The sequence below is a fragment of the Euprymna scolopes genome, chromosome 2 (assembly GCF_053919585.1).
Source record: "Euprymna scolopes isolate OS-2025 chromosome 2, ASM5391958v1, whole genome shotgun sequence".
Lineage (NCBI taxonomy): Eukaryota > Metazoa > Mollusca > Cephalopoda > Sepiida > Sepiolidae > Euprymna > Euprymna scolopes.
The window spans coordinates 139,730,730-139,802,818 of record NC_136483.1 but is presented as its reverse complement, the minus strand read 5'-3'; the positions used below and the strand labels follow the sequence as shown (position 1 = coordinate 139,802,818).

At 31.6% G+C, this 72,089-nt stretch overlaps 1 protein-coding gene across 2 annotated transcripts; it reads left to right on the top strand.

The window, feature by feature from the left end:
- Positions 1 to 12,735: 12,735 nt before the first annotated feature.
- Positions 12,736 to 69,223, top strand: LOC145296703 (N-acetylglucosamine-1-phosphodiester alpha-N-acetylglucosaminidase-like). Of its 2 annotated transcripts, none has more exons than XM_080142683.1 (12): positions 12,736 to 13,127; positions 36,710 to 37,012; positions 45,689 to 45,804; positions 46,305 to 46,398; positions 48,369 to 48,502; positions 52,434 to 52,542; positions 55,381 to 55,509; positions 56,378 to 56,577; positions 61,181 to 61,357; positions 65,596 to 65,721; positions 66,518 to 66,587; positions 68,940 to 69,223. In XM_080142683.1, exons 1-12 carry the CDS (start codon positions 13,063 to 13,065, stop codon positions 69,199 to 69,201), a joined length of 1,785 nt encoding a protein of 594 aa, XP_079998809.1. In that variant the 5' UTR covers positions 12,736 to 13,062; the 3' UTR covers positions 69,202 to 69,223. The 2 variants fall into 2 exon arrangements, with proteins under 2 accessions (XP_079998809.1, XP_079998818.1); XM_080142692.1 differs by lacking the exon at positions 68,940 to 69,223 and adding an exon at positions 67,211 to 67,591.
- Positions 69,224 to 72,089: the final 2,866 nt, after the last annotated feature.

Here is a 72,089-nt window from a genome sequence, read left to right as displayed (position 1 = left end):
AAGTAGAGAGTGCATTATCTCATTGGTTAATATGATTCTATCGTTTCGACTCAATAAAAACATTCTCTGCTCCATGAAACAACCTGCCAGAAGAGGTTGTGATTATGACTTATCCAGGTTTAAAGAGGCCTTGGACAAACATTCAGACAATATGTGGATGTGAATAACTTCTACTTTTCTCTTTACATGACTTGTTGCACTTTGCCTCTTTTTTGCCAAATAAATATTTGATTTGGTTCAGGGGAGATAATTTAGATATGGTTAAAGGGAAATAATACTTGGATATTCTTAGCAAATCTGCTTATTTGTTAAGTATTAGTTTTACTCGAGCAAATAATGAGTTTAGTACAAAACGGTGTTTTCAAAAACTGTACAGAAATTTCTTGAACTGGGCTCGGTATCCGGACAATCAGAGTGGGGAACCAAACAGAAACCTCTGAGGTCATTTTTGATGTTTCATAGTTTCATCATCATACTGATTTATTTAATCAATGACAACAAATAATAGTTAATTAATGAAACGTTCTTTTTTAAAACCAATATGCAAATAGCAGAAAGATTCATCAGTGTCCTGCTGGCATGCCAGGCTGAGAGCAGGCATAAAATGTTTACAGAAGTAGTGGCAATGGAGAGATGGTGGAAAAGCCAAATCAATTCACGATGGTCCTGTGTGATGCGTCATTAATAAACTAGGGCTGTTGAGGAAGTCCCATGTGGCAGGACCTATCACTCCACTCGTCTCCACAGCAATTGATTGGAACACAACTCTGTAGAGAAGATTGGTGTATTTTGATTGATTATGGTCCTCTGCTGACGCTGTTGTATGTCTAGAGTTTGTCGTTAATTCTGTTACTGCTGAAGGCACAAAAGTGTTGATACATATTGTATCCCACATAAGTGACTTGTTACTTCTAAAGGGAAACACTGTTAGTCATAGAGTTGTTTGCCATCCCCTCTATCAAGGCTAACTGATGCAAGGATCTATGGGAAGCCAGCAATATCTAGGGCCTATCAAACGATATAATTAAAGCCACTGTGTCTAGGGAATTATTTTATTTATCCTTCCCTTTAAAATTAATACAGACCAGTGTTTACCTACAATAAAAGCTTTAATTATTGCTCCAATATTGTAGCAAGGGAAAAAATGTAAATTTTGGTAATAATGTTGCTCTCCTAAGTGACCAGGCTCTCCCTAAAACACGTGACAATGTGATCAAATCAACCAATCATTGACTGCTCCATGCATTATGAAAAAGCAACCCCTTCTTCAAACTCAATGATCAGTACTTACATTATCAAAATCTAAGTATGATTTGATTTGGGCAATAATGTTGCCCCCCCCCCTCTCCCAGTGGTCACCCCCCCCCCCCACCAAGAAAATAAGGCAGGCAGCAGAGAGTGTGTTCTGTGCCATGCCTTTTATATTGGTGATCACATGACCACAAAGCAATTAACCAATGGCTGACTGCTCCATGGTCAGGTGATCTGAGATTCCATGCATTATGAAAAAGCGACTTTAAACTCGGTAATCATATGGTTTGATTTTCTATCTAGTCAAACAAAATACAAAAGCAAAAATTTATACTGAATTCCTTTCCCCTTTCCTCCCATATAGCCATTTTTTCCTACCCAAAACTTCATATCTGTTTTTTATTGTCAATAAAATTCTCTTTTTTCACTTTCCCTGTTGGTATGATGGTAAATGATATATTTTTTTTAACTTGAAGACAATCCAATCTGTATGGTGGTATGGTTGCATGTACACTTTCTGAGGTTCAGTATCAGATTCTGTTTGGCCAGGATATTTATTTTTTTAATAAAAACTTTCTAAATATTGGGAACACGTTTTTGTTCTTATTTGAATTTTGGGCTGATATTTTATCATTATTTACATTTTCTTTGGACTATTGTCCTCATTATCAATACCCCTTCCCTCATAAAGTTCAACCCTTTCTTGCCATTATTTGGACAGTGGCAACATAGTAGTGTCAAAGCTAGGCTGTCTGGAATTTCGATTCCTAGTAGAGTCATCTATGGAAAACAGGTTTGGCATGCAGCAGTATGGTTAACAGAGCTCTAGTGAAAATTTTGAAGGAGACAGCAGCAGGATCCGTCGTCGTATCTTCATCTATGACCAGCAAGAATGTTGCAGGCTTGGAATCATAAATCCATGAAGTGAGGATAACAATGTTGCTTGTGCACATGTGGAACCACCATTCCTTGATGTTATAAGTCAAGCTTTCGTTAACTTCATACGCAACTGAAGTTATTTGATGTTCTCTGTGTCAAGGGTTAACTTACAATCTTGCTGATTTAGCCAAAAGCATGGACAACATGGAGGATTTGATTCAGACCAGAAAATCCTGAGGTATGATTTTCATAAGCTGTATGCAGAAGTGTGATTCACTCAATAATAATAACAACAACAACAACAACAATCATAAAAAACTTTTTTTTCGCTTATGGAAATCGTTATAGGCAAGGTATAAAGCCAGTGGATGTAAGGAGTAGAAAAAAATACTATTTCATGGTCGCAAACTATTATTACAGTAGTAGTTGAACAGATTCAGACCCCAAAAACAGCAATTTTCTCTCTTTGTCAGAAACATTGCACATGGAATGTGAAAACTCAGAGCCAAATGGCAAGTGCTCGTCTGAGCTCCAATCTATGGTCTCCCTCCCCCTCGTTAAACATTCACAAGAAACACTCGTTTGGCTGTAAACACTATCAATAATTTCCCCTACCCTTTATCTGTGCCTAAACCTAAACGTAGATTCCATGAACAAAGCTTATTTCTTAGAACTGCACGTCCGCGGAACTCTCTTCCATTTACCTGCTTTCCAACTGACTACAATATGGCCGTCTTCAAGTAAACAAGTTCTTGATGAGCCGTTCTACTTAAGTAATCCAATTTACCAAATTTACACTTCTAACGATTACTATGACATTGTCCTTTTGACCACTGTACATCTTTAACTCTTATCCTCGAGTGGTCTCTAGGCCTTGATAAGTGGTGATTCCTTTGTGAAAAAAAAAAACAAAAAAAATAAGAGAAGTGAGAGTTATGAGGCTGATGAAAGTAAACCCAAGGTCCAATTGCTACTCTCCTTGGTGATATTTTTTTCAAAAGGCAATGATCATATTGAAACAAACAATAAACCAGAAGAAGACCAGAGGACAAATCAGTGAAAACATAGTTCATAATGTAAATAGCAATGATGAGGATAATAGTTCAATGAAAAACGATATTTATTTTTATTTTATTATTGGAATCTTTTGAGATGAATAATTTGTATATTTATTTATTTATTTGCGGATTGTTATCCTCATCTTCATAGTTGTTGTTTCACGACGTTTTGGCCAACTATTCCTCTGGCATCTATATATTTCTTAATTGGAATTCATTATTGAGATGAGTATTATTTATTAATTTATTTATTGCAGATTATTATCCTCATCTTTAAACAACAACTAATAAAGATGAGAATAATAGTCCACAATAAATAAATTAATATTCCTCTGACCTTCATCAGGTGGTTAACCGTGACGGGATAAGAATGCTGAGTCTTAACTGTATCCTCACTGCCTTCCATAGTTGTTGTCGTCTCACCACGTTTTGGTCAACTAAGCCTCTCGCTGACTTTGGATAGGATTGAAACCGCTATCTTCAAACAATACTCATCTGGAACTGTAAAGATTCAATGCCTCTATCTGCTGTGGCACAGGCCCTGAAGTCAGCTGGAAGATTAGTTGGCAAAAACATGGTGAGATGACCACACCTATGGAAGGTAGTAATTACTGAGGATACAGTTATATTTCAACATTCCTATCCCATCGCGGTTAACTACCTGATGAAGGCCAGTGGAATAGTTGGCCGAAACATTGTGAAACAACTATGATGATGAGGATAATAGTTTGCAAATAAATAAATAAATATTCATTTTTTTTTGTTGTTTTTTATGTAGATTTTGTTTATTTATTTATTTATTTTTTGCAAGATGTCACAACGTTTTACCCCTCAAATTAAACAAGTTGAACATCAAATCAAAAAATTCAAATAAATCAAATCAAATCAAAAATTCAACTTAAATTTATAAAAATCAGTTTCAATCAACTTAAAATTAAAAAGGTCAGACCCTAAATTAAAAAGGCTCTATTTCAAATTTTAAAAAGTTTAACTTCAAACTAAAAAAAGGGATCAACTTAAAAAAGATGCTGGACATCAAAGTAAACACATTAATCTTCAAATGAAAAAGGCTCAACTGCAAATAAAAGAGGCTAAACAATATTTAAAGGCTCAACTTGGAATTTAAGAAATGGACATGCAATTAGATAAACTCAACTTCAAATAAAAAAAATAAACATCATATTGAAAAAATTCAACTTCAGATTTAAAAAATGAACATTAAATTATCTGAATATGCCATGCAATTTTAGTAAGATATCCCAAAACAATTTGCCAAATGAAAGAGTGCCGAATAAGTATTGACCATGTTAAACTGTTTTGTCATGGACTTAAGCTTAGATGACTTAACTGCAACTATTGCATCTGCTAAAAAGTTGTTTTTTTTTTTTGTTGTTTTTTTTTAGCGGATATTAATGCAATTCATTTTCAAATCTATTTTTAAAAATTTAGAATGTCTGCAATTTGTCACGCTCAAATTCGGCTTTCAGTTAGTCATTACTGATCATCTTTAGCCGGCCAGACCGGGGAACATCTATTATTGAAAAAAATTCCTTTTTGGAATTGAGCAAACCATTTCTGGCACACTTATAACAGCATTCTCCCCAACCACATGGCATTTCTTTATGCAGGTTTCTGTAGGGTTTTTCCTTTTCTGTAGTTAAAAAAAAAAAAAAAAAAAAGCATCAGATGTTTGTAGTATTCTGTTTGATCTTAAATTTGAAAGCCTGAATGAAATACAAGCAAGAATGCAAGCACTCCTCTGCTTGGAGGCTTATTACACAATGACGTCAATATACTTGCTACACTAAATAAGGATTTAAAGAACAAGAATATAAAATGATAAAATATAGAGCATAATCACAACGTTGATCACTGAAGTTAAGCAATGTTGAACCTGGTCAATACCAGATGAGTGACTCTATGGGAATACTAGGCCCTGTATGTAGGCAGACCTCGACACCTCCATGCAAGGACTGCAAAACCCCTATCATCATCATCTTTCCTGACTGGGATATTCATGCAACTGGGGACCTTTGTGAATATAATATTTCTATGAGAAAGCTGGTTCAACCCACCTAGGATGAATGCCATGTACTTTGGAGAATGACGGTGGCTAAGTGGTTAATGACAAAAACTGAGAACTTGGATGTGCCAAGTTCGAATCTAGTTCATTCCACAGAAACACTGTCATCAAACCAACACTTTGCCTTGTGTCCAACCTCCTGAAAGGGAGGTAAATAATATAAAATGATATTTAGAAAACAGGAAAAATGATATTCAAAAACAAACAAACTTTTTTTTTTACCAAACCAATACAAGAATGTCAATCTCACCAGTCCATCTTCTAGGTTAGTCGATTGTATCAGGAACACTTACTTCCTGCAGCATGTAACTGACCCCCCCCCCCCAGATGATCTTGTATTTACGAGTTTGAGATGATCAATCAGTTAACAACCCTTGATCCTCTGGGAGCAAGCGATCATGTGGGCATCTCATTCAAGTTCTCATTTGGCCATCGGTATACTCCCACTAGCAAAACCTGCTACATCTATGACAAGACAGATTACACTGGAAGCCATGAGAAATCTGCTGGACTTAGTTCAAGGAAGGATGCACCAAAGGGTAAAAGCACTCAAGAAATTGTTGACTTCCTGGAATCATCTATTATGGACCCTCACATATTTTTCATGTGAATTACTAGTGCTACTTGACACTCTTTGACAGAAGAGAGTCCAAATCTCAACATATATTCTTAATACCCTAGTTGGGTAATCAATGACCTAGACTTATGATAAAGTTTATTTGTTGCGGATGGCAGTGATTGTTGAGAATGCAGTTAGGAGATTCGAAGTTCCTATCCGTCACGGTTACCACCTGATGAAGGCCAAAGGAATAGTTGGCCGAAACGTCGTGAAACAACAACTAATAAAAGATGAGAATAATAGTCCGCAATAAATAAATTGATATAAATAATACTCATCTCAATAATGAATTCCAATTAAAAATAATATATATAAGTTTATTTGAGTTGATAAACATGCTAAAAATAATGGTGTCATTCATTTTTACAATGGAGATGATTCCCAGAGCAAATAAGAACCGTTTTTTTTTTGTTATTTTTTTGTTGTTCTTGTTTTTTTTTGTTTTTTGTTGTTTTGTTTGTTTTTTTATCTTTCTTTAAATTCTTGGGTAGAAAAGTTCGAATACATAATTTCAGATTTATAAGGTTTAACTATCAAACTGATATCAGTGAAAGCTAGAACTATCTGCTCAATGCTATAAAAAGCACCAAATTGATACAGCAACATAGTGTGGTATCGTTGAGATACCAAATATTAATCCACAATAAGGATGACTGGACGACATCATTGACAGCCCAAGGGAAAAGTGTGTGTGTGGGGGGGGGGCTATTGAACGTCTGAACCAGGTATGATGAGATTGTTTCAACATGTGGAGGTTGGTATAGTGCATACAGTGTGGGGCAGGAAATGATCTCTATGCATTTGTCATGTCCAGTTTAATGAAGTACATCATATTTATTGCAAGAATTAGACACTACTCTGATAATATAGGTCCCCTTCCCTTTATATTGCATGAGAACACCAACGTGTAGTTGAACTGGTTAAAATCAAATAAAAATCAACTTTAAAAGCAAATCTGTGTTCCGATTTATTTGTCTCTTCACGAGGGCAGACATGAGGTCGGTTTTTAATGTGATGAAAACCCAACTCCCTCCAAAAAAGGGTTCTCTGAATTGGAACAAAAATTAAAATTGCCTCAGTCTAGAAGGATTTCATCTTCACTGATGAAGGAAAAATATACTAAGTGTAGCATCAGAACAGATACTACACTTTGTTCTTAGATAAAAGGCTGAAACGGGTTGCCAACCGTGATTAAGCAAATTCTGCGGCATTTTTTTTTCACAGAATAGTTCAGTTAGCAGAGTAAAAAATCATTTTATACAATTTTTTTAATCTGAAAATCATGACAATATATTTATTTAAATAAATAAATTTATCTATTTATATAAAGGGATGTTTTGTGTGTGTGTGTGTGTGTGTGTGTGTGTGTGTGTGTGTGTGTGTGTGTGTGTCCTACTAAAAGTCCAAAACTATTAGGTTGACGAGAAAGTACATACGGAATTTTTAATTTTGATTTAAAATGATGTATTTTCAAATAAATTTTTGTTATAATACATTTACTTTATATATCATTTTAAAAAGCGTTTTTCACTTTATCTAATCGTTAATTGCAATTGTTTTAAAGCAATTATCTCTTTTTTTCAGAATGTTGAATTCAACATGGAAAAAAAGCAAGTTCACACATTTTTCTTATTTCAATTCAAGCTAGGTAAAAAAAGTTGCTGAAATAGCTTGCAATATCAACAAAGGGTTTGGACCAGGAACCACGTTTGAACTCACAGCACAATGGTGGTTTAAGAAATTTTGTGGCAGCGACAAAAGACTTGAAGATGATGAGCATAGTGGTCAGCCATCGAATTTTGACAACGATCAATTAAGAGCCTTAGTTGAAGTCAATCTACGCATAACTATTTGAGAATTTGCTTCTGAATTAGGCGTAATGTATACGACGATTTCCAAGCACATGAGAAAGATTGAAAAGACAAAAAAAATCCTGATAAATGGGTGCCTTACGAATTGAACGACAATCAAAAGAAACACCATGATGAAGTGTTATTTTTCCTTCTTTTACACAAGAACAACTCGTTTCTCGACTGGGTTGTGATTTGTGATGAAAAGTAGGTTCTTTACGGCAACCGGCGATGCTCAGGTCAGTGTTTTTTTTTGTTTTTTTTTTTTACATAAGCGTCACCACTTATCAAGGCCGAGAGACCACTCAAGGATAAGGGTTACAAGAGGGTAGATGCCAATGAAGCTCCACAACACAACAGAGTTGCACCAAAAGAAGGTCATGCTAACTGTTTGGTGGTCTGCGACCAGTCTCATCCATTACAGGTTTTTTTAATTCAGGCGAAACCATTACTGTCAGCAAATAGGTAAAATGCATCAGAAACTTCGACAGCAACACCCAACATTAGTCAACTGAAAAAGCCCAATTCTCTTCAATGACAATGCCCGACCGCATGTTCTCTGCAGAAGTTGAATGAATTGGCCTACTAAACTTTGCCTCTAGACCTCTCACCTACCGACTATCACTTTTTCGAGCATCTCAACTTTCTGCATGAGAAATGCTTCAAAAACATAAATAATATCAAAAACGCCTTTAGCGACTTTATCGACACCAGAATGCAAGATATTTGTGTTACTGGCATATCTATTATATAAATTTCACCTGTCTGTTTAAATGTATGTATGTATGTATGTATGTCTGCCTAAAAGTTTCGACAAAGGCGATGGATTTTCACAAGATCAGTATCGTTTTGAAGCTCAACTCTTCAGCCGACAAATATCGAAAAATTGGCTAAAAACATTAATTTCTTCACCCTCAATTGGGCACTTTTCTACAGGGAGTGGTCACTTTTTTCGCCGATATTTTCGAAAGTCATCCCCTCTTTTCGATTGTCTAACCTTAATTTAAACCTACATCATTTCCACTTCGGCAATGGACGCAACAGCAAAGACGTCACTTTTTTTTCACTTACTTTTCCTTCTTTGCAGTAGAGGTTTGAGCCTGCCTGCCTACAATCAATTTGTTGGCGTTTTTTTTGCTCAACACACACCTCCAAACACCCGGGCAACGCCGGGCATCCAAGCTAGTATATACATAAATACATAAAGGGTCGGTTTTCCAGAAATTTCATTTACTAAGTAAAGTAACTCTGATTTTTTATCAAGAAATTACTTCCCTTATGCTGACAAATTCCTCAAGTAATCTATATAAAAAAGTGTGTGTGTGTGTGTGTGTGTGTGTGTGTGTGTGTGTGTGTGTGTGTGTGTGTGTGTGTGTGTGTTCAGAAAGAGGTATAGGCTGGGTGGAGGAGTAAGAGGAGGCGTGTAGAGGGAGAGGAAAAAATGGAAGAGGGTGAAAGAGAAAAAGATAGAAAAACGGATAGAGAGAGAGAGAAAGAGATATAAGTTTTAATAGAAATATTCTACACTCTTGCCCCGGACAACGCCAGGTAGCCTTGCTAGTTTATTTTAAAGGCTAAGCTTTCAGGATAAATGTCAAAGTAAGACTTTTTTTAAATTTTAATAGCATTAACATTAGCAAAGATTATCTTCCCATGAATACAATAAAATATATGCATGATGTTGTTGACACATGTTTTAAAAGAAGGTTTGGGTAGTTGCCTGCTGATCATTGTATTACAAAGAATATTAATAACATATTGATGTAAAATAAGGAACATTTACTTGTGTATCCCTTTTTATATCTACCGATTGCCATCGCCTTTAACATCGTGACAAAGAAGGGGGTTGTCTGAAACGCCCTCTGGTGAATGTATGTGTAAATGTGTAGAAAAGGGTAGATAATGCTACAGATTCAGCTTATTTTTTATTTTGTGTGTGTGATTCTTGTAAACATTAGCTATGAAGTGCAGTGGAATTATTGTTAGGTTGAGAGATGACAATCAGTTTATGTGAAAAAAGTGTAAGAAAATGGAGATAGATGAGAACTCAGATGTGGAGAAAGCATATTTGGATAGTGAGGCTGCTAAGGTTATCCAGGAGTTTTGTTACCTTGGCGACAACACTAAAGCACAGGGGGGATCTGGTGCTGACATAATTAAAAGAATTAAGAGTGGATCAATTAGATTTCAGGAAACTTCTGCCATTACTAACCAACAGAGAATTACAACTGTTGACTAATGACAGAGTCTATTGAGCATGTATATGCAGTGTCATAATGTATAGAAAATTACACCTGGTCAGTGAGGGTTGCAGACATGCGTTGCATGGGGGAAATGATATAAGACTGGTACGATGGAGGTGTAAAGTGTTTTTAAAACAGGCTTAGATCTGAGATTTAAGAGGACATTAAAATCTGGAAAGTATATAGATGTATAGCATGCATTTTCGAGACCGTTAATAAAAATTTAAACAGGGTTGTCAGTTTATAGGAAGAGTTACAAATTTACATCCTTAAGTAAAGAGATAAAAATAAATTCAGGAAAAGACGACACTCGATAAACAATACAGAATCGCTGAGTTTATATAAAATAAATAACACTTATTTATGTTGTAGTGACTCGCTATAAATATTAAGTGATTGTACAAGCAGGGCTACATCTCACAACTTCGAGATTTGAATTTCATTTCCGCCTAGCTGTCCAATCACAAGCCAGCTATCTATCACATGACAGAATTTATAAAAGGCAAAACCTGAAACCATTAACCCTTTTTCTAGCTGGTCTGCCTCGCGGCGGACATTACGGGGGTGGCTTTGGCCCCGAGGCCTAATGTGAGTACAAAACAAACTTCTCTTCTAACTACTATTTGCTCCCACATGCGGTACCCTGAGACGAACACGTTTTGTCATGCTAAAGAACATACATTAACACAACTCGTACTCACCCCTGTCAACACACTGGGGACTTTGCCTTTTCTTTTGCACAACCAAGGAACTATCGTCTCCTTCAGCCTGCCGGCAATATGTCAATTCTATCTTGGAACACTTTTCTCTCTATCAATGAACTCTTCACAAAACCTATCAGACTAAATACAAATACATACATAGAGTCCTAGCGACCATACAAGATGTTACAAACATTAACTTTATTGCCAAAATACTCCTTTCCTGAACATTTTAGCTTTATCACTTTCATGACTCTCGTGCTAAACCAGCACACGCACAAATAAAAATATATCAACACAATAACATCATTCACCTTTCTTATATTGTTAAATAAAAATCGTATTGAACTTTTAAAACTTGCGTTTGTCTGAATGCCATTTCTGACAACCTTTTATTTTCATATTTTTGTTGGGAATTGGGATCATGACCGTGATACCAGGCATCGGTGAATGTCGACCAAGCTCTCCACAAAGTGGTAACTCCCCACAACATGAAAGAAGTATTAAAATAAAGTGTTCCAACATAAGTGTGTTTAAACGTTTACATGAATGATTATTGGTGTGCGAATTTTGTGTGTATGGCACAAGACTTGAAAGGAGGGCTTGGAGTCAACATGGTTTATTTCCTGGTGGAAATAGTCTGTAATTCATGGAAGTGAATGCGTGTGTGTGTGTGTGTGTGTGTGTGTGTGTGTGTGTGTGTGTTCGTATTGTAAGGACAATGGTTTGGGATACAAATGTTTAAAAGGAGGCTTGAGTTCTCGCTGGATGTGATGAATTTCCACGATGGGTATTGTAGGTCATCTGTGGCCTGCGTAAAACCATGGCGGGTGCTTTAACATCTCACAAAGATGGAGCTTCCTTGAACATGTGCTACACTTGAGAATTTGGAGAGAAACTACTTTGATTTGGGCGGGTAAATGCCTTTATAGCGCCCGTCTGCTGCTTTGGGACTGATCACCACATTCAAGCGCAAGGGAGTGTAAACATAGTTCATTTGCTTTTATGTATGCGTGTGGTCGCATCACAATGTCATGTTCCTTTGCATTTTTAATAACGCATAGGCATTTTAAAGAAGTGATCGCTGTGAAAATGTTTCTGGCTGTTATTTATTCCAGTTGGATGTAGCGGGTTGCCACAACACTCTCTTCCTTGATGAGAAGTTGATCTAAGGAGAAGGAAACAGCAACAACTCACTGAATATAAGAAACAAACCGGAGTGGACGCTTTATGTGTCTGCCAAATTTGGTGGAAAGTTGTAGCACTAGGTAGCATGGTATTGTTAGGCGTGTTAGGCAGTCGTTAATGAATCTCCTGAGATTTGAGTCCGTCTCACTGTGATACTACTGTCTGTATTGTCGAAAAAACGCTTTCTTCAGTCGATCGAGTTGTGTCTGCCATTCTTATCTATCATAAAATGTTTCGGATATCTTTTAAAAACCTTGTAAGAACGGGAGTAGGGTGGCCACAGGGAAAAATAAAGACGTGGCCAGGGATAGGTTTGTTTGGAAGTCAATTTCTTAAAGTCATACAATGCATGCAAAATAGACGTTAAACTGATGATGATGATGATGATGAAGAAGAAGAAGAAGAAGAAGAAGAAGAAGAAGAAGAAAGAATGTATCTATTTACAATAAATAAAATCGTATTCACTTAATAAAATACACTACTTAAATATTCCTATAAATAAAATAAATATCTTGAATCATTTATTTGCACAAAATATAAAAACTTATATTCAGAACAAATCAGGCAAAAGTGTGGAGAAAATATATGTCGTTGATCATCCTTTATCTAAAGTAATAAAATTGACTAAATCATCTTAGTAATCAGAGTATTAAATTTATTTGAGGTGGTGGGGAATCCTACTTCCAATATTTTCAATTTTATTTAAATTTTATGACTTAATTTAAGAATTAAAAAAAATGATAAAGATAAAGGAAAAACAAGGGAGATAATTCAAGTTTCTTGTCGAATCATTTGAAAGGGGAGTTAACTACGGAGGTTTTTTTTTTGTTTGTTTCTTTCCCCCTGTTTAGCGGCGTCACCACTGTCACGTGAGTTTTGCTTTCAAAACAACATGGTGCCTTCTTAGTTGAATGATAATAATATTATTATATTTTTTTTACAATACTTTTTCGTTAGTTTTGTTTCCTCTCCACCTGTTCGTTATGGCAATAGACGCTGATTTTTAGTTCTTTCGCCTCTGTTGTTTTATGTGCTTCGTTCCGACTTGATTATTTGTATAACGTCAACGAAATTCGGATTTTAATTGATAATCCTCACACTAAAAAAAAAAAAAAAAAATTTTTTTTAAATCTCACCCAATTCACCAAAGAAAAAAACAAAACTGCCTTCCATGTCGTCGTCCGCAAGAAATGTACATATTAGTCTTCTTTGTCATCATTTTCACAAATGTTCCGACCAAATTAGCTGAGGAAAGGTAAGTTTTTTTTTTTTTTTTTTGAGACAAGTTATCAAAACGTTTCGAGCATCTTTCCCTCTGGTCTTCTTCAGGTGTTTTGGGAAACACCACTTTTATAGACTCACTCCCGTCTCCAAATACAAAATACGAATCGTGCTGAAATATAAACGTTATCACGTCAGTGTGCACTCACTACTGGTTGTGGTTGTCCAACCTGCCAAAGGTGTTTATTCCGAAAGCCGTTCTTAACATGCAAAGGTTGGGAGGGGGTATTTATTCCGAAAACCGTTCTTAACATGAGGTTGGGGACTGTTTATTCTGAAAGACATTTTATTTTCAACTTCCCGTGTTAAGAATGGCTTTCGGAATAAACCCCCTTTGCAGGTTGAACAAAGTGCACTCAGTGGAGTGCACATTGACCTGTTATTATTTAGAAACTCATTCTTAACATGGAGAGGGAAGGAACTATTCTGTACTTTCACCTAACAATTTAATAAATCAACAATACCGTAAAAATTTACTTTAACTTAAAAATCTTATCTAAAAAAAATAGCGAAGCACGGTGCCTTCTCTTTTGCGTAAGTACCCTTCTGTTTATTTAAATTGTTAGATGAAGATGCAGAATAGTTTAAACGCCCCTACTCCCTCATCATGTTAAGAATGGCTTTCTAAATAATAACGTGGTACTTATGCAGAGAAGGTACTGTGCTGAAACAATAACGTTATTTAGAAAGCCATTCATAATTCTGTACTTTCACCTAACAATTTAATAAACAAAAGATACCGTAAAAATTGAATTTAACTTGAAATACTATTTTTAAAAATAGCACGGTACCTTCTCTACTAAGTACCATTTGGTTTATTAAATTGTTAGGTAACGTATAGAATAGTTAAAAAAAAAAAAAAAAAAAAAAACGCTCTCCCTCCTCGTGTTAAGAATGGGTTTCTAAATAACGTTACTATTTCAGCACGGTCCGTAAGTACTTATTTATTTATTTATTATTTATTTATTTATTTATTTATTTGAGCTCTGAAAACGAGGAAACCCTAATCCAAATATGTAGGGGAAAAAAAACGAGGTCTGTGTTTATTTACATTTGCATCAGCTGCTTGGCGATGAATGCCCTGGAAAAGTAATTTCTGATTAATATTTACCAGTTTTAAAATAATACTGTTATTCTGAAAAACAAAAAGAAAACAGCCAAGTTCGTTTGCATTTTTAAAAATGGTAAACATTAATGTACAGACTGATGTAAACATTAAACAAACACAGATAGAACTAGATTTTATCATTTTAACCAGGTTTTAACATGAAATTTGATAATTTAGGGTATATTGAAACGGTTAGCTCCCAGAGAGACTGCCATATTTTATTGACTAGTTTTGTTTTTTTGTTGTTCTTTTTGCAGCGGTGATAAGACAAATTTGTTTATTGTGCAACTTTGTTGGAAAATAATCCATAAAAAAGTTTGCCCTGTCACCGGCTGCAGAAAAAAATAAATACATAAACTAGTCGATAAAATATGCCAACCTTTCGGGAGAAGGAAGGGCTAACCAATTTACCTATAATTTGTATTATTCGGTCTATTCTTCTCCTCTTGGTTGTTATATTTGACCGATGCAATCTCCGACCTTCTTTCGCATCTTTTCAAACTCTGGAACTTATACTTAATTTCGAACTGAACTTTTTAATTGAATTTAAGTGTTCTCATTACGTTAGCCATGACTATGTAAAAATGTTGATTATTATGTTATGGTTAGTTTTTATCGCCTTTAACTGTTACGCCATGGGTCCATGTGACCAATTCTTGTGTAAAGTTTTGGAGTCTTAAATCTAATCTTATCTAGATACTCCTGGTGCTGCCAGATGAGGCTGTCTGAAGATACCGGCTTCCTGACCTAAAATATACTAAACATTTTTTTTCTTTGCAAAACTCGGTGCTAATGCAGAGAGTGATCCGCGCTATTTTTTAAATTGTATTTCCACGTTTGATTAAAGGTTTATATGTTTTTTTGGTACTAGTGCACTTATTAATCCGTGCTGAAATAATAACGTTATTATTTAAAAAGCCATTCTTAACATGTGGAGGAGAGGGTGTTTTGTACCTATTCTATACTTTAACCTTACTATTGAATAAAAAAAAAACCCATAAAACTTTAATTAAACTTGGAAATACGATTTTAAAAAAATAGCGCGAATTAGTAAGTGCACTAGCACCATCTTTTTATTCAATTGTACAGAATAGGTGCATAACACCCTCCCCTCCCATGTTAAGAATGGCTTTTTAAATAATAACGTTATTATTTCAGCACGAATTACTCTCTGCATGAGTACCCAAAACTCAATCATGTTCTGCAAACTAAAAAATGAAAACACAAATTTTTTTCTACAAAACAACCAAACCAAGCACCATAAATAAAAAATTTGAAAATACAAAGAACTTAAAGCATAAAAACTTTTACTAAAATAACCGAATTTGACATTAAATAACTTGAAAAGGGGTTGATATGCCATAAAACCACACAACCAAACAAAACCTAGATATGTACTTATTACTAGAATTGTCCACGTGGTTTGGTGGCATAATACTTAAGAACGTTACATATTAATCAGTTCAGTGAAGGTTCAATCTTAACTATAGGCAATAGTAAATGAGAATAACATTTATAATTAATGCTTCTTCTCTGTCATGATTGACGGGCTGAGAACAATCTCCTCATATTGGACGGGTTGCCCAGACCAAATTGACTTTTTCCGTTCACAGGTCTATCTTCCATGGCCTTAGGAAAATCTTCAAGTTGTAAGCCAGTGTCTTCTATCAATAATTGTGTGTACGTCTTGACAGGTCTTCCTACTTTAACGGTTCCATGTTTAGGATCCCATAGTACCATATCCCTGACAACCTCATCTTCTCTTCTGTAGAAATGTCCGGCATATCGTGTTCTTCTTTCTCTTATTACTAGAGTGATCTTGTGCAACCAACCATACAGACGGCTAATGGTTGAGTTTGTTTTCCAGTTTAACTTTAACACAACCCGGAACATTCTAGTGTAAGTCTTTTCTAACTTACTTTCAAGTTTTATTTTGTTTTGTTTTTTTTATTGAGAGTCCATGCTGATGAACCATAAAGCAGCACTGTCTCCACTATGGCTCTAAAAAATGTTTGTCTTGATCTGTTCCAAGAGGGCAGATTTCCATATAACTTTCAGCCGGTTAAGTGCACTCCAAATCTTGGCTATTCTGACATGGACGTCTTTTTCAGTGGATTCAATGTGGCTGCCGAGATATTAAACGTCATCTACTTGCTTGTGTTCTGTTTAGTATTTCAATTGGGTCGGTTTGGTGGAAGGACATATATTCTGTTTTAGTTTGTATGCAGTCCAATTATGACAGCTGACTTTTCCAGAGTAACCACTTTTGTGCATTAGCATTGTCATCAGCTAATAAAGCAAGATCATTAGCATAATCGACATCGGTAATCTTCTTTGCTGGATATCGTCTGCTTCTTGCTGGAGACAATGTTAGTCCATATTTTCCATATTGATCAACAGTGTTTCAGTACATAATCGAGGCAGATCACAAATAAGAATGGAGCCAGAATGTCATACGCCAGCTTTTATTTCAAAGAAGTCGGTGTCGCTATCTGGAGAGTGCACCATAGCTTTAGTATTCTTATTATGGCCGAAATGATTTCTTCAGGAATATCATATGTCAACAAAATATGTTTAATCCTTTCCCTGAATCAAAAGTTTTTGAAGAATCTATAAACAGCAGTGTTTCCGGTAGTTGCTTTTACTCCTTCAATAATTCTTCTAACAGTCAAACTTTTAACTGTTGAGCAGCTTTTTCTGAACCCATTTTGATTTCTTCTCAACATCTCTTCCATTTCAGGTTGTATTCTATTAAGAAACATCTCATTGTATACTTTTGCAGCTATCGGTATATGTGAGAACAATTTATCCCATGGATTAAATACAGGGTTCTGTTTGAAATTCCATGTGTTCCTTGAGTTCAAAAAGATGCACCTGAAGAAGGTCAGAGGTTACATTAGCATGAGTAGATGTAATTTATTAGTCAAGGATATGTCCTCGACAATCAGTCCGACATGTGTCTTTGTTGCAATTCTGAATTCTTTAGATGAGATGTGAATGTTTGTATTTTGATTAATCGGACAATTATTTTCATTTTGGGTGTTATTAGCACAACGTTTCGGTCACTGTACTCTGCGACCTTCTTCGGATGTTGAATACGTTCCTTTTCCTCTACTACTCTTTTCCTTAGTAGAGAAAAGGAAACATGTATTCAACACCCAAAGAAGGTCAGAGTACAGCGACCGAAGCGTTGTGCTAATAACGCCCAAAATGAGAATAAATGTCCGATTAATCAAAATAGCATAAATAGGTCTCTTTGTTGTTTTCAGTGAAGGTATGTTTCTATTCAGTTCCCAAGCTTTACCTTCTCTTTGAGAATGGATTTAGTTCATTGTTAATCACCTAAGGCACTCTACTAGGAAATCCCGACGGGGTTACTCAGGCATTTGTGGGTTAGTGCATTACACACTTTTCAAAACCCTACCTTACGCAAGATTTAATTTAAAACCAATAATGTCTGGAAATTTTCCTGAAGGAGGGAATACTAGTTGACAACGTGGATGAATTCTTTCATTGGGACGTTTGAGAACATGATCAAATCAGCAAAGTCTCCTTTTAAGTGGTGCCAGTGATGTTGCAATATTTGGGTTATAGAGTTGTCATCCTTCTATACAGCAAGCACCTTGGATGAGTTCAGCCTGCTTCCTCCTTTCTAAGGAATACCAACTTCACAAGTGGTCTCCGGTCTAATGTTTATCCTGCTTGGGCAGAATTTTTAGCAATTACTTTTGCAGTTTTTAACATGCAGTTGTACATACAGCGTATGTATGTATTCCCATATGCTTACCCATCTGATACTCATTAGGCTGAACATAACTTTGATGATCTTGTAGCTCAAATAGAACATCAATTAAAGTAGATATATTTCTCTTTTTTCTTTTTTTTTTTTTATGGAAATCCCTCCAGACAAGCCACTTAATGTAAGGAGCTAAAGAAAGAAAAAAAAAACTACTTCAAGATTAAAAACTTGCCAATGATAAGTAGCCCTCTGTAGGAGCAAGCTAAAAACTATGTGCAGAGCATGGCTTTTAAATTCCTAAAGTGAAAAACTCTACATAACACCAACAGTGTATTGCCTTTAAACTCCAAACTAATCTATAATATAAATTTCAGCTGTCTGTTTAAATGTATGTATGTATGATGCCTAAAACTTTCGACAGAGATGACCGATTTTCAAGAGATCAGTATCGTTTTGAAGCTCAACCCTTCAGATGACAAATATCAAAAAATTGGCCCAGAACATTAATTCCATCACCCTCAGCTGGGCACTTTTCTACAGGGAGGGGTCGCTTTTTTCGCTGATATTTTCGAAAGTCATCCCTTCTTTTTGATTGTCTAGCCTTAATTTAAACATTCGTCATTTCCAGTTTTGTGATGGACGCAACGGCAGACATCACGTTTTTTTTTTTTTTTTTTTTCATGTTCTTTTCCTCCTTTGTGGTACGGGTTCGAGTCTTCCTGCCTACTACCACTTTTTTTTTTTTTTTGCTCAACACACACCTTCAAACACTCGGGAAACGCTGGGCCCCCAGGCTAGTTTTAAATAAAATGACTCTCTGTTTGTGACAAATCCATTTAAATCGAATTCAATTTGCACATTTCGGTACTCGTGCAGAGAGTGATCCGGACGTAACTTGGCGCACGCCCGGGTTTCCCCAGAACATGACATCAACAGCCAGAGTAAGCCAAGCATCACCGATGAAAGCATACAAGAAAAGAAAAACCTACCTTAATTTTTAAGTTTTATTAACTGTAAAGAAAAATGTTTTAATATTTTTTTTTTTTGTATATATATTTTTTTAAATAATGTTAACTTTTTTTTTTTTTTTTTTTTTTTCAAGAAAAGGTTCAAATGTAAGTCAAATAAATACTTTCAAGGAATTTTGTATCTATAAAGTTTTTTTTATTTAAATATTTTATTTTCAAGAAACATTGAAACTTTTAAAAAGATTTTTGGTGTTTTTTTTTTTTTTGTTTGAGAAAAGGTTCAAAGGTAAGTCAAGTAAATAGTTTCTAGGAATATTTTGAGAGGGGGTGGGTTTTTTTTGTTTAAAGGAAACCTGAAAAAATAGAAAAGTTGAAACAAAACATTTTTAAGGAAAAATCTGGAAACTATAAAACCTGAAAGAAAACAGTGGGATATTTTTGTTTTGTTTTTTGTTTTTCATATTAAAACAGATGGTGTTGTTTCCTCAGACTGTTGGAGGGCATCACACAACATCAAAGTGGACACAGAGGTGGTAGTGGACGTGCAAGGAAGCTCGTCATCAACTGGGTAGCTTTCGACGATTTGATCTAGTATGGAGACAAACAGAGCATTACCAAATGTTTGCCTCCACATAAACTCTAGGAAATATGTGTCCAAAAGTTCCCGGTTGGTCTCGCATTCTACTTTGTTGTGTTGCTTTGCTTCCTTCCACATTCACTCTACATCATTCGTCGTAGCCTTCATTTCGGGATCTACGAAGTGAAGGCTGTGTGTGGTTCACTATCAAATGGTGATACCCCTTTCCCTCCACTTTGTTGTATGCCTCCCAATAGTCTGATACGACTGTGGTCATTAATGGAAGGAAGGTTTCGGCATTTTGGTTTGGTACACTCACCAAGAAACCCTCCTTTTCGGCAGGGTCATATCCACCAAAGATCCAGACCAGTGTGAGTTATCTGCCGACGTTGCCTTACCATATGGCCTGGGCCTCCTATCTGCTAGGGATTCCTTAGAAAATATTCCCCACAAATACCTCTTAGGAAATTCTTCCAGTCAGCAATGGTGTGCATTGAGCAAATTTCACATTCGTGCTGGAAGTCTTTTTGCATTGCTCTCTCAAACGACCACAAGTAGATTATTTTTAGTATTATGGCAATTGCCAGCCAGGACTTTGCGAAAAAAGTTCCAGTCTGGATCAAGGTAAAAGTTCGGCATTTGCTAACCTGACACCTCCAGACATAGCCATCGCTTATCTTACGTCTTACAATAAGAGTGCATCGATGTCCACATGAGGGACATGTTTTCATCCGTGCTAGTAATTTCCTATTCTGACAAAATTCCAGGACTCCCGCTGGTGTTTTCAACTGCTCAGCTAATGCTGTAAAATTCATGGGTTTTTTCCTTAAGTGAAAGTATGCAAATGGTGTGCTTTTTTTTTTTTTTTTTTTTTTTTTTTTACTAGTTTTCTTTTCTTTTCCTCTTCATGATTGTCGTCTGCTGCTTTGAATTTTCAACTCACACAAACGCGTGTCGCGTTGAAAGCCATCACACTACATTGTCATTGGCTCAGTTTTATGTTACGTCAAACAGCTTAATTTCCTCGGCGATGCTCGGCTTACTCTGACTGTTGATGGCATGTTCCGGGGAAAGCCGGGTGTGTGCTGAGTTACGTCTGGATCACTCTTTGCATGAGTACCCACATTTCTATTCATGTTCTTGTCTTTTGTTTGAACAACAAATTGGAATGTTCCATTGTGTTGGAGTGAGGATTGTTTGGTTGTTAGTCAGTTCATTAACTTCTTTTATGGCACTCCAACTTTTGTTTTAATATTCATTAAAATCTATTGAAAAAAAACAAACATCTGGCAGGTGGGCCGAATGAATTAAAAATGTCAATGCGAGGTCAGTCTGTAAAGTGACACAACTAGATGTGTTATGTGAGCATATTTTTTTTTTTTAATCACTTTAATTAGTTATTAACTATTGATGGAATAGATACTCACCCAGAATACTTAATTTTTGAACGCTAACAAGAACCAATGTGTCAACATGGTTATGCAGTTTTAATTGCAGAATGAGTTGATTATTACTATTTTTTTTTTTTTTTTTTTTTTTTTTTTGTATCTTTTTGTAATGGTTCATGGTTGTGTCATTTTGGAATAATTTAGTAAGAATTTTCATAAGTAATTTATTCTTATTAAATTTATTTATACAAACATTGATGGCTACATATGTGCATACATGTTTCTGTAATCACCCGCGTCATCAATGTTTGTATAAATAAATTTAATATACCTGCTCTTTTTATTCATTGAGCACTTTTTGGTAGACATGTTTTTTCATTGGATGTACTTCTAGGAAACTAACTCTACTGGCTAAATAAGTAATTTATTCTACAGAGAAATCTTTGCAAATCAGTTGATCAATTTGTTCCAGGATTTCAGATTTTAGCATATGGTTGATATAATTGTAGGCTTCAAATTGAAAGAAAAGCTTGATCACAGATCTCCATAAAGTCAACTAAAATAACAATTCACCAACTATTGTAAAAGTTGAAAAAGAAAATGTTAGTTTATAAGGTATATTAATGTAAATAATTCTGACTGTTCATAAATCCAGTGTGGAGAATGATACAAACACTTGAACATGCAGACTGCCGCTTCAGAGAAAGAGAAAAAAAAAAAAAAGCAGTAGACAAACAAATAGATCGCTTGTCTCGGTATACCTAGCCACATTGTACATGACTACCCCACCCTCATTGAGGCTTCTCAAGGAACAGCCACGTTTCACATCTGCTTAAGTAATTAGCTAAAACAGACCCCCCCCCCCCCCGTCCGAAAATCAGATGGTTTCATCAACTTCCACTTTGAGGTCACCTCTGATTTTTGAGGTGTCACTCAAACTGTCTCATCTGAACATAGCCTTGCTATGTGACATGTGGATTTGTAGATCTATTAGCGGCAAAAATTGAGACAAAAGGAGTCATACCATCACCACCAGTAGTGATGATCATACACACATTTTTATGACGAAATTAGCATTAAAAATGATAGTTATCTTTTATCAATTTCTAATTAAATCTGGTTTTGCTTCATGTAAACATTAAAAATGGTAGTCACCTACAAACTCTTTTTTGATGACGATTCTCATTTCCGGTCAGTTTTGTAAATCGGAAACATTTAAACCGCATATCTTTTTCAAATTTCACACAAATGTAATTTATATGTCTGGCAGTGTTCTTAGATATGTTTTGTACAGAAATTCATCCAATAAGTATCGAAAAAATCCGAACCTAAAAATACTCTTTCTTATAGATAATAAAAAAGAATTTTTATAGGGAATAATTTACGTTACACTGGCTAATGGAAATAATAAGATCTCAGCAAATCATTTCTTCTTAAAAAAAAAAAAAAAAAAAAAAAAAAAAAACAGATCTATTGTCATCTGGAGATATAGCTCAGTGGTCGAGCATTTGACTACAAATCGAATGATTCCCTGTTCAAGCCCAGTTGTACCTCACTATTTTATTTTAATTTTTTTCTTATTAATGAGTTCAATTTACGATAAAATCGCCACAAATCATTTCTAAGTTTGCATATTTTAAAACTAAACATTAGCCAGAAGTGACTTTTCCAGGGCATTCATTGTTAAGCCCAAATATCAGGTGACATGATATTGTAAACAAACAGACGGAATTTGATGAACGATGTTATTGTTATTTTATTTATTTATTTATTTTTTTATTATTCCACTAGACAAATTATTCCCTGTAATATATAATATTTAATAGAGGATTGATTCTATAATAATACATATGCAATCAGCATGAATTAAAATATTTTTAAGCATATTGTATGACCGGGCAATGCCAGGCGTCCAGCTAGTATATATATATATATATATGTGTGTGTGTGTGTTTGGAAGTGTGGTTAACCTCCACTTTCAATTGACATTAAGTGTTGGTCTTTGATCACTATTGTAATTGCATTGTTACAATACAATAATGATCAAAGAGCAACATTTAATTACAATTGGATATGAAGGGGACAGTCACTTACACATACTTCTAAAAAAAAATATCTATAATAACAATGAAATAATTAAGCATACTTTTTTTTTTTTTTATCAGCAGTACCATTTTTTAATGTGAACATTTTAATTTATCTCTTGCTAGCAAGGCTATCCGGTATTGCTTGAGGGCTTCATTTCGTAATTATGTATATTATAGAATCAATATATAAAGTACTAAGGCACAGCTAGTTATTAATCATTTTTATCTGTGTGTTTTTTTTTTTTTTTTTCTTTTATCATCATGTTATGCCCATACTTGACATTAAAGTTACAGTCAATCAAATCTTGATCAGTATAAGTTGGTCTATCACTGCAGCCACTGAGGATGTGCTCTATTGTCTGTCTGGGATTAATGCAAACGCGGTCGTTTGTTGTTGCCACTGTCCTTCCAACCTTCACTCTTGCTCACTATAGTCACTCCGTTCTTGTGGGAGGTGTTCTCTGGGTTATTGGGTATCTTTGTTTAAGTAGTCATTCTGATCATTCCATGTGTCAATGTAGTAGTTCTTTGATCGTACATGATCAAGGCTCTCTTTAGTCATGAAATTTTTTGAAATTTCAATCTATGCCTTTGTTGTCCATGACCACATAGGGAGTGTCTTCTATTGTTTTCTATTTGTATCTTCAGATTTTCACTTTTGCATTCCTTCGAATACACTTCTGGTGGTAAAATAGAGGATGACTTCATTTTTTAGATGTAGTTCCATTAACTAAAAAAAAATCCAATGAATTTACACTCAGTTAACTAGTTATTGTTAAAGTAAAAATCGACGTTGGATTTACTTTTGGCAACTCCATATTTCTTGCTTCTCTTAATTTTACCTTTTGGTCCTCATTCTATGAGCGATGTTTTGAATGAAAGACGAAGAATTGCTCTTTCCTGGGTCAAAATCTTTCAGTCTAACATGTATCATTGGCTAGTTTTTGATTTTGAAGTCGTATTTATTCATTTTAACTTAGTTGACTTCATGCCTTGACTGAAGCGATTTCCATAATAAAAAGTAATAGTTATATGAGCCCAAGTAACCCTCTGTAGGTGCAAGCTAAAAAGTATGTGCAGAGCATAGCTTTTAAAGTAAACTTTCCACATAACACCAACAGTGAATTGCCTTTAGACTCCAAACTAATCTATATATATATATATATATATATATATATATAAAAGGTAAAATGTGTGTGTGTGCATTTTTTGTGTATGTCCGGCAAAGGCGGGGGGGGGGGGGCTTGGCGCGGTTACTCTTTCTTAGAACCTTTTCTATGCTACCTAGATTATAATATCTACAATTTACGAAACGATGTCATGTGCATCTTTAATTTGGGCGACTTTTACACTTTTGTTTTAATATTCATTAAAATCTATTAAAGAAAAAAAAAAAAACATCTGGCCGATGGGCGGAAGAAATCGCCAATGTCAGTACGAGGTCAGTCTGTAAATTAATGCAACTAGATGTGCTATGTGAGCATTTTTTTTTTTTTTTTTTTTTATTAAATCCCTTTTAATTAGTTATTGTTAATATCAAAAAACTATTCTATAAATATATATGATATACTGTTATTGATGGCATGATTCCAATATTTTCCCTGATTTCGATTCTTTATAAATTTCTAAATATTTAACTATAAAATTATTTTTTCCTCGATTACCATGAAAACATGTTTGATATGCATTTATTTTCTCAAACATAACACTTGTGGGAGGATGATCTATAGCTTTTAGCTTTAATGGTAGTTAAAAATCCATGAATATTTATTACTTTATCATTACTACCATCAGTGGAAGATTTTGTTTTAAACAAAATAAATTTTAAAAAATAAAGAAATCATTTTGGGTATCATGAAATAGGCACAAAGTTTTTCGATTCTGATACCAATTCCAATACTTCAAAAGTTCCAATTTTTCTAATTCCGATAAATTGTCCCATCATTAATATATATATATATATATATATATATATATAGACTTATATGTAATATACTGAGTTCATGTAATTCAGTAAATTTTCATATACCAATAGGTTTTAAGCCAAAAAAGGTTGACTTAAGGATTAAGCTACAAAATTATCACATTTCATAATTGAGCATTAATATACTGTGTGTGCAAATCAAGACTTCAAGACAAGGTGTTGATGGCAATATTTAAATGGGCTTTTCTGTAACCACAACCAAGGTAAATGTTTCTCGCATTTTTTTTCCGTTAGAGATCCCCCCACACTTTTTTTTCTTTCTATTCAAAAATGCTACATTGCCAAAAGTTTGTTTATTCATAAAGTCTGAAGAAATGCTTGTTTTGGAAAATTTTCAAACGATATAATGCTTGAAATTGTCGAACTGGACATTGAAACAATTGTAACATAAAATGAAATACACTTTTTGTTGCCATCAACACCTGGTCTTGAAGTCTTGATTTTGCACACACAGTGTGTGTATATATATATATATATATATATATATATATATACTAATACTCTTATTTACATGGAAAGGGGACAGCCCTTTTCTTGTAACATATATATATATATATATATATATATATATATATGTTACAGGAAAAGGGCTGTCCCGTTTCCATGTAAATAAGAAGAGTATTAGATAAGTGAAAATGAGATTAGGATAAGCTTAGAATCGAACCTTGTTATTGTTAATTCTGAATATCAAATATGTCAGTAAAAGAATGAACAATGAAAATTAAAAATATATTGTTAATTCTGAATATTAAATATGTCAGTAAAAGAATGAACAATGAAAATTAAAAATATATTGTTAATTCTGAATATCAAATATGTCAGTAAAAGAATGAACAATGAAAATTAAAAATATATTGTTAATTCTGAATATCAAATATGTCAGTAAAAGAATGAACAATGAAAATTAAAAATATATTGTTAATTCTGAATATTAAATATGTCAGTAAAAGAATGAACAATGAAAATTAAAAATATATTGTTAATTCTGAATATCAAATATGTCAGTAAAAGAATGAACAATGAAAATTAAAAATATATTGTTAATTCTGAATATCAAATATGTCAGTAAAAGAATGAACAATGAAAATTAAAAATATATTGTTAATTCTGAATATTAAATATGTCAGTAAAAGAATGAACAATGAAAATTAAAAATATATTGTTAATTCTGAATATTAAATATGTCAGTAAAAGAATGAACAATGAAAATTAAAAATATATTGTTAATTCTGAATATTAAATATGTCAGTAAAAGAATGAACAATGAAAATTAAAAATATATTGTTAATTCTGAATATTAAATATGTCAGTAAAAGAATGAACAATGAAAATTAAAAATATATTGTTAATTCTGAATATTAAATATGTCAGTAAAAGAATGAACAATGAAAATTAAAAATATATTGTTAATTCTGAATATTAAATATGTCAGTAAAAGAATGAAAAATGAAAATTAAAAATATATTGTTAATTCTGAATATCAAATATGTCAGTAAAAGAATGAAAAATGAAAATTAAAAATATATTGTTAATTCTGAATATCAAATATGTCAGTAAAAGAATGAACAATGAAAATTAAAAATATATTGTTAATTCTGAATATTAAATATGTCAGTAAAAGAATGAACAATGAAAATTAAAAATATATTGTTAATTCTGAATATTAAATATGTCAGTAAAAGAATGAACAATGAAAATTAAAAATATATTGTTAATTCTGAATATTAAATATGTCAGTAAAAGAATTAACAATGAAAATTAAAAATATATCGTTAATTCTGAATATTAAATATGTCAGTAAAAGAATTAACAATGAAAATTAAAAATATATTGTTAATTCTGAATATTAAATATGTCAGTAAAAGAATTAACAATGAAAATTAAAAATATATTGTTAATTCTGAATATTAAATATGTCAGTAAAAGAATGAATAATGAAAATTAAAAATATATTGTTAATTCTGAATATTAAATATGTCAGTAAAAGAATGAATAATGAAAATTAAAAATATATTGTTAATTCTGAATATTAAATATGTCAGTAAAAGAATGAACAATGAAAATTAAAAATATATTGTTAATTCTGAATATTAAATATGTCAGTAAAAGAATGAACAATGAAAATTAAAAATATATTGTTAATTCTGAATATTAAATATGTCAGTAAAAGAATGAACAATGAAAATTAAAAATATATTGTTAATTCTGAATATCAAATATGTCAGTAAAAGAATGAATAATGAAAATTAAAAATATATTGTTAATTCTGAATATTAAATATGTCAGTAAAAGAATGAACAATGAAAATTAAAAATATATTGTTAATTCTGAATATTAAATATGTCAGTAAAAGAATTAACAATGAAAATTAAAAATATATTGTTAATTCTGAATATTAAATATGTCAGTAAAAGAATGAATAATGAAAATTAAAAATATATTGTTAATTCTGAATATTAAATATGTCAGTAAAAGAATGAACAATGAAAATTAAAAATATATTGTTGATTCTGAATATGAAATATGTCAGTAAAAGAATGAATAATGAAAATTAAAAATATATTAATTCTGAATATTAAATATGTCAGTAAAAGGATTAACAATGAAAATTAAAAATATATTGTTAATTCTGAATATTAAATATGTCAGTAAAAGAATGAATAATGAAAATTAAAAATATATTGTTAATTCTGAATATTAAATATGTCAGTAAAAGAATGAATAATGAAAATTAAAAATATATTGTTAATTCTGAATATTAAATATGTCAGTAAAAGAATGAATAATGAAAATTAAAAATATATCGTTAATTCTGAATATTAAATATGTCAGTAAAAGAATGAATAATGAAAATTAAAAATATATTGTTAATTCTGAATATTAAATATGTCAGTAAAAGAATGAACAATGAAAATTAAAAATATATTGTTAATTCTGAATATTAAATATGTCAGTAAAAGAATGAACAATGAAAATTAAAAATATATTGTTAATTCTGAATATTAAATATGTCAGTAAAAGAATGAACAATGAAAATTAAAAATATATTGTTAATTCTGAATATTAAATATGTCAGTAAAAGAATGAACAATGAAAATTAAAAATATATTGTTAATTCTGAATATTAAATATGTCAGTAAAAGAATGAACAATGAAAATTAAAAATATATTGTTAATTCTGAATATTAAATATGTCAGTAAAAGAATGAACAATGAAAATTAAAAATATATTGTTAATTCTGAATATCAAATATGTCAATAAAAGAATGACCAATGAAAATTAAAAATATATTGTTAATTCTGAATATTAAATATGTCAGTAAAAGAATGAACAATGAAAATTAAAAATATATTGTTAATTCTGAATATCAAATATGTCAATAAAAGAATGACCAATGAAAATTAAAAATATATTGTTAATTCTGAATATCAAATATGTCAGTAAAAGAATGAACAATGAAAATTAAAAATATATTGTTAATTCTGAATATCAAATATGTCAGTAAAAGAATGAACAATGAAAATTAAAAATATATTGTTAATTCTGAATATTAAATATGTCAGTAAAAGAATGAACAATGAAAATTAAAAATATATTGTTAATTCTGAATATTAAATATGTCAGTAAAAGAATTAACAATGAAAATTAAAAATATATTGTTAATTCTGAATATTAAATATGTCAGTAAAAGAATGAACAATGAAAATTAAAAATATATTGTTAATTCTGAATATTAAATATGTCAGTAAAAGAATGAACAATGAAAATTAAAAATATATTGTTAATTCTGAATATTAAATATGTCAGTAAAAGAATGAACAATGAAAATTAAAAATATATTGTTAATTCTGAATATCAAATATGTCAATAAAAGAATGACCAATGAAAATTAAAAATATATTGTTAATTCTGAATATCAAATATGTCAGTAAAAGAATGAACAATGAAAATTAAAAATATATTGTTAATTCTGAATATTAAATATGTCAGTAAAAGAATTAACAATGAAAATTAAAAATATATTGTTAATTCTGAATATTAAATATGTCAGTAAAAGAATGAATAATGAAAATTAAAAATATATTGTTAATTCTGAATATTAAATATGTCAGTAAAAGAATGAACAATGAAAATTAAAAATATATTGTTAATTCTGAATATCAAATATGTCAATAAAAGAATGACCAATGAAAATTAAAAATATATTGTTAATTCTGAATATCAAATATGTCAGTAAAAGAATGAACAATGAAAATTAAAAATATATTGTTAATTCTGAATATTAAATATGTCAGTAAAAGAATGAACAATGAAAATTAAAAATATATTGTTAATTCTGAATATTAAATATGTCAGTAAAAGAATGAATAATGAAAATTAAAAATATATTGTTAATTCTGAATATTAAATATGTCAGTAAAAGAATGAACAATGAAAATTAAAAATATATTGTTAATTCTGAATATCAAATATGTCAATAAAAGAATGACCAATGAAAATTAAAAATATATTGTTAATTCTGAATATCAAATATGTCAGTAAAAGAATGAACAATGAAAATTAAAAATATATTGTTAATTCTGAATATTAAATATGTCAGTAAAAGAATTAACAATGAAAATTAAAAATATATTGTTAATTCTGAATATTAAATATGTCAGTAAAAGAATGAATAATGAAAATTAAAAATATATTGTTAATTCTGAATATTAAATATGTCAGTAAAAGAATGAACAATGAAAATTAAAAATATATTGTTGATTCTGAATATTAAATATGTCAGTAAAAGAATGAATAATGAAAATTAAAAATATATTGTTAATTCTGAATATCAAATATGTCAATAAAAGAATGACCAATGAAAATTAAAAATATATTGTTAATTCTGAATATTAAATATGTCAGTAAAAGAATGAACAATGAAAATTAAAAATATATTGTTAATTCTGAATATTAAATATGTCAGTAAAAGAATGAATAATGAAAATTAAAAATATATTGTTAATTCTGAATATTAAATATGTCAGTAAAAGAATGAACAATGAAAATTAAAAATATATTGTTAATTCTGAATATCAAATATGTCAGTAAAAGAATGAACAATGAAAATTAAAAATATATTGTTAATTCTGAATATTAAATATGTCAGTAAAAGAATGAATAATGAAAATTAAAAATATATTGTTAATTCTGAATATTAAATATGTCAGTAAAAGAATGAACAATGAAAATTAAAAATATATTGTTGATTCTGAATATTAAATATGTCAGTAAAAGAATGAACAATGAAAATTAAAAATATATTGTTAATTCTGAATATCAAATATGTCAATAAAAGAATGACCAATGAAAATTAAAAATATATTGTTAATTCTGAATATTAAATATGTCAGTAAAAGAATGAATAATGAAAATTAAAAATATATTGTTAATTCTGAATATTAAATATGTCAGTAAAAGAATGAATAATGAAAATTAAAAATATATTGTTAATTCTGAATATCAAATATGTCAGTAAAAGAATTAACAATGAAAATTAAAAATATATTGTTAATTCTGAATATTAAATATGTCAGTAAAAGAATGAATAATGAAAATTAAAAATATATTGTTAATTCTGAATATCAAATATGTCAGTAAAAGAATTAACAATGAAAATTAAAAATATATTGTTAATTCTGAATATCAAATATGTCAGTAAAAGAATTAACAATGAAAATTAAAAATATATTGTTAATTCTGAATATTAAATATGTCAGTAAAAGAATGAATAATGAAAATTAAAAATATATTGTTGATTCTGAATATTAAATATGTCAGTAAAAGAATGAACAATGAAAATTAAAAATATATTGTTAATTCTGAATATCAAATATGTCAATAAAAGAATGACCAATGAAAATTAAAAATATATTGTTAATTCTGAATATTAAATATGTCAGTAAAAGAATGAACAATGAAAATTAAAAATATATTGTTAATTCTGAATATCAAATATGTCAATAAAAGAATGACCAATGAAAATTAAAAATATATTGTTAATTCTGAATATCAAATATGTCAGTAAAAGAATGAACAATGAAAATTAAAAATATATTGTTAATTCTGAATATTAAATATGTCAGTAAAAGAATTAACAATGAAAATTAAAAATATATTGTTAATTCTGAATATTAAATATGTCAGTAAAAGAATGAATAATGAAAATTAAAAATATATTGTTAATTCTGAATATCAAATATGTCAGTAAAAGAATTAACAATGAAAATTAAAAATATATTGTTAATTCTGAATATTAAATATGTCAGTAAAAGAATGAATAATGAAAATTAAAAATATATTGTTAATTCTGAATATCAAATATGTCAGTAAAAGAATTAACAATGAAAATTAAAAATATATTGTTAATTCTGAATATTAAATATGTCAGTAAAAGAATGAACAATGAAAATTAAAAATATATTGTTAATTCTGAATATCAAATATGTCAGTAAAAGAATGAACAATGAAAATTAAAAATATATTGTTGATTCTGAATATTAAATATGTCAGTAAAAGAATTAACAATGAAAATTAAAAATATATTGTTAATTCTGAATATTAAATATGTCAGTAAAAGAATGAACAATGAAAATTAAAAATATATTGTTGATTCTGAATATCAAATATGTCAGTAAAAGAATGAACAATGAAAATTAAAAATATATTGTTAATTCTGAATATCAAATATGTCAGTAAAAGAATGAACAATGAAAATTAAAAATATATTGTTAATTCTGAATATCAAATATGTCAGTAAAAGAATGAACAATGAAAATTAAAAATATGTTAAAAAAAAGGTTAGGTTAAAAAATAGGTTAGGAGAGGATTCTTTGTTTGCAGAAGTGTGTTTTGGGCAAACATGCATAGTCACATGAATTAGTCACGTTTGAAAAATACACTTCTGACGTCATAAACAAAGAACTATTCTCCATATAATTCTATGGGTTCGAACTTCTAAGAGTCAGACGGTCAGTCAGTCAGAGAGAGAAAGTTGAGAGTCAGTCAGTGATCAGCTGAATCTTTGGAAGCAAAAGGAAAACAGTAAACTATGTAGATCCCGAAGTTGAATTCCTAACGTCATCAGCATTCGACCGGTCCAATGAATAAAGAATCCTCTTTGTGTTTTTGTAATCGTTGTCATGTGTCATCTTTTAACACTCAAAAGGTAGTGTTAAACATCTTAATATGAATATCGTGTAACCCTTCGAGGATTATGCATCTCCCTTCCTCTGTGTTAAGAACTTGTATACATTTTCATTCGGTATCTATATGAAGTCCCAGGCATCCCAGAACTGTATAAATCTCTCTCTCTCTCTCTCTCTCATCATCGTCGTCATTCGTGTATTATATGGCCCCAATATAAACTCCCTCGCCATCTCTTTTAATATGAAATCCCACTATACGACATATATATATACTTATTTCTTATCGTTGAGCACTTTCAGTTGAATTAAAGTCGGTCAATTTAGCTCTTATGCATAGATCATCATATAACGATTAGATCACTGTCTGACTGATGTAAATGAACATTTAAAATTAAAATGTTTAAATTCAACGTTATTTCACGCGGTTAATGGTAGCTGAATTGATACGGTCTTCGCTAATCGAGCCAGAGATGTCTCGTGTTGTGGGTTCGAATCGTTCGACTGGTGTTAATCGTGACACTCTGCACTGAAGATTCCCGAAAGTATGAAACACTTTAGGTATTTAATTAGTATAGTAAAAAAATAATTATGTTTATATATATAATTATATATATATAAGAAAATAGGACAATTAAATTGACATTGAATAGTAATAAGCATTAATTTATTATAAGCTATTTAGAAAGAGTAGTTATGTAAAAGAGATAAACAACATATTTGATTTTCTGCTTGATACTACATGATGTGTCTTGCAAAAGGGATATATTTGCTTGAAAGTAGCAGAGTGACTGTGCCTACAGCATTCAAGTAATAATCTAGTAAATTAAACCTTATTGAACTAAGCTCGTATAACATTAACATGAGGCTTCAGCATACCTTTCGATGTTTCTTCAGGTAGTTCTACTAGTCAGTATTCTTGTAAGAAGCAACCTGATGATGATAACCTAATGAGACTATGGCTTTCTGTATCTGATGTACTACAGCATCTGCTGTGGCTATTCAGTCGAAGCAGGCTGGGCGGGTAATAATGAGACCGAAGTTTTCCCAGTTACCAGTGTCCCCCTCTCGGCATAGCAGACAAAGTCCAATGGAAAGACAAGCCAATGCAGTCGGAGCCAGCACATCAAGAAATTGAAAGGTGTTGCAGTGCTTCGCCATCTGCCTTTTGGCACTCTAAACCAGATTTTTATGAGGGTTTACTTGGATTGGATAAATTTTTTTATTTTGTTTTTTATATGGATTTTTTTTTTTTTTTTTTTCAACTAGGAAAATTCATTTTTTCAGACTAAAATGACAAATTAGTTTATTTTCATGGTCCACTCCTAGTTCATGCTTTCTAAATGATGCAAATTGCTCGACAGATCTTGAATATGGAAGTTACGCAAAAAATAAAAGATTTACAAAGAAAAAAATATTTGGTGACACGTTTGATTACTATCTGATTCCTATCATTTCACCAGGTTTCATGATCACCTGATATATCGGCAAATTGTTGGGAAAATGTAAACGGTCAATTCTATCCCATGTTCATTTGACACTCTTTTCAAAGTATGGTGGCAGCTGTCCTGCTAATCGCAGCTTTATTTGTGACTCCAACATATAAACACTAGTTGAAGTACCCATTTATGCTAAGTGAGAAATTATGACTATCATTGTAAGGTTACAGCTAGTGATGGAACGATTCCAATATTACTTCCGATTCCAATTCTAATAGATTTACTGATTCGAATTTTTTTTTTTTTTTTCTAAATATTTAGAGATTTGTTTTTGTTATTTTTAATTAAAAAATTGATAAATTAACAATAAAAAAATTAATGAAATTAATAAGTAATGTGTGCATATATTTTCACAAAAGCAAAAAAATGCATTTATTATTGCATACATTGCATGAGTAAATCTTATTTTTTCTCATGTTTTTCCCCCATAATTGATTAAAAATAGCAGAGAAACTAAAGGTGTATTTCTTGTTTAAAACAAAACCGGTTTGCAGTAGTTTATCATGAGTTTACAAAATGTTATATGAATTTTTTCATAAACAATTGAACGCAGTCAACGAGGACTTTTTTTAAAATTTTGTTTTGTAAAATATTTCTTTAAATAGATTAGTTTGTTTTTAAAAATGAGAATACTGAAAAGATAAAAGTAAGAAGAAAAAAAGGACGGAAAACTGTCCCATCTTTTTATTTCTTTTCTCTTCAAGGATTACTTGTGCAGGTGTTCATATTAAGGGCACATCTAACTCCCACATCCTGTGTCATACCCTGAAATGTTACATGTACTGCGTTCATGAAAGTGTAATTGAAACTGTGGCACTAATCCTAAGGCGGGTTTAACCAGCTTCCTTTGAAGGAGGAAGTTTCATGGGAGTATGAAATTCACAAATGGTCCTCAATCTCATGTACATTAGTGGAGATAATAACGTTTGGTTTTTGCAACTCTTGCTGGGAGGTGTCAATCTCCTCCTACATACAGCGCCTGGTATTCCCAAATTGGTCACTCATCTGGTATTCCCAAATTGGTCACCCATCTGGTACTGACTAGGCTTAGCATTGCTTAACTTCAGTGATCTAGCGAGAACCGGTATCTCAACATGATCATGCTGTATATGTAACTGTAATCGTAATTGCAAGTTCATAACTAATTGAAATTATGTGAACGTCACTTGCTCGCATTACACGTTTTTATGGTAGACAAAATTCAGCAACAACTTTTATAAAAACTATTTTAAAAAACTTAGTTGTTTAATTTTTATAGGGGTCACAAGGTGGGTCCTGTTCATGGTGTTAGTTTAATGAAAATTGACAATTTAAACAACTGTTATCTCCTACCACCTGAGGGTCAATTTACCTCAAACTTATGTAGCGAACAGACCTCTCCTCATTTAAAAATTGAATGTATAAACTTTTTATTAGAGTTTTATGTCCATATTTTTCACCCATTTGGCTTGCTCCATTTTATTTTCTTCCTCTCTCTCTTTTTTTTTTTATTTTCCCATTTTTTTTTTTCTTTCTCTTTCCATCACATTTTGTCTTGCCTTGCGTTGCTTTCCTGAAAATATTTGTTATACTTCAAATGATTCATGAGCATGGAAAGGCAGACTTTAGTTTCATCAATGAATATCTTCCTGCGTCCTTTAAAACATATCATTTAATACTTTCAATATGAAAAAAGTTATTGTAGATGAATATCCCTAGCAGACTTTCTGTAGCCTACTGTTCTTTATTTCTGTAAATACAATTTTATAAATCTACCACCACGTTGTCTTATCAGCCCTTCAAGATCACAACACTAATATAACAATTTTTCCCAGGAATGAGTGAAAAAGCAGCTTAATATAGATTATAACTTGGATGGTAACAAGATGTAAATGAAGGATATGAGTAGAGGTTGCATTTGGAATGCAACTATGATTATTGTGATAATTTCAAGGTTGAGACAAAAATTAAAATATAAACATTTTATTGTTTGTATTTTAATGCAAATTTGAAGAATGTGTTAAAATTCGAGAGAGGATTGCAGAAAATGCTATGTGAGATTTTCTGTCAAAGTAAGCCATTGTTCTGCCTTTTGCTCCCTCTAATGGGTCTGGGGAGTTTACTGCATTTGTAATGGCAGAAGTGTATCAAAGGAATGTTAAATTTAATACATTATGATCTGTAAAAGAAATTTCATTTTTACTGGACCAGTAAACAATGCACATAACATGACACTAAGGGCCAAGAACTATTTGCTGTTTTTACTTTTTATCAAATTATTATTACTTTTTTTTTTTTTTTTTAATAGAACTTTTGTAAAAGTTTAATTTTATTTGGGTATTGTTAAATAAAGCTATCTATCTATCTATCTATCTATCTATCTATCTATATATATATATATATATATATATATATATATATATATATATATATATATATATATAAACTCAATGTATGTGTGTATGTTGTTCCCTATAGAACAAAAAGGTTAGAGAATCTAAAGTTTATGCTTATATGGAATTTATCAGGAAAGGCAGTGTCCCCACCCCGAATCCTTACATACACTCATAACAGGATTGTGGGGGCCGAACTTCCTTTAAAACTTAAATATATCTCATTTTGATGAAATTTATTATCATATGTATAAAATTGAAGTGGTCCCCAAATCGTTATTCTTTACATGCTCCCACTGCTAAGTGACCAACTTAGACAGAACTTCCCGAAAACTTCAAATATGTATATCTGATTTTAATCAAATTTAACCCATATGTATAAGACACTAATTCAGAGAGTTTACCAATATTTCATCATCATCATCTTCATGTTAGGGGGCGAAACTGGAGGAGAGGTTAGTAAAAACAAAGAAATTAATATGCTGTTAATGAGTATAGTGAAAAAGTACACAGTAGTGATCCTCATTCAATCCCGAGCAACGTCGGGTTTTCCTGCTAGTTGAATATAAATGTTTGAAACATGTATTTATTTTTAAGCAGTTATATCGAAAGTTTGTTTGAATGCATGGATCATTTTGTTTTTCTTCAGCTCCAAAAATGGTGCCACCTTGGATCTTCTTTTACCCTATGAGCAATCACATGGCCCGACTCATGACAACCAATATGTGCGTAGCTGCCAGCAGATTAAATACGGCAATCGTACGCATTCTTTGTTCCCCATCTATCAGAATAACAGCAGTGCCGTGGGCCTCCAGTTGCCGCTGGTCAAATCACGTTTCCTGATGAAGAAAATTGGAGAAGAAAATCATAGGCGAAATATTGCAGTTTATTATCAACTGGTGACAAACCCTTGGCACACGTTAAGTGTGTTGGAACCAAAGGAGGAAAATGGGTAAGTTTCCTTTTTTTGTTTGTTTTTCCTCTTCCTTTTCTTTCTTTACTCTTTTCTCTCTTTACTCTCCCTTTCTCTCTTTACTCTCCCTTTCTCTCTTTACTCTCCCTTTCTCTCTTTATCATGAAAGAACATGATTCTCTCATTTCCTCACTATCAAGCACTCCCATGAATCTCACATTTAATCTTTTGACTCCTTTTGACAGTTACTGCCTATCTCAGTTCTGTCCAAAACTATTTAGTATATAAGAATTATTTAAATGAGTTTTCAGTGTTTTTTGGTGTGTGAATGTGTGGGGTTGTCTGTCCTAAAGCTCCTTTCTTGACAAATATCCATTATTACATAGAAAAATGCGAGCATGAAAAGTAATATGGTTAAATTTAAACATGGAAAAGTAAAAGTACTAGTTGTTAAAGCTGGAAAAGTAAAGGACAAAGTATTCTAGTAAAAAATATAATAAATTTATAACTTAAAATATTGCAGCATTAAGAATTTCTTTTTAAATTCAATTTAACATTATATAATCAATTCTTAATTAATGCTGCAATATTTTAAGTTATAAATTTATTATATTTTTTACTAGAATACTTTGTCTTTTTCTTTTCCAACTAGTACTTTTACTTTTTCATGTTTAAATTTTAACCATATTACTTTTCATACTCGCATTTTTCTAAGTAATCCATGATTTTTTTCAGGCTTTGCTTTGAAATAATATTTTCTTTCTGTTTCACTTGCCTCTCTCTCTTTGATCTCTCTTTTCCTCTCTGGATTCATTCAGCAGTCAGTTTTTGCTGGTGAGCAAAGGCAAAAGGTTGGTTAGTATTTGAGCACAGCAACTGAATTATTAGCGACAGTACGGATCGAGACAGTGGTGAACTATTAGCAACAGTTTTTTTTATATTTTATGTCATTATCTCCACCATTCTCAGCCGATTTGTGGTAGCATAACAGATTTGGTTGCTATGGTAATCAACAGCCAATCAGAAAAAAAACGTTGCTATGTTCCTTACAAATTCTGAGAATTTTTTAATTCAGTAATTTTATGGCTGAGAAGGTGACCTATGAACTGTAAAATTTGTTTGAAATTTTATCGCAAAATGAGTGAGCAGTGAAGATTTAAAGCAGTTCTAAATGAGTAAAATTAACACTTAACCATATAATTCAAACACGGTAGTATGTTTGAATGATTAAACGACTTTTCATTTTTGATGGGAGTAAAAATGGTCATTTATATTTGTTATTTCCTAATAATATCTGAATATCGTGTTTTAATAAGCTCCTAGTACTAGATTTCTGGCACTTCAAAATAAAGCATATAGGAAACTGATAGATTCGAGTTAACACCAGATGTGCTGTGTAGCGGGTACAGATTTAAAGATGACAGGAGTTCATATTGGGAGCGACACATATAACAGGTTCATATAATACAGGGATTACGACGATGATGATAATATTGAGGGGACTTCATATTAATACGGACTGGGAGATATGATGCAACAGTTCTTAACACATATAGAGAGGAGGGGGAGGAGATACATTATTGATGATGGAGAGGAGGACACATAATACTTGGAAGGGGTTATACAAAGTTCATTACAAGATGATGATAAAAACACATTTACCTTTTCGGTTGTAAGGAATGATGACACGAGACAACAGTTACAAACATAGTTGGTTTCTTTATTCTTTAACCGACCAATCGGTGATGTCAGGAACTCAAGCCTTTTCGACCACATGGTCTACTCTCCTCCCTTCACTTCTAAGGGGCTCTCCTCTCGATCTCTCCTGATTCTCTTACTGACTCTCACTCTTCAACTTCCTAACTTCGAACCCACAGATTCAATATATCGAGAAATCTGGTTTGTTTATGACTGTCGACCAACGTGACTATATCACATTTTCTACACATGTCCGTCCAATACACTTTTGGCAAACAAAGAATCCTCAATTCTAATTGTTTAATATCTAACCTATTTTTAAACAATATATTTTAACTCACATTGTGCATTCATTTAACTGACATATTTAATATCCATATTTCTAAAAGAATGGACAATTGATTCTTTTTCCAACATTAATAATATTTAGCTATTTCTAATTTCCATTATCTTTAACACTTGCCTACAGAGTTCGATTCTAGCGTTTTCCTATATCATTTTCACTTATCTAATATGTCATCTTACCTACATGAGAAGGGGACAGCCCTTTCATGTAACAGATATTTTCATTTACAATTACTCAAGCATGCACATTTAACCTGCAAGCAGATAATATTCAAAAAATGTTTAAATTAAAACATTTTCCATGAAAAAGAGAGGATATTAAAATACATCACTTTTTTTTTTCTGCAAGCAAAATGTATAGACAAACAAAATAACATTTAAAAAATATTTAAATTTATTTACAAAAATTATAAATAAACAAAATCGCACACACTTTGTCAATGTTTGTAAAACTTTTTTTCTTAATTCTACATTGTTTGGCTTTTCATATTTAAGATTAGTAAGACCTGTGTGCCGGCATTGCCCGGTGGAAGCACGTCGCACCCTACTGGTACGAAAAAAGACAAAACAATTTAATTACGGTTGTTAGTGGGAGCCACTGGCGCCCATGGCCAAAATGAATGTACCCTGACAACACATTTTATATATTGAAGTTTATAGCTTCCAAATAATAGCATCATAATTTAAAGAAAATGCAACTATTTAGGAGCTAACCTCTTCAATTTAGTCACGCGTTAACATCTTCAATATAGCCATATTCTCTATATAGCATTAATGAAGGTAATGTGCACGGTTCAAAAGTTAAATTGGTTGTTTCTTACCACCTTTCACATTCATTCTAATTTAATGAGATTTATAGTTTTTTTTTAGTAATCTGTAAACTAATAGTACATGAAAAATTGTAACTGAGAAATAGTCTTGCCATAAGCCAAACAGCACGAGCATGGGCGTTGTTTGGCTGGCCGTCGGAAAGCATAATGTTTTGTTGCCGACAATTATACATACGATATTCATTAGCATAATACCAGAAAACATAAATGTCGTCAAATCTCATGGAAAAGATAAACTAATTAACAAATACACTTCTGTATTTTTTTTTGTTTTTGCATTTTTTAGGAGAAATCTTAATGTAAAAGACAAAAATATTTGGAAGCTAAACTCCTCAATATGTAAATATATGTATATAATATATATGTAATGCAATGGTTTGAAACATCGCCAATGTACACATAGTGTGTTTAATGGTTGAAAAACATGAGAAACTATAATTTTGTTCATGTTTTGACGAAGATAAAATTGACTACACTTTTCTATGTTGCCAATTGTTTTTTTGTTTTTGTTTGTATTCTGTATGTTTTAGGAGAAAGCTTAATGTAAAAGATGCAAATATTTGGAAGCTAAACTCTTCAATATATAAACATATATGAAATGTGATTGTTTGAAACATCACCAATCTACATGTAGTGTGTTTGTTTTTGTCTTAAGAGAAATCTTAATATAAAAGATGCAAGTACTTGGGACATAATTCTTCAATATATAAATATATCTGTAATGTGAAAGTTTGAAACCTCACCAATGTACACCTAGTGTGTTTAATGGTATAAAGACTCAAGAAACTGTAAGTTTGTTTTGACGAAGTCGTCGTTGTCGTGATAAAACAATTAACACATACCCATACATGATTTAAGTGTTTTTTGTTTGTTTTTTATTTTTTTAGGAGAAATCTTATAAAAGACATAAATATCTGGGAACTCTGAAGTAGCTTATGCATTAAATGAACTTGATGGTGGGGGAAATATTGTCTCTTAGTGATACCATGTTTTTAATGTTAGGAAGTGTTTGTTTATAAAGCAAATAACTAAATTCCGGAATATGAGAATTTTCAGAGCTCAGCTAATCAGAATGGATGAACTTTGGTAAGGGAGCCTGCATTATTTGTGGATCGGAAACTGGAAAGAATATGTTAGGTCTATGTATATGTGCTAGTTATGGTCGGTGTAATCACAGATTCTGTAGAACATGTAGAATTAGTTCCAATGAAAACTGGTAGCGGTGGTAAAACTAAATATTTAGAGAGAAAAATCGGGACTTCTTCCTCTAAAGATATTGTGATGGGGGTGCTCGTAGGATGCAATGTAGCATCTTATCACAACTGAATGTGTCTAAAATGGTGTTTGAAAGCTGTATAAGATAGTGGCTATTATGTATTGAATTTGTATGTGGCATCTGTTGTTGCAAATCTACAGTACTTTGGTCCAGAGGATAATTTCTGCAGTTATTTTATTATATAGGAGATTAAGAAAAGGGGAGATATATTAAAAACATTGCAGAGATCATTTTCCTATTTACTTGTTTCCTCATGAAGACAGTTCTGTGTTTTGACAATATCTTTCCTGTCCTTATTCAATGGAGAAATTCTTCTAGACTGAGACAATTTTTACTATTTTGTAAGTAACTAGAAGTGAAAGCAACTGATATCAACCCGAATTTCTTTTCATATTTGCTTTGTATTGGGGTTCCTGAAATCCATTTGATCTATAACCAGGACTGACCTTCTCTCTAGATCAAAAATAGAAAACATATATCCAATTTCTTGTTAAGATTGCTAGGAAAATGGTCGAGTCACTCTATCACTCCAGAAAGTAACCAACTTCTGATGTTATCCTTTATCTATATTAGTCAGATACATCCAAACATGGAATATTACTATTTCCACATCTGGGGAGATGCTGCTCAGCGCACTCTTTCTTGTCTTGACTGAATACAAAATCCGACTTCGCAATCCAGTTGGTGAAGATCTCTGCTCTACAGCCCTCCCTCTTCTCACAGAAAAAGACATTGCTCCTCTTCTTCTGTTTTATTATTATTTTGATGGAAGGTACTTGACTGAGCTCCAATATCTAATTCCTCATTATAAGACATTCAAAGTCAGAACTCTTCTTGCTACCATCGCTGCAAAGAGTTTTCATTTCTTCCTCCATGTGCTTAACATCAAATGAGATTTCCACTAACAGTCCAACTTCCCATTTGTGGAATATATTACCACAGGAGTGCTTTCCTGCAGACTACAACATCTTCATCAATAATGTCAAATACTTTCCATAAACTGTCTTCAGAAATAATCAAATTTTGTCCATTTCATCCATCCTTTTCCTAATATTCATTTTTCATCATTTTTCGTCATTTAACTGACAATCTTTTAACCCTTGTCCTCATAAGCATAATCACGTTGACAGACCAGTTCTCATTAGATCACTAGAGTTAAGCAACATTGAGCCTAGTCAGTACCAGGTGGGTTACCAATTTGGAAATAACAGGCACTGTATATAAAAGGATGTTGTTGACATCTCCCTGCAAGAGTTGCAAAAAACCTAACGTCGTCCTCTCCCCTAACGGGGGATGTACATGCAACTGGGAACTGTTTGTGAATTTCATACTTCCATGAAACTTCTTCCTTCAGAGGAAAACCTGCCTAGAGTTAGTATTGCTTTAGATGGAGGGGGGGGGGGATTTTTGGCCTTGATAAGTGATAACTTATTAGAAAAAAGAAAAATTATTTTATTGAAGTAAAGAAATGAACAACTGTCGACCAATGGAAGAGTTTATATATAAAAAGAAAAATAAGAGTTGTCCATGTTTCAGCTGAAAGTAAAAAAATAAAATACAAAACACACCATATATATATATATATATATATATATATATATATATATATATATATATATATATATATATATATATAATATTAATTCTTTTAGAAAGCAACAGAAACAATTAGTCAGGTGGAGGAGTTAACATTTAGAGTGACGTTTTAATTTTATTATGTAGTAATTTGTCAATAACATTTTTCCAGTTGCCAGAGAAAGAGAGAAGAGGAAGGGGGGTGTGGATCAAGACAAATACTTTTAAAATGAAGATGTTACACACACTTTCTAACTCTTCTGTTTTATTTGTTCATGTTTCCTGGGAAATACTGGATAACCATGCTAGTATTGTATGAAAAGAAATTAATTTGGGGGTTTGTAAAAGTATTTTCTGTATGTTCTTTGTGTAAATGTTTTGACTAAATATCCTATTAGTTAAATGACCTGTGATTGTGCCCTGGGCAAGGTCTAGACAAAGTCTCAATAACAAGCGCTATGAGCCATTAAAGCTGTAACGGTTGGAATATGTTTTTTTTTTTAAATTGTTGGATATTTTATATCTAATATATATTCACACATGGTGTTGTGTTTGTAGAGCGACAGCTGTTTCATTCACTGCAGGATTTTATGTTCAATAAAAGAATTCGATTATTTATCAACACAATGGTTAGAAAGTCAATGTGATCTTTTATTTGTATAAAATATTTTTTTTATTTTGAACTTTAAATTTTTTAAACTATATAACACCTTCATCAGAATACAGAATTTCGGCAACTTTTATTAACAAGAGACATTCGATTTCTATTTTGCTCTTGTAACCGTGTGGTTTATTTTTCTTTTCTTTTTTTTTTACAAGGGGGTCAAGAACTTGTTTACATTGAACTTGAAAATGACCATGTTGTAGTCAGCTGGAAAACATTCTTGCGTTATAAAGTTCCATAGGCGGGCAGTTCTATGAAAGAAACTTTGTTCATGGAATTAGCATTTAGTTATAGGCACAGATTGAAAGTAAGGGAAATTCTTGATATCGGTTGTAGATAGATGAGTGTTTGTTGTAAATGTTTTGTAGGTGGGGGGGGGCGTATAGATTGAAGCTCGGTTGAACACTTGCCATAAAAATAACAATAGAGTAGAGACAGACTTGCAATGTTTCTTCTGTGAGAAAAAAGTTGTAAGGAGAAAAAGATGTCACTTACTAAATTTTGAAGCCGGTTTTAAACTTTGTCATGGTAGAAAAGGGTACTCTGGGTAGGCAGAGGCTGCCAAGATGTGATAACAGTACTCCATCCTAGGGTGTGTTTGGTTCTTATACAAGTAAAGGATTGCGTTGGGAGTGAGATACCTTCTGGAGTGGTAGAATGATCCAACCATTTTACCTGTGAACTTGATAACTGATTTGATGTAAGCCTTCCATTTCAGGTCAAGAGTGAAGGTCAGACCCAGAAGCTTGTCAAAACAGGATGCTTTCTCAAGATGAGTTATTTTTCAATTTGGACCAAATGGGGCTGAGAGCATTGATAAAAAGATAGCAGCTTGGTTTTGCATGCATTAAAGTTAACCAGCCACATTTTACCCTGTTGTATCATGTGCTCATGGTCAGAGAAGAGACAAAAATATCTTGGTCATTGCTGGCCTTTAAAGTGGTATTGTAGGTGGTAATGTTGACGAATGATCTTAAAATGTGATTTCTGGGATCACTGATGAAGCCCAGAAAAACTTAGGCCCAGGATGGATCCTTAAGGCATGCCAGCATTGATACTATTGGTTTTTATCTACCCATCAAAAACTGCTTCTATAAACTTGGATAAGAGAGAAAGGATTTGATGGTTGAGAGGACATTTCCAGATATTCCATAGTTGGAGATCTTGGAAAGTAGACCTTTATGCCAAACTTTGATATGTCAACAGCTATTGCTCAAGAAATAAAGCCCCCCACCCCTCTCGTCAATAGATTCGCTGACCCTTTGGGATGTTACAATAAATACACTAGCTGTAAATCTTGCAGAATGGAAATCATATTGCTTTTCACTGAGTAGGTTGTTTTTGCTGATCTGATGACTTCTCTATTTAGTATGAATTCGATTAACTTACTCGTGATGCACAAAAGACTAATTAGTCTGTACTGATCTCCAGTATTTTTAAATACTGGTCAGAGCAACAGAGTTTTCCAATGTTTTGGGAAGCATTTCTCTTTTAGGCAGCGTTTGAACAGATTTACAAGAATATGAGCTAGTTCAGGTAGCAGCTTTTTGAGTACAATACTTTATCCAGATGCCATCATAACATATGGATTTTCAGCCAAAAGTCACAAAAAAATGTGTGAAAAAAATTAATTCAGTAAAATAAAATCTATTGTTTCATTGTGTCCAATAACTTAGAAGATTATTATTGTTGAGATTTGGTTAGTTTCTCAACAGTATGTAATACAGATGTTGCATCTCTCAGAAGATGCTTTGGAATTGCAATTCTAATGTCATGACAAAAATCTTTTTGTTTCATAAATAAAAATGGTTTATACTTACAGACACTAGTGTTCATGTTTATGGAATTATCAACATAGAAAGTGACAATTACTGCCAGTCAGGATATTTGAACCCAGTCACAGTCAATCATGACACCTTAGGTTAACATTTTACCCCAAGATTACCAGCAATTAACGCAAGAATATAGGGAAATTAAGTACCTATAAATGTCGAGTCAGTGGGTATACACAGTAAACAATCAGACAGTATTCAATGACAGAAAGTCGAAATATTGCATTTTGCGCTTAAATTTATCACTTTTTCTTAATTCCTTAAAGAGGGCTCACTTTAATCTTTTAAAGGGCTTTTTATAAAGATAATATTTTTGTAAATAAATATTTGCATTTATTTTTAAACCTACAGGCACTAGTTTCATGCTTGTGTAATCATCAGTGTAGAAGTGACAATATATGTGCATGTGTATTAAATACACCCTCACTTTTGCATATATATGTATCTGAAGATTGATTTGAAATTGCTGAAATTTTTCTTTTTTTTTTTTTCCAGATGTGATAAAGTTGGAAGCGGAATAACAGCAACTGTGGAAGAAAGTGCAAAACAAATGAATTGTCTTGTAGCCGTCAATGCAGGTTTCTTCAATCGACATACTGGCGAATGTTTTGGTATACATTTTATTTCCCTTTTTTTTTTTTTCTTTTTACCCCTCTTTTCCCCCTTCCTTACCCCTTTCTCTTTCCCCTTTCTCACACCCTTTCTCTTTCCCCTTTCTCACACGCTTTCTCTTTCCCCTTTCTCACACGCTTTCTCTTTCCCCTTTCTCGCTCCCTTTCTTTTCTCCCTTCTCGCTCCCTTTCTTTTCTCCCTTCTCGCTCCCTTTCTTTTCTCCCTTCTTGCTCCCTTTCTTTTCTCCCTTCTCGCTCCTTTATCTTTTTTTTTCATCCTTGCTTTTTTCTTTTTCCTTCTTTCCTTTAATCTTTATCCTCAAGTGGGGGCTGGTCCTTGATATATGATAACTGATCAGTAAACATTTTATTAAATAAAACAAAAATTAAAAAAATTTGTTTCCCTTATTAATTTCTATCCAACAATTTTATTGTATAGAAAATGATTTTATTTATTTATTTTTTCTGGTATTAAATGATCTTTTTTTTTTGTCTTTCAGGAAACATCGTCAGCAATGAACGTTTAGTCAAAGATTCTGAAGGAATCCAAAATGCACATTTTGGCATTACAAAGGATGGTAACATTTATACTGGGTAAATAATCTTGCCTGGTGGGAAAAAAAACATATTCTGAAATGCAACACTGTTTTTTATTATTATTATTATTATTATTAATATAAAATAGATATTAGTGGCATAATAGTGGCATGTGTAGAGTTGATTTATAAAGCTTGCATGGCTGTCTGTGTCCATTTTATAGTTTTCAGAATTAGTGCTTTAATAGTTGCATAATTATAATCTGTTTTTGCACATTCATGTAATTCTCGCAGAGTGATACGTCAGGCAATTAAAACTCTAAACATGTGCAGCTTTTTCCATTTCTGCTCAAGACTGCTTTGCACCTTTACAAACTGTCAGACTTTGAGTGCAATATTGACAAGACCTCATATCCCATGCTCGCCTTTCACCAGTACTTTGATGAAAAGCAAGTTAAAAGATCTGAACTCAATTTCATTTTTAAAGTTTTTCCTGAATTTATTTTTTTTATAAATGATTTTTACCAAGAATTCTTCACAAGTTTTGGCTTCGATTTCGATTATAACTGATGGAACTCCAGTGATCCATTTTTTTTTTGTTTTTTTTTTTTTAATAAATTATTTTATCAAAAATTCTTTATAAATTTTGGTTTCAGTTTCGATTATAGCTGAAGGAACTTAAGCTGATACACCAAAGTCATATGGATATATTTCTTTATTTTTTAAATTGCAACTTTATAATATATAAAAATCAATAGAACATTACCTCTGTTATAATATATATGAAATATGCAGCAATTAAAATATCATATTTAAGCCTACTTAACGATCTGGCTATGCCGGGCGTCCTTGCTAGCTTAAATAAATACTTTTGTAGTTTTAACAAGAGTTACAATAATATCAGAGCATCTCTATTTACACTAGGAATACCAACATCAATATATTACATATGAATGAGTCCCCTGTGGAATTTCCACAGATCCCACTAGTTATTATTTGCATCTAGTTTTTTGTTTTTGTTTTGCTTTTTTGTTTTTGTTTTTTACAGCAAAGCAAATCAATTTAATAACCCACCAAATTTATATGATTAAAATAGAATTTAAACATTCATAGAAGGAAGGCACATAATAGTTAACGAAGCCCAACGCCCTCTCCGTGTTAAAAATGGTTTTCTAAATAGTAACATTATTATTTAAAAATTCGTTCATAACAATGGGAGGGGGTGTTGTTAATATTTTGTTCTTACATCGTTTTACTCATTTTACCTACCAATCATCAACTATTTTCAACTGTTTATGAAAACTTTCAAGTAGCATGGTGTACACTAACAATGAACTTATACATTTTTGCTTTGTTTAAAATCAATATAAACCCTTTGTTGTCTTTCGATTTGCAATACATTACAAGGAAAACATTTGAGAAAAAATATACCCGGAAATTACCCGGGGATTTATGTAATAATTTGAAAATTTACAAAAAAAAAAAAAAAAAAATCTCTAATTAAATATTTATAAATATTAAAAGAACCGGAACTGGGGAATCTAAAATGGAATTGGTAATTGGATCAGAATCGGGGGAAAAATTTTGGGATCGTCCCACCACTAGTATAAACACTAAAATCAAACGCTAAAACAATATAAGAACAAGTAATGCATAGTAATAGAAAAGAATTTCTAATGGATTCAGTTTATTCACTTTCATTAACATTATCGCAAATCATGAAATATGTATAAACGTCATCATTTTTGTGGCTGAAAATAATTTTTTTGTGAAGGTATGCTTTGGTGAATCTTTCTGGATTACTGTTAATTTTTGATAGAAGCAACTAGACTTTCACATCAAGCTTTTTGTTAGGTGATGACAAAACTTTCAGATCACGCTTTTATTACCCCTAGGGTAATAAAATTTCTGGATCATGCTTTTAGCTTTGGGTAACAATATTTTTGGACCACTCTTGTATTATAAATGTCTTTTTGTGCACCAGCAGAAACTTATTGACCATATTTTTTTTTTTTGCTTCACTTTTAGATACTTGTCAGAAATTGACATTGTAGCCCAAGATTTTGTCCAGCTAGTTGGTGGTGTGATTTGGCTTATACGAGATGGTGAGATTCACATCAATGACAGCATGAAAATGGAATGCTCAGAAGCACAAGAGACTGGTAAGTAAAACTGCTGTATCCTTGCAGAGTTACACTATATTAAGTTGAAGAAATAATTAACATAATTGTTTAAATATATTGTTTTTGGTGAGTGGTAAAGATATAAATATGAAGAAATAATTTGGATGAAAACGATTCTGTGTAGACCAACAACAATTTATAATATAAAAAACAAATGAAAAGAAATTACTTGAGGTCGGAATTTAATTGTCTGTCGCTGAGCAAATGTCCATTGAATATTTCCTATTTTCGGTTGACCAGTGCCGGGGCACATGATGCTGTTTTGATCAAGGGAGATAACTTAAGCATGAAGAGTTATTCCTATTTAAATATTTTTCCTAGATGGAAATCTGTTCCATCTAACAATAGTATATTGAAGGAAGAAAGAGTATAATAATGAATAGTCAGTCATTAATAATCTTTGAAGCAAGACTGTCTGGTAACGCAATATTTACTTTATCTAGTTCTGTATTTGTAAGTCCACATAGGAAAAAAGGGGGAGTAGGATATTCTATTACAACAAAAAGCAGACACATATACTTCTTGACTCCACTTACACAAAGTTTATCGTAATTTTATTATATGACTAGTAGAGAGGGGGTGACTTTACCGGTCGTACAATATGCTTAAGTATATTTTAATTCATGCAGATTTTGTATTTATTATTACAGAACCAATTCTCTATTGAATATTATTTTGTACCTAATATATAGTACTGATTTCAAAAGTTAAAAAAAAAAATAACTTGGGTGTCATCAGCTGGACTTGAAAGCAAAAGATTTAGCATTCCAGTCATGTTAATTATCGTTTGAGCTAACCCAACAGATAATTAAGAAAGTTATAAAATTAAACCACTTTTAGCATGTGAAATGTCGGCAAATTGAAATAAACATTTCTGCATTTCAACCTGCCGACACATTTCTGTACACATTATTCATGCATCCAAAGATTTTACTTGTTATAAACCATCCTAATGATCGATCCCTAAAATACATAAACATTTTGACCCCTCTCCCTTTATTTAAAAATTCACCAAAATTCAGGAAATCAACCAATTTTAATTAAACTTTCAGTATTTATTAACAATTACAGAATATAATGAACTTATTTTTTTTTTAATTTTAGTGAAAATTTATTTTTTGGTGACAAAAATACATCTGTTAAAATTAAAGTTGTAAGTAATAAACAAAAGACACATTAATTTCTGTTTGCTTTTTTTATATAAAAATAAAGCATTGTAGAAATTAAGAATGAAAAAAGTAAAAAAATTTAATATTTCAGGAACATTACAAAAAAAGCGACTAAAGTCTGTATTAACGAAATCAATATAACTTTAAGAAAAATTAATTTCTCGAACTATTGATATTATCATTCAGTTAAGCATTGTTTATTCAGTATTTTCACCAAAAAATAATATGATTGAAAAAAAAATATTTCATGTGATTTTTAATGATAGCAATTCTCACAAAAATTTCAAATGTAATATATTTTTCTTGTACGCATGATGGTGGAATCAGTAGTTTAAGAGTGTAAGAATTTCTTTTTTATAATCTTGAAAATAAAAAACAAAAAAATTGAGATCCAGGATCACTAAGAAAAAAATAATTTAAAAAATGGTGTTATTAAAAATAATGATTAATTTAGACAAATACGGATAACAGACAGGATTTGTATCCTACCCACTGTATTCTCTTTAATTATTAATAAATTGTTTTTGTTTAGTTTTTTTTTTTTTCAATGAATAAATTGTCAGTGTAATCAGTGATTTTTAATCGACTTTTTTTCACACTTGAAATACACTTTTACTATATTTTAAAAATGATTACTTTCATTTATCGTTAAAATACGTTTGAGAATAAATCAAGTCATCATGTAAAATAAAAAAAATAAATATTCTAATTAAATAAGCACTTCCTTTCTATTACAACAAAATAGAATTACCTAAATTAATGAATATTTTTATAATCTTCAAAAATATAGAAAATAAGGTATAATAAGTTTTCTAATTCCTCTATAAATTTAAAAATAAAATTAACTTTCTGTGACTCCTTTTCATTTGTTTTTGTTTTGATTGGGCGAAACTGGATCTGTTAATAATCTTTTGCTTATGAGGACTAATTAAGCTATTTTTTGTACAAACAAGGTTTTTTTTTTTTAATTTAATTCAGTATCTTAAGACTTTACTAAGTATCTTTAAATTAGTCCCAAAAACTAATATTTATCTTTCAAAGGATTTTTACAATGGATTTAACTTCAAAATTTAGCTGAATTTGTCAGTTTCTAATATCGCCATGAAAACATTTTTCATAGTTTTTTTTTCACCTGTAAAATTTTTTTTTTTTTCCCTTTTAGAGATTAACTTTTAGCTCTAATCTTTCAAATACTATCAAAAAGTAATCGGAAACCTACAAAAAAAATTATAAGCCAGCTTTCAAAACCATGTTCCCCCTATCAGTTTCCACCATTAAATTGAATGATTGCTAGTTTCTGTTAATTTTAGTGTTATGGAATCAGTAGTTTAAAAATTTAGTAGTTAGATATTTACACACACAGGCAGATACATACATCTGCTGTTTTATTTATATAGAAAAAAACATTAATCTAATGTAGACACAAGTTGAAATTGAATATTTTTTGCAATTCTTAGTTGGCTAGTGTAGGGGCACATAACTCTGCTTTTCGAAACGGTTTTGGTCAACTTAAGCATAAAGAATAATTCTTCTCAAATACTATTTTTCTTAAATGGAAATTTGGGCGCTTCTTCGTTATAATATCAAGAGTCAGAAATCGAAATATTGAATTTCAAGTAAAACTAATGGTATCTACTGAATTGTCATGTCACAGTACTGGACATATCCAAAAATTATGAAAAACAATAAGGTAGAAATTTAATGAAAAGTTTTGAAGACAATTAGCAAAAATTTAGTTTTGCGAAAAAAAACTAAAAAAAAAAAAAAAAAGAAAGGAAACCAGAAAGTTTAATTTGTAACAAGAGACGTCATTATTTTCTGAAAACTTTGAAAATCTTACGTCAATTTAGCAAAACTCAACTTTCGCTAATTATCTTCGAAAACTTTTCATTAATAATAAATTTTCTACCTTATCATTTTTCGTAATTTTTGAATATGTTCATTACTGTGACATGACAAGTAGATTCTATTAATTGAAATTCAATATTTCGATATTATAACAAAGAAGTGTCAAAATTTGTACCATATAACATTGGTAAGAAAGGTTTAATGCAATAGAGAGTACGGTGCTTGTTCAAAATTTTCTGATAAATTAAAAAATAAAAATAAGGAAAAATCTGTATCGTTTATGCATCTATGATGGAAAGAAAATATTGTATTCCAACAATCAAATAAATTGATCAAGTAATGTATTTTTATAAAGAAAATCAGTTTTAAGCGAATTTGAGTTCTTCCTATTTTCCCATATTAAGAATGAGTTGCTAAAATCTCGCAAGTTTAAATTATTTGGATTTATTTATCTTGTTTTCAAGATGGAGTCACAATATTGTTGCTGTTCATTTGGCTACAAAATTTGATTTTATTTAAAAATAAAATTACTTGATCAGTTTATGTGATTTTTGGTGTATCATACTTTCTTTTTGTCTCGGGTAATAATATAGATTTTTCTTTTATTTTTGTTTTTTAATAAAGAAGGAATTCTGGACAAGTAGCAAGAGTACAATAATGGATAGTCAGATAATTAATAAGACATTAATAATTTTTGAAGCAAGACTGTTGGGTAATATGATACTGTATATAATTCTGTATTTATAAGTCCATATAGGAAGAAGGTAGGTGTAGGGTATTTTATTACAATAAAAAACATACATATATACCCTCCTCACACAAATTACAAAGTTTATCATAATTTTTTATATGAATAAACATTAGTTGTTTTTTTTTCCACCCACTTTTTCTAGGTAATTTTCAACGTTTTGTGGATGTTATATCTGCCCGCACTGCAGTTGGACATGACAAAAATGGTCAAGTGATTATTGTCCAAGTAGGTGGAGAGACTGACCAACGAGGGTAAGAAGTTCTCATTTTTCTTGTCAAAGAAATCTTCATCAGCGAAAAATATTTCTGTGAAATTTGCAATTTAAAAAATTTTTGTACTTTATTAGTTCACTGTTTAATTTTTGTACTTTATTAGTTATCTGGGTATTATTTAAAGAATAATATCAGTGCTGAATGAAAAAAAATCATATATAACGAAATGTCTATGAGGTAAGCTGATATACTTACATCAGGAATAATGGACTTATCCAGAGACTATAAATATACTTGCAGTTAATGTTATTGGATAGTCGTTTGTGGCGGTTATGCCCCAGAATCATGACCTGTACTTCTAAAACATACTTATTTTAGTACACTTTTTCTTAACTATAACACTGTTTGTCTTGATTACTACTGACCTGCAAGGCTACAACAGTCTACAATAAGTATTGTTTGGTATTAAATAATTTAAAAAGTGTTGGGATGCTGTTGTAATGTTGCAATGTAGCTCATCACTTCACATAATCGTGATGTAGTTTTAAGTGGATAGATCAGACTTAGTCCCGTTGTTAAGCTAATAGACAAGTAAACACTCATTTATTAGATACTAGCGAGGGTTACCCGGCGTTGCCCAGGTGTTTGGAGGTGGGGGGGGGGGTTAAAAAAAAAAAAAGTAAGTATGAGGATCGAACCCGTACCGTTGAGGTAAAGTTGTGAAAAAAAAAAAACGTGCAACATTAACCATTGCCCCACCACAACATGCTAACAGAAACGCGTTTGAATTTATTAATTACTTGGATTTAGCAGGTGCGCATTTTAATGAGTTAATGAGGTCAAGTTTGACTGCGGGATTTCATTTACTGCTGAACGCTTTTTTTTTTTCCCCCAAGATGTTATAGGAAAAAGATTAACCCACATGCGGCGAGCGACAAATCTTGAATATTTATCTTCCCGAAATCGAGCAAATTAAATAGACAGGCGAGCTTCGTTGTTAACTGTGAGATATTACGATTTATATGTGATATAAAAAGTTTTAAAAAGTTGTGAACCGACCGACCGCTTCTCTGAAAGAAGCCTTTTGTAGACACACAGAAAAAGCGAACACACATACATACATTTTCGCTTTTATATTTATAGATAAAAATACTGAAGGGATTCATACAACAGGGAGAGATGGATATTAAAAATGAATCCTTTGAAGTAGAGCTTATCATATTCGGTTTGACATCTGTTTTAATGGTTTGCTAATATATGTTGGGTTGCTTTAATAACTTGACTTCCAAACTAACCTATCTCTGGCCAGGTCTTTTTTTTATTAAAGTCCATTTTCATCACTTCCTCTCTTGGTCTTCTGTGAACTGAACCCGCAACCTTAACTATTCTACATTTTGGAAGAACTGTAAGCCCATCAGAACTAAGCCTGTTTTTAAAACTCGCATTGCACATTCGTTATATCCTTCTCATAGCATTTATCTTCATGCAATGCATGTCCTCAACCCTCATTGGCCAGCTTTCACTTCCCTACATCATCACACTGTGTACACACGGCTGATAGATTTTTTTTTCTTTGTTGAAGCTGATAACACTTTGCTGATGAGTAAAGGTGGAAGTTCTTCAAACTTTTTTTACTAATTTCTGTTAAGCATTCCTGACTGAAACTACATGATGTGACAATTGTTTTGTTTTTTTTTTTGTTTTTTTGTTATCTATCATGATCATAGACTTTATGTTCTGATGGTTCTCATAAGTTGCAACACAGTCATGAGGAAAATGGAATAACTGCACAACATTAGAGGTCCAGATGATGCAAGTTCTGAATGTGCTGCCTCAGAATTGTGTTAATGAACCATTCCAACATTCTTCAATACATTCAGGAAGTCAGATAGATTGTATATAAAATTGAGGGATTATTTATTATCTGTTTTTAAAATCTAGTGTAGTATGTAAGAAATGATATCAGTTATAAAAAAAAAAAAAAGAAATATGTAATGGTGGGTTAATAGTAATCATTAAGGAAATAACTCTGACTGTCACATTTTTAGAATTCATGATATTCCTAAGTTTTATGCATTCCCTAATTAATAGCCTCTGTCTATTGCTAACGGTTTTATGAAAAAAAAAGTAATGGAATGATAAAAAAAAATAATTTAAAAAAAAGTAATAGAATGATAAAAAGATAATTTTAAAAAAATAATGGAATGATAAAAAAATTTTTAAAAAGTAATAGAATGATAAAAAAATGATAAAAAAGTAATGGAATGATAAAAAAATAATTTTAAAAAAAGTAATAGAATGATAAAAAGATAATTTAAAAAAAATAATGGAATGATAAAAAAATAATTTAAAAAAAGTAATGGAATGATAAAAAAATGATAAAAAAGTAATGGAATGATAAAAAAATAATTTTAAAAAAAGTAATAGAATGATCAAAAGATAATTTAAAAAAAATAATGGAATGATAAAAAAATAATTTTAAAAAAGTAATGGAATGATAAAAAAATGATAAAAAAGTAATGGAATGATAAAATAATAAAAAAAGTAATGGAATGATAAAAAAATAATTTAAAAAAAGTAATGGAATGATAAAAAAATGATAAAAAAATAATGGAATGATAAAAAAATAATTTTAAAAAAAGTAATGGAATGATAAAAAAATTTTAAAAAAGTAATAGAATGATAAAATAATAATAAAAAAAGTAATGGAATGATAAAAAAATAATTTTAAAAAATGCTAACAAAAATAATTAAAAAAAAAGTAATGGAATGATAGCATAAAACTGGCAAACCAATCACCTTGTGTTGCTACTTCCAGACTTTTAGGGTTGAACATTAATTCTTTTGTTTTGTTTCTTTTATTTTTTTTTTCTCTAGAGTGAACCTCTATGAACTTGCTAAACTTCTCCTTGAATTTGGTGCTGTCAATGCAATCAACTTGGATGGTGGTGGATCAACTAGTTTAGTCATTAATGGCACTTTGGTCAGTCAACCATCTGATATGTGGTATGTCCTTTTTTTCTTTTTCTCCTTTTCCTTTCTAAACCTTCTTTTTTATTTCTTTTTGTCTCTCTTTTTCTTTGATATGTGATATGTTCTCTGGGTGTCCTTTGTTTATTTTTTATTTCTTGATTTTTCTTTTTGTCTTTTTTCACTCTTTATTGTTTTAGTTTAAACAACTTTTCAATTTGGTAAGTGAATTTTTATTTTGTTTCTTAATACCTGATCTTCATTAAAAAAAAAAAAAAAAGTTGCTTGCAAAGAGCCTAGATATCAAGCTAAGACGCCATTTTGAATACAATGAGATTTTCATTAATGTATTCCAGTATTCTGCAAAGTGATTATTATAAAAGTATTATGAATAGCCAGACAATGCTGCTGAAATACAACCATTCCAACATTCTATTATTCTTCAATACATTCAGGAAGTCAGATTGTACATGAAATTGAGGGATCATTTATTATCTGTTTTTAAAATCTAGTGTAGTATGGAGGAAATTGTATCAGTTATAAAAAGAAAGAAATAAGTAATGGTGGCTTAATAGTAATTATATTTATTAAGGAAATAACTCTGTAAATATGAGTGACATGGGAAGAATTAATTGTAGGAGAGTGAAATGTTTTACTACTTTTTGAGAGAAACAATTGAAATAAATGTAATAATTTATAAACTGGCCGAAATGTATGCATATTTTTGTGAAACACATTTTAAGAAATACTGTAAATGGTGAGTATATAAATGTTTGCTTATTTTCAGTACTTTATTATATAGATTATAATTTTGTTTTGTTAGTCATCATATACATTTCATTTGTGTTGAAAATTTTGTTCATATTTACATTATTATTTTTTACTCTTTTTTTTTTTTTTCTAGCCCGGATAATATATTTCGGTGTGTCCGTGAAGTCTCAACAATATTATGCGTCCATGAACCACTTTGTGACCCTCCTGACTGCAACGGACACGGACTATGTGTTCTGGGTCTGTGTGCCTGTTCAAATTTTTGGACTGGTGCTAAATGTGATTTGTTGAAATGTGAAAAGGACTGCAACCATCATGGCCAATGTACAAAAGGTCAGTAGATTCTCAAGACAAAAGAAAGAGAAAAACATTTTCAGAAAAATTAACTTCTCTCTGTGGTCATCCTGGATATGACCTCATGTTGGCATTGAACCCACCCTGATACCTACTCTCTATTATCGCAGTTTCCTGGTAAACTTTTCCACATTCATTACTGATATCTCCTAGATGAGTTGAAAAGAAATCTAAATGAGAATGGCAGAAATGCCGCTTCAACGATATTTGTGAACTCTGAATGCAATTTTGTATCATGCTTTGAACGATTTCTTTATAGTTGTTTTTTACAAATTTAAAGTGCCATAGAAAACCCTGAAAAAACATACATTAGAAAATGTTTCTTTAGATCGATTTATTTTTTAAAGTAACTCTGTTAAAAGATGAAGTTTATTTTGGAATAAATACAAGTGTTGTTCGAAAAAGATTGAACTAAAGGAAAGTTTGTTTTTTTTAATTTCTGGTGGGGGCGGGTACTGAAAAATAAAGATATATGCTTTTTTTTTCTATATCTTTACTTATATATAAAAGACATTGTGTGTAAGTTCATTTCCTATTGACTCTGAAACAGCTGGGTGCTGATTTTTTTTTTTTTTTTTTTTTTTTTTTTTTTAAATTTGACAATTGTATTTGATATGTCTGGGAGTGTTCTTAGATAGATTTTGTATCAAAATGCCTTCAAAATATATCAATAATCCGATTAAAGTTTGTTTTACGTTATGCAGCCTAATATCACAAGTGCATTTGAGAAGTTGTATCACAGCACAAGCAGATGGGCCCAGCATATAAAATCAACAGTAGATTCTTTGATAACCCGGGAGTGCATTTGAAATGAATGCTTCTGTTTAGAGCACACTTGAACCATGATTAGTATTTTAAACTTTAATTTAAGCCATTATATAAAATTGATTTCATACAATGAACAGTAGATTCTCTACAGTACAGTGTAGACTACAGTTTATTGTGGACTAAGTCACTGCAGGGAGGCATGTGAAACTTCCTCCCAGTGTGCCGCAGTGGGTCCTCGACTAGAGCAAGCAGTCAATCGATTTGTTTGAAAAATGGTCGATTTCAATGACAATAAAAATATTGGAAGTGTGGAACATTCATTGATCCTCATTCAATCCTTGGCAATATCGGGTCTCCTTGCTAAGATATATATCTATAAAAGTGAGACTGTGTGTGAGGACACTTCTCAACCTATATACTCGAGGAATTTTTAATCTACAGACTTGAAATTTGGTATATAGAGTATTCAGACATGTGGAAAACTTTTTGATCGATTTTTATCTGTTTGTCAACTGTTTCACGTGGCAAGCTGGTCTAATGATTATCATACTTGACTCGCTGTCTTTAAGTTCTAGTTTAGATCTCAGCTCGAGTATTTTTTTTACTTACAATAAGTGAACTGTTTAGAGAAAGCATAACATTCACATGCATGTCTGTTTTTTTCTACTTCATTATTTAAACGTTACATTTAATACCAGGCAATGTCGGGTACATCTTCTAGTATATATATATTTATTTATTATTTAACTTTTAAAACATTAATCTACGTACATGCATGTTTCAGGGCCCTACCCCTCTTCAGCATAGCTTGACTATTATTAGGACTCGAACCCTGGACCTTATGTATTTCAGTCCAGTGTCTTATCCATTATGCTATGATGCCATAGATGATTTACTGTTTAGTTTTTATAGTTTATATATTTATGTAGTTTCTTGTTGATTTTTTAAAACGATATTGAGGTTAGCGTCTTCACCTTGAAGATTGGATGTTTTTTGTTTTTTTTTTGTTTTGTTTTTTTATAAATTGCCCATTTTTTATTTTGGACGTAAACAAATAATATTTTTATTTATTTATTTCTAAAATTTCTAAAAAAAAAACTTTTTAAAAAAAACATCCGATCTCCAAGGTGAAGACGCTAACCTCAATATCATTTAAAAAAATCAACAGCAAAAAACTACATAAATATATATATATATATATATATATATATATATATATAATCTCAGACAATACCAGAAGCAGGGTGCAGGTAGATGACATTTTGTAAATATTGAAGTACATCAAGGATCTGTCCTCAGTCTATGGTTGTCTTTGAGGCCCTTTCCAATGAGTTCTGAATAGGGTGTCTATGGGAGCTACTGTATGCCGATGACTTTGTCATAACAGACACTGAACAAGCAGGAAGAAAGATGATTGAAAGTGTGGAAGAAAGACATGGAAGCAAAATGTCTGAGAGTTAGCACTGAAAAATCAAAGTTGATTGTTAAGGGTCCAGAACTCCAGTCTTTGAAGGAATCTGGTCAATATCCATATGATGTATGTAGAAGAGGTGTGTGTGTGGGGGGGAAGAGCAATGCAATCGGTGCAGTCACTGTACTCGATGGGTATACAAAGACTAGTGCAGCAGGGTGTATGATAAGTTCATATTAGATTCAGACTTTAGATGTTTAGTCTAATGCTAACATCCTCTTACACAGAATGAAATATAGTAAACCTTTATTGCTATCTGTGAGATATGCTAAGTTCTGAAGATGGCTATGAACAAAGTTCAACCATCAGTCAAAACAGCTTGGGGAAAAATTCAGAGAACTTCTCTCAATCCTAACATCCCAATTATTACCAAACGTTAAGGTGTATGATAAGAAGTGTGATGTTCGATGCCAGTGATTGTTTGACCCTCATCCATGCTTCACTAAGTGTATCAGAATTTTTATCGGAATTTTTGACACCCCTAACACAAAACTGCGAATAAAATATAAAAAACTCGTAATTTCTCTTTTAAAAGTGGGTTTTTTATTTTCTTTATGGATTATACTTCCAAAATAAACGATTAAAGTTGTTTTAAAAGTAATAGAAATATTTTTTTTTTATTTAAAAAAAAAACAGTAATGAAATTAATTGAATTTTACGAGCTCATTATTTTTCAATTTTTAAACTTTAAAAATCTATCAAAATTCTTCTAGTGATTCTATTTTTACGATATTTTCAGGGTCAATGTGAAATTTTATGCTCTTTCCAATAAACCGAATATAATATTTTAGACAAACGGTTTTTTTTTTTAATTCACGCTCCCTCCCATTTTCAAGTGTCTATTAAAAAGTAAATAATTAATTTACTCACCAAAGTTTTATATATCACAAATTGAAGATAAAAGATCAATAATAATATATTCAAATTTAAAACAAAAAAAAGTAGTGTTTTTTAGAAATTTACCTGTAAAGTCCGAAGTTTAAAACCTTTTCTTTTTTTAAACCACGTTGTTTGTTTTTTCTTTTTTTTTTTTTTTTTTAAATGAAACTTTGGTCCTTGCTCCTTTAATTGAAAAAAAAAATTAGGGCTTGAATTTCATTTTTCGAGTAGTTATATGCTTGGAAAGACAGGGGATCGAATTAATTCACACCTCCCATTTTGAAATGTCTATTAAAAAGTAAATAATTAATTTACTCACCAAAGTGTTATATATCACAAATTGAAGATAAAAGAGCAATAAATAATATATTCAAATTTAAAACAAAAAAAAAGTAGTGTTTTTTAGAAATTGACCTGTAAAGTCCGAAGTTTAAAACCTTTTTTTAAAAAAAAACATGTTTTTGTTTTTTAATGAAACCTTGGTCCTTGCTCCTTTAATTGAAAAAAAAAAAAATTAGGGCTTGAATTACATTTTTCGAGGAGTTATAAACTCGGAAAGACGGGGTGGAATTATTCAATATTTTTCACGAAATTTCTGACACACCTAATGCTTCACTTGCCTTACTCCAGAGAAATGACAGAGCAATGATTAAGTGGATATGCAATTTAAAGCCAGACCAGATTCAAAACATTAGATCAGAGACTCTACATGAGAAATTGGTCATTCCAAAACTTGATGTCCTATTAAGGGCAAACCGTCTTCGCTGGTTCAGACATGTTGAAAAAAGCAAGGGTTTATTAACATTTGCAGATACTAGGACTCGACAATGAAAAGAAAGCCGAGTGCTCTAAGACATGGAAAGAAACCATCAAGCAAGACTGTAAACAGAGGCAAATGAACACGGTCAATCCCCATAATTATGATCACTGAAGACTCGATATAATGATAGCCAGGCAGCATCTAACCTTTTTTTGAAGGGAACTTAGATGATATATAGTGAATGAGTGTGAGATATATATATTAGAAAAGTGAATTCCATAATCAGATTAGTTTTGCTCCATTTTTATGTCTTATGGAGATTAACATCAGGATATAATGTGACTCAACCTTATATCTGGAATCCTTATTCCAAATAAAACCTCATTACATTAATTTGATTTTAAAAAAATGTCCAAAATTGAAGGCTTAAGACAAACTTGAAAATCAAGGAATCTTGTTTAATGGGTGTCTAATGATCTTTCTCTTTCTCAGTCCCTCTTGTTTTTTCTTATCTTTCTCACTCCCTCTTGTTTTTTCTTATCTTTCTCTTTCCCTCTTGCTTTTTTCTTAACTTTCTCTTTCTCACTCCCTCTTGCTTTTTTATCTTTCTCTTTCTCACTCTCTCTTGTTTTTTTTTTTTTCTTTCTCTCTTTCTGTAAATGTTCCGTCTTGCCTTTCTACTCTGTTTCTTGTTCTCTTTGCAGATGGCTGTAAATGTTCTGCTGGCTGGTGGGGCAAGGATTGTAGTAAGTCTTGTTCACTTGGAAAATATGGGCAAGATTGTAATCAAGTCTGTTTCTGTCAAAACAACTCCACCTGTGACTCTATTAGCGGCAACTGTACATGTCCCCCCGGATACATTGGCGATGCCTGCCAAAACCGTAAGTATTTTCTTTCCTTTTGCCCTAACCATGTTATCTTAGAGTCCTAGGGAGGGCCTCAATTTGATATCTAGCGGAGGGGGGGGGGGATACCCTTAATTGCTGTTACTCCTAAGTCCTCGTTGTTACTGAGTAGTACTACTAGTTAGTGTCCCATTTAACATTAAACTGACTCTGATGCTTCTGGATAATGTGACAACTCTCAACCTTCAGAAGACTATGCTTTTAGGTTAAAATAGTCTTCAGGGGTCAAAATTGAAAAAACTTATACATTTTGTACATTCATCTTAGTTTATTTTTACTTTTTAATCAGTTCATATGCGTATCACGTCGGTACAGTTGTAACGTCACTAGCTTTGAATGCTACAGTTTTGATTTTGGTTTTGATTCAAGCTGATGGCACCCAAATACTTGTTTTTTACTTTTGAAATTATAAAATATACAAAATCTGGAAAAATTAAAATATCATATTTAAGCGTATTTTATGACTGGGTAAATCCAGCTACCACCCCACCCACCTCTGTTAGTTTAATAAAAGAAAAATACTACTTATTCAGAACTCTCCCCATCATGTAAAAACAAATATAAAAATTTTTTTAAAGCAAATTTGAGTTTATCCGATGCCCTCCTCCCCATGTTAAAAATGACTCTCTAAAATCTCACAAGTTTGAATTGCTGCATTGTTTCTTCAGACTGTTTTCAAGATGGCATTGCAAGATCGTCGCTTGTACTTTAACTATAAAATTTGTCTTTTTTTATTTAAAAATAGAACTACTTGATTAATTTATGTGATTTTTTACAAACAATATTTCTATTATTTTTTTTGTTTTTTCATGAGGGGGATTATAAACGAGCACTCAAAAACATTAATTCAAAACTGAAACATTTTCTCATAAATAATTCAACTGGAAAGAAAGGGCCGAATTTTTTTTTTTTTTTAATGACATTTTCACCCCAAACAAGGCACATTGCCACTTTGGTGTAGGGGGCTACTATCAGGGGCAGCAACTACTGGGGCACTATGTTGGGATTTGGGCAGCAAGATGTCAGTTCACGTTGCACTTGAACTTCTGCATGTCAGTACAGTTAGGGAAGCAGGAACTTGGAATGGAATTCCAGAGTCTAGCGGTTCTGGGGAAGAAACTACTGGAGTAGAAAGATCTTTTACATCTAGGGATCTCTACTGTATAGGGGTGGGATTTAACTGCCTGTCGGGTTTGTCGAGGGTGTCTACGTCGTGGGGGCACAAGTGTCTGCAGTTCGTCAGAGCATTCACCATTAAAATACTTGTAGAACAGGCAGAGGGATGCAACATTTCGTCGATGGGACAGAGGCTGAAGCTTAGATGCCAGTTCAGGGCCTATCAGATTGGCGACTCTTTTTTTAACCTTGTCTAGGAGCGAGAGACCAGTAGCAGATGCACCAGCCCAAATGTGACAACAATACTCCATACATGGGCGAATGGTGGCCTTATAGAGGTGCAGGATACTTTCAGATGTCAGTAGTTTTCTAGTACGGTAGAGAGAGCCTACCTTTTTCGCAGCGGCCCTGGCAATGTTTTCAATATAATTGTTCCAACTCATGTTTCCTGTGAACGTTAGGCCAAACAGTTTGAAAGATGTACTCTCAGACAGGGAGTCACTGGCCATTGCTATTGGTGGCAGAGAAGGTTTCTTGTAATTATTGAAGGAAACCAGTTTAGTCTTGGTAGCATTGAATGTGACCATCCATTTATGTCCCCATTCCACTACAGATTGGAGGTCATCCTCTAGTGTTTTTGCCATTTCTTTAGATATGTGTTCATTTGTTTTCCTGTCATGCCTGTTATAGAGTGTAGTGTCATCAGCATATATACCCATCTCAGAGGCAGTTTTGTCGGGGAGGTCATTAATAAATATTAGGAACAATAGAGGTCCAAGGATAGACCCCTGAGACACTCCCGCATTTATATCACACTGTTTAGATGTATGACCGTCGAGGACAACCTGGATTTTTCTCTTATCTAAGAAGGATTTAATTATGTTAAGTATTCTACCAGTGATACCGTATGATTTCATTTTCCTGAGGAGACTCTCCTGCCATACCCTGTCAAAAGCCTTAGCTATATCTAGAGCTACCGCTCTGCCCTCCCCCGCTTTGTCCAGTGAATGGTATATACGTTCAGAGATTACAGTGAGGATGTCAGCTATGGAACGGGCATGTCTAAATCCATATTGTTTGTCAGTCAGAAGTTTAGCATCTGTAAGGTGCCGGACTTTTACATTAATCATTGCAGGTGAAGTTTAATGCAGGTAGCTCAGCTATGTGTGCACAATGCAATGTTAAGAAAACACTGACAAAGCAAATTCTGAAAACGATGTGTTAAATAGATTAAAATATACTTAATTTAATATTTTAATGCATAAACTGACACCATATATATTTACTAGATGTACTCATGACATGTTGGTTCACGATCACTACCATTATTCCACTTGAATTTTATTAAAAAATTTGTACACTGCGACATGCTTGTTAAAACATTCTTCTTGCATAACTGAAAATAAGTCTGCTGTTGTTGGTGGTGGTTCTTCTAATCACATTCTATGCAGCTGTCAGAGATTCTGTTTCTTTGTTCATGTGTCCTTTTATTAATCATCTCCAGGTGTTTTCGTGATTCTCTTCTCTTGTTATTAAAGAATGCACAATATGGTGAAAGCAGAGGCGAGAGAAATACATGGAGAGCCGAGTGATTTGTTCAGTTAATTATAAATTACAGCTACTTAGAACCAAACATTTTTTTCAAACATAATTTAATCTCAGAACATAGATATATTTTAGCATGTATCTTGTGTCCTTAAAGTATATAAGAAAAAAGGATAATACATAGTATTGCAGCAAAATCTGACACTTAACAAGAAAACGAAATAGACAATAAAAACAAGAGTATATATGCAGAGACCGGACAGTATATTTAACAACAATTAGAATTACATTCTACATTTTTTTTTAATGTAACTATCACCAACAAAGATGACCATCTCAAGGCAGGCGCAAAACGAACCACACATTTTGGTGACCATATCTCGTCTGTAGCAATGAACACCTTGATGATTGCAGTCGTCAGAGAGTCAACCATATTGTGGGTATGCTTGCTGGTCCTGACTTCGATCACACCTCAGAAGAAATAATCAAGGTGGTTGTAGTCTAGTGAGGAACATTGTTGAGCAGCCACACCTGCAACCATATTACTGTTGACGATATCATCCATTTAAGGCTTCACTATACTCCTCAGCACCTAGTAGACTCAAATGTCACATTTTGCTGCAACATCCTTCAACATCATTATGGTTAAGTGGCAGTTTTAGTCATTTAGAACTGCTTAAAAGCTTCACCGCTCACTCATTTTTCGAGCAAATTTCAAACAATTATTACAGTTTATAGATCACCTTCTCAGCTATATTGTGAAAAAAAAAAATGTTCAATTTTCGTTCAGTAAAACAAAAGTTATAGTGCACAAAATCGTAAAAGAAACATAAGGAGGTGAGCGACGTTTTTTCTGACTGGTTTCCATAACAAGCACGTTACTTCAGCAATTAGTGTTGTACTAATTCACCGCTCTCGTGAAAAGAGAAGTAACAAGTGAAACAGAATGAAAGCAGACGAGTGCCATGCATTGTTTTACATATGTTATGTTTATGGGGGCAAAAAAATAAGACTGAATTTAAACAAAGAACAAGTCAATTTACTGGAAGCCTGCAAAAATCATGGATTACTATAGAAAAATGTGAGCAAGAAAAGTAATGCGGTTAAACTTAAACATGGAAAAGAAAAGGGCAAGATATTCTAGTAAAAAATATAATAAATTTATAACTTAAGAATTTTTTTTTTAAATTTCAATTTAACATTATATAATAAATTCTTAATGCTGCAATATTTTAAGTTATAAATTTATATTTTTTACTAGAATATCTTGTTCTTTTCTTTTCCATGTTTAATCTTAACCATATTACTTTTCATGCTCACATTTTTCTATTGTAATATAAATATATATAATCAAAATGGACTTAAAGATTCCGAAGTTTGACTAGAAAGTTCCCAAGATCTAAAAGATGCACCTCAAGAAGATGAGCGGTTATATCGGCCAATCAAAACTGGAATATGACAACCAAGATGAGAATAGCAGTCCAAATAATGAAAAAACAAAATTTCATTTGAATTATAATGATTATAAAAAGTGAAAACATTTCTCTTTCCAGGCTGTCCTTATGGTTACTATGGCGATCGTTGTCAGCATTTATGTTTGTGCCCCACAGACTGCGGATGTGATCATGTGACAGGAAGCTGTAATTCTACCTCTACCTACACGTCTAATATGGAAATGGGTAAGACAAATTTTCTTCTTCAAAATTTAAAAGAATGTATTCTATATCGGTTCTAATTGAATTGTAATCATTGATAATTTTAGCATTGTATGAAACTACATTATATGATGGTGGTCATAAAATGCAAAAAAAAATATTTGCAAACTGTTTATAAAAATGAATAACAAACCAAAATTTGTAATTCCAGAGTGAAATGAAGTCTTTTAGTGAAATCAAGAAACAAAGAAAGTTTTTTTATATATATATATATAGTAATTTATGAAATATATATGGCGATTAAGCTACACTGAATATTCGGCGTTCCATCCACTCTAGGATTCCTCAGGCTTATGCGCATAAGCCTGAGGAATCCTAGAGTGGATGAAACGCCGAATATTCAGTGTAGCTTAATCACCATAAGCCTGAGGAATCCTAGAGTGGATGAAACGCCGAATATTCAATGTAGCTTAATCGCCATATATATTTCATAAATTACTAACTAGCTCTACCTGTGTATTGAGCACTTTTGAAGTAAATACTTAAAGTTTACGCATAAATCTATACTTTCGTATATTAATTTTATGTGAGTAAATGAAGTAGTTATATATATACGGAATGTCGATCAATCTCAATTCACAATGAAGTTTGGTAATATTCTAGGCCGATGTGGTTATGGTGAATAATTCAAAGCACTTAAAATAAGATCCGTTGTCAAAAGGTCCCAGATCTATCACAAAAGAACACAAAAAAAATGTATTGATTTAAATAACATGAAAAAAAAAAATGATTGTCTTTCCTTTCTACTCTTTCTTTTCAGCTGGCAAATGCATAGCGAGACAAATCATCAAAACGGAACATTTAGTGGTGGACAAGTCTGATGAATATAAGTAAGTCATGGTTTCCTTTCTCAAACGACGTTTTTTTTTGTAAAACTTTGAATTATGAGAGGATGTTGGAAAAATTTAGTGCCTTCAACAATTTGATCATTTCGATGTTGAAACTAATTTTCAACATAAAAACATCTTTTTGGATTATTCAGACTATTGTTCTCATCAATGTAACCTACCACCTTCTTCCAGTTTATCTTGTCAAACTTGCAAATCTTTCTGTCAAACTATAGAATTTGTATGAAATTTGAACAGGACCTTTTATTTAATCTGCAGGAGTAATATGCTCCCGTTCTGTCAGCGATAACTGGGAGAAAACTTAAGCAATTCATAATTGTATTTTTAGTATTACCCACACTCAAGATTGAACCTTCAACCTCCAGAAGAGTGATGCTTAGAACTAAATTTTACTTAGTACTTTATCCGTGATGTTACAGGTCCTTACAATTATGAGAATAACACTCAAGATGTGAACAATAGTCTGAACAATACAAATTATCAATACTTGTCTGAAAAACTCGAACATAAAAATATCTTTTCTAATACATTTCAACAATTAATGAAATTTCTAATGTTTTGTAGTTTTTATAGGATTTTTTTATTTTATTATTTTTTTATTTTAGAAGCAGGTCTGTATTCTTTCAAATGGATTCCGTAAGCAGAATCGCAGCCCCTTTTATCTCTAACCATATACCCCACTTCTTGTTTGCCATGCTTTCCATAATGGGGTTCCTCGTTCCTCCCTCCCATGAATACCATAACAAGAATCACTTTCTTTCTGTTTTTGATGGATTCAATAAAAAAAATGTCTCCCCAACATTGATTAGAAAACAAGATAATCACCCTCTTCATCAATCGTGGCAGTTTTCTTAAGCATAATACTCTTCACTCAAACTGGAATCTTAAAGAGATATCAATCATGCCAGTTATTATAGGTGCCACAGGGCTTATGAAGAAGAACCTGAAGTTCTACCTAACTAATATTCCTGGTGAACCAAGTGCAAAAGAGATCCAGACAATTGCATTTAAGGGAACAGTGAGGATACTGAAAAGAGCTCTCGGCTGGTTTCAATAAAAATGTTGGCAGCTGGTTTGGCTGCCCCATAACCCAGCATTACAATCTTCTAAGGAAGAAAATTTTTTATTTTTAAATTTGAGATAAACACTGTAAATGTTATCCGAATGTTTGGTATAATAAAATGCTCTTCTAAATCATCTTTATTTTAATTTTATTTTTAATGACTTTTACATTTTTTAACAACTTCTTTTACATTTTTTAATGTCCCTTTAACTTTCTTCTATCAATTATCTATCTATTATCTTCACTTTTCCCATGTTCAAGAGTCAGATGTTTTTTGATATTACACAAACTTGGTCTCCAGTTCTCTTGATTCAATGGGTCAACTATCTCCAAATTCCAAAATGATTCATCCTTAGGATAAACTGGACAAATGTAGTGCTTTCAGCAAATTCCCTTAATGTGTTCGGTTTGGTCAGATTTCTCATTGCAGATCCATCTAACATTAGATTTGTCATTGAACTGCAGTCGAGCAATAGAGAACTGGGTGAATGCACAGCATTCTTAGCTATATAACATGGCATTCCTAACACAGCTGCTATACAATTTACTCCAGATGTAAAGAAGGGCAACTCAAAAAATTTTACCCATGTTGCCTTCACTTTTGTGGTGGTATTGAATTCTCATTCACCACCATCTCTGAGCATATCTCCTAGTATCATCTCTTTGTAGGCAGGACCATTGATCAGACATGATTTCACTTGAAGTTAGGGTTTAAGATTAACTTACTCTTCAGGTCACTACATCTTAGTGGACCCACAATAGGAATAGGTTACATTGTATCACGTGCATTTTTTTATTCACGCTTTCCATTTTTGATGTCTTCCCTTTGCTTATACTTTTAATAATGCCCTTTAATTTTTTAATTCCTCCTTTAATTTTTTTTATTCTTCCTTCCAATTTTTAGTATCTCCTTCCATTTTTTAATTGCCCTGTGACATTTTTTTAATTGCCCCGTTAGATTTTTTAATTGCCCTGTTAGATTTTTTTAGTTGCCTCATTTCATTTTTTACTCATCGCTATTTTGTTTTTTTAATTGCCCTGAATTTCATTATTCGGATCCATTTTTTGATAATACCCTCTTTTACTTTTAATAACTCTCTTCCATTTTTAATTACTCATGAATTTTTTAATTTAATTGTATCCAATTTTTAATTCCTCTTTTTCATTTTTAATAGTCCCTCCCCCTTTAGTGCTTTTAATAATCGCATTTCATTCGTTTTGATATTCTTGATTTTTTCCTTTTTAGTTGAATTCTTTGCCTTGCATTTCAGATTTTACGTCCACGGTTTTATTTTGATGAGTATAATTGCTGGTGTCAGTATCATCGCTAACCTGTACTGTTCATATTGTTGGTGGAAGGACTGCCTAAAGTCAAAGATTTCTGGTCGTCGGTCCATTTTACAAAACGACACAATGACAACTAACAGTTTACTCAATCATTCCTACATTTCTGATTATGATGAGGAAGATGATGATGATCATGATAGGGATTATCTCAGTTCAAAAATGAAAGATGAAGAAAACGTTTTATGATAATGAAAAAAATCTTCAGAGACCTTGCCTTTTTTTTTCCATTTATTTATTTTTTTTTTTTTGTTCTGTGACATTCCATACATGAAACTCTTCAGGCATTAACATTTTTATTTTCCTTTTTAATGAAAAATAACTTGCTCATGTATGACTATTTTGTGTGCATGTGAGTTTATGTATGCATGAATATATATAAATGTGTGTGTGTGTATATATATATATATATATATATATATATATATAAATAAATTGTTTATTTATACAAAACTTATTTGGCTACCCATCTGTAGACATGTTTTAGTCAAAGCTATGGATTCAGTTGACTAGACCTCCTCAGGCTAAATAGTTTTGGGTGAGAAGAATTTGACCTGAGAAGGTCTAGCTATGTTTCTAACATTTTGAGACGAAGATTGAGTATTCATATTATTTGGATTCTTTAGACTACTGTTCTCATCTTTTTACAATGTTTCAGTCGATGTAGTCTCCAATCTTCTTCAGGTATATCTTGTTGAACTTGGGAATCGGTACAGAATTTCGAACTGAACCCTTTATTTAACCCCCATGGACAGCATGCTTTCCTTCCATCAGCTATGACTGGATGGAAGTCCTAAGTAATTCACAATTTTATTTTTAGTGTTGCCCACACTCAGGATTGAACCTTCAACCTCCGGAAGAGTGTAACTTTACAACTGAATTATACCAAGTACTGTGCCACTGACGGGAATTCAACAAGATACACCTGAAGAAGGGCAAAGATTACATCCACCGAAACATTGTGAAAATGACACTCCAGATGAGAGCAGTAGTCCAAAGAATCCAAATAATATAAAGGTTTAGTTAATTTATACCTTTGATCAAAACATGTCTTCAGATATGTAGCTAAATAATAATAAAATAAAGTTTTGTACCTAATAAATAGCTCGATTTATTATTGAGCATTTTTATATAAACATAGTAAGGATTCACTCAATTTTACCCTGTGGATGTAAACTTACCTGGATTACTATATATATATATATATATATATATATATATATATATAATTTTTATATTTTTTTAAAACAGTAATCTACAGACATGCATGTTTCGAGGTCGCTATTCTCATCAGCATAGCTCGACTATCTCATTAGGAATCGAACCCTGGACCATGTGTATAATAGTCCGGCACGTTTAACCATTATACCATGAAATCCTAGACAATTTTACTGTTTACTTTTATCATTTCATAAACTTATGTAGATTTCTTGGGGCTTTTTTTTTTCATGATAAATACGGTTAAGTATTGTCTTCGCCTCAAAGCTCATTTTATTTAGAAAATTGCTCATGCTTTATTTGGACGTAGGTAAATATTTTTTTATTATTTTTAAAACTATGATCTACGGACATGCATGTTTCAAGGTTGCTACCTCTCATCAGCTTAACTCGACTAATATATATATATATATATATCAGTGGCGACTCTAACCTATTATTGCTTGTCGTGCCGCCCCCCCCCTGCCCTTTGTCAACTTTAGTTCCCAATCCGTGGTCCGTGGACCCAAATAAGTAATCATAGTTACTATTGCGTGATTCTCCATTGCATAGCACAGATTGACTAACGTACCTTGCATGGTGTTTGTTTTTGCTTTTTTGTGAACAATCAAGATACTATATAATTTGTGGTCTTGTTGATACAGTAGATAAGATATTTTTTCCCTTTCAAAAGTATAGAAGAAAAGAGATATTCATTACTATGAGTAGAAAAATATGTTTATTAGAATAAAGAAATTGATGACAATGACAACTAACCAGGTTAGCAATAGATACAAAGAATTCGTAAATAAAGTCCGTGGTAAAATTGAATGTAGTGAAGCGACTGAAATATTTCGGCAACTGAAGTAATGTTCTCCAAAAACGGCGATTAAATTTTCCCGTAGAATAAAAGGTAATATTGATGAATAAAGTTGGGTTTAAATAGCTGTGAAATGATGGATGCAGCAAGAAAAGTTACATACAGGGTTTTTATGAAAAAAAATTACAAAGTATTTACGTATCACTACGGAATTCTACGAAGGTTTATTGGATTGACGGGTTTCTTAGTATTAATATAAAATGACTTAAAACCCGTATTTTTCGTAGATTTCTATGATTCAAAATACACACAAAAAAAAATTCCCTCTTATTCAAAACCTGTTCTTTATTAATTAATGAAACAATAACTTCATCACTGATATTTATTTACAATCTGATATACACGCGTGGTTATGTTTACACAGAACTATTCGTGCTACTACATATTGCAACAGTAGTAGTAATCGTTCTTCATGTGTTTATGCGTATGTATGTGTCTAGAGATCTCTCCCCCCCCTCTCTCTCTCTCTCGGTCCCTCATCCTCTTCCTAAAACAGACATCAGCAGGCTCGATCGTGCTAAATATTTTAGGCACTATAAGTGGGCTTCACTTTGCGGGTGATTACAGAAAAATCTGGATTTCTCTAACATTATGATTATTACGAGTAAAGGTTTGGCTTGGCACGAATTACGAACGTTCAACGTCATAGCCGCTGTTATGGAGTTTTCAATGAATCTGGCGGTGGCCGGACAAAGACAACCTGTTCAAAACAGCATCCTTGTATTATTCCCAGATATATTTATGAATTTTTTGCTACTTAGTTATCGAAACTTGAATAGATATGTAATTTAATTGAGATCAGACTAAGTATGTTTGCTTGAAATTAATGGATGATTTTTTAATCCATTTTGAATAACATTAACCTAATTATTGGTCGTGCCAGGCACGAGTGGCACTAGTCCCATCTCCGCCCCTGATATATATATATATATATATATATATATATATAGTGTGTGTGTGTGTCTGTAATTGGCCTATGAGAAAATCAAAGACAATAAAT

Coding starts and splice junctions, on each gene's coding strand:
- LOC145296703 (XM_080142683.1), top strand. CDS start 13,063: ATGTACATATTAGTCTTCTTTGTCATCATTTTCACAAATGTTCCGACC. Junction 13,128..36,709: donor ACCAAATTAGCTGAGGAAAG/GTAAGTTTTTTT, acceptor GTTTTTCTTCAG/CTCCAAAAATGGTGCCACCT. Junction 45,805..46,304: donor ACATACTGGCGAATGTTTTG/GTATACATTTTA, acceptor TTTGTCTTTCAG/GAAACATCGTCAGCAATGAA.